The sequence below is a fragment of the Clytia hemisphaerica genome, unplaced genomic scaffold, assembly GCF_902728285.1.
Source record: "Clytia hemisphaerica strain Z4C2 unplaced genomic scaffold, Clytia hemisphaerica genome assembly, whole genome shotgun sequence".
Taxonomy (NCBI): Eukaryota; Metazoa; Cnidaria; class Hydrozoa; order Leptothecata; family Clytiidae; genus Clytia; species Clytia hemisphaerica.
In genome coordinates, this window is record NW_027104418.1 from 21587 (window position 1) to 93675 (window position 72089).

Consider the following 72089-nt stretch of genomic DNA (forward strand, 5'->3'; position numbering starts at 1 on the left):
GTCAGAAAATTCAGTGGGGATGGGAAAAATAGCATATAATTTTGCAGTGGGGATTTATTTATCCGATTATTTTCAGCGGGGACAAAAATTGAAGTAAAAATTTTTCGCCAATTTTCCCAGTGGGAAGGGTTCCAAGCGAGTCTGTGAGAATGAGGTGTCAAAATTGCTTAAATACTGTTGAATTTCTTGCGATGAAACATCGCTATTCATGATATTCATTACGTAAAGTTTTATAGGGAATTAACCCGGTTTTTACCAATTGAGGCAAATTTGAAATACTCCCTAATTTGGGTATCTCCGTAGAAAACATTGCGTTGTGAATATAGTGAATTGCGTGTTTTCAAATAGCTTTTTCCCTTTTAATATTTCCAATATAAATTGCATGCACTGACGCAGGATTGAGAGCACCACCCAGTTTTAACACAGCGAAAAGTATTAAGCAAGCAAGTGATAGAATTGACTCTCGCTAATTCGAACTCAAATGGGGCATGTAATTTGCTCGAATTTCAGATAAATTGGAAAAAAGAGAACATTCTGCGAAAGTTTTTCCCCACAACGGGGACTGATAATTACTTAGAAGGATTCATTCAATGTAGCGAGCACCTCAATAAACTTTTTCATCTCGTTTCTTAGTGAGTTCCAGTTTGACGATTTTGAAAAATAGAAGCCTTTCAAGTGTTTTGACGCAAATTCAATTTTTTTCGCTACTGCAAGGGCTTCAAAAGTTGACGTCAAAAAATCGTATGTTTGGAGCCAGAAAACCTGGGCTCAAAACATTCGAAAAAGTCGCAAAGTGGAATAGACGTTACTGCGTAAATAAAAAGCCGTGATGTCTAGTATAGGTTACATTCAATGGTGCATATTCTTTAATTCATGATATGCACCATTGCAATGTCGTCGGACATTACCATCACGCATCCATTGCATCGGTGCATATCATGAATAGTTTCGTTTAAGCGAGAGTTCACTGTAGGTGTACAGAGCAGCGGTTTTAATCGTTAATCACAGGGAAGGTCGTAATGTATTTTAAAAGGTTGCGAAAATGGGATATTTTTCTACCAAGTCCTTTCTTTTTAAAGAACAAATAATAGACCAGTTTAAGTTTTGGTGTTTTTCGGTGATTTTTACAATTGGTCACTCTGCTAACAGAAACATCGTTTTGAGGTTCATCTGGCGTCGATGATGTCATCTTTCAAGTTTCAAAAATATTCAATTATGAGAGTATTTGGCTGTTCCGTTAAATAACCATTCAGAGTGGTGGACGAACCTTTGCCAGTGAAAATAAAACTCTTGGAAATGTGTGAATACCACTTGGAATATGGCAAAATTAGCAAAGATTTCCTGGAAAAAGTATTTCCTTAAAGTGAGAAATTTAGAATATTTTTTTACCCCTTGGAAAAAAGAAAAAACACTCCCTTAGACCCCTGGAAATTCTTCTCGGATTACCCCCGTACATAGTAGCTCCCTTTGTTTCGAGCGTAAAACTCGAACTGGAGCTGTTTATTGTGTGGACCAAGAAAAGCAGTGATCTCCGGATGAAACAGTAAACCCGTTAACTTCTTAATCAATGGGAAAAAATGTGGGTTGTGCAGATAGAAATTGATAAACGGCTTTAATTTGTTGATATTTTAGCTTCATTGACCTCGAATTGACAAAAATTCCCGAAAATGGAGGGGTTTACCGGGGAGCAAATTTTTTTTAAATTTGAAGGGGAAGCAATCAACTGGGACACAAAGACATGAAGGCATTTGGTAAAATTCGCGATTAAGCGCTTAATTGACCACGCAAAGTACTCTGTGCAACCTATCTGACCATTAGGATAGAGGGAGCGCCTTTTTCGCGATAATGAAGTTTGATGAAGGAAATAAACACCTGTGCATAAAGTAAATGGTCACAGAGAAAGTTCAAACGTTGGTGAAAATTTCCATCCAATGGATTTGTATTCAATATGTACATCCTTTCCCCGGTCCCATCACAAAATCATCATAAACAGACCCTTTCTTAAAGTTTCTGAACCTGAAGATTTCGGAGGAAGATTCACGAAAGAAAATTCACAAAATACCGTCCGAACTATTCGGCTAAGTAACATTTGTTGCACTCCCTTAACAGACAAAACTTCCACCCCAAAAACATTTTTGGCCAGGAAATTCATATACAGAATTTCGAAGAAAATCATTTTTCGAGTTTTGCCTGTCAAGGGTATTTATTTGGTCAAAATGGAATATTGAGGTCTAAACGGCTACTAGATGAAAAGCAAAAACAAAAGCTAAAAAATAATAGTCTGCAAAATATTCAAGTATTAACCATCGAGGAAATGGCGAGCGACACTTCCATCATTTCCCTTCCCTTGTACCCAGTCCAACTAGAATGTCACTAGCATCAATATAGCTTCGTAATCAGAACAGTTCTTTCACCTCTCTTTGGCAGATAGGATAGAAACTCCTTGTTGACAAAAATATAAAGGTTGTTTGATTTCTCAATTCCTTATGGAAGGGCTTTTCCAGACTGAGAAAATGAAAAAAATATCAAAGAAAAAAGACGATTGGCCTGTTTCATTTTATATCCATACATGGGGTGAATTGATGGCCTTTTTCAAGCCAAAAAGGTTTATAAGATTGGGCTCTTCCACAAAATGTTCGTAGGATATAGTGTCCGCCGGGGGTAGTGAAAAATCTACAAAAATTGCCTTGTCCGGAGGTAAACTTGCTCTGTTTGAGGGGTAGTATTTTGAATGTCCAGGGGGTCAACTGATGCTTGTCCAGGGGTCAAAAGTCACAATGTCCGGGGGTAAATTTCCAAAAATTGTTATATTAGTAGAGGGCATTTTGTAAAATCGCTCGACTGTTTTGTTAGAAGCACTTGTTATACATTTTTGGAAAGCTAAAGGGTAGGGGAATCGAAATTACTATGTTTCCAATTTTTTTTCGGACACTTTGGTGTGATTTTCGGACAAATATGACGGTCTCAGGCAAAAATCATAGGGTTAAAAATTAATTAAATTTTACCTCGAGAAAACGGAGACCTGTTGTATATTTTTGGAAAGCTCTCAAAAAATTAAGATTAGAGATATGTTGCAAGTATAGGTGATTTCTGTACCTAACTCGAGATATTAACCCTTGAAAACCGTGTTTTTCAGCCAGAAACAGCTATTTTGTCCAGTTTTTGCGCTTTTTGAAGCTCAATATCTCGAGTTAGGTACTGAAATCACCTATACTTGCAATATATCTCTAATCCTAATTTTTTGAGAGCTTTCCAAAAATATACGACAGGTCTTCATTTTCTCGAGCTAAAATTTTCATTAATTTTTAACCCTATGATTTTTGCCTGAGACCGTCATATTTGTCCGAAAATCACACCAAAGTGTCCGAAAGAAAATTGGAAACATAGTAATTTCAATTCCCCTACCCCTTAGCTTTCCAAAAATGTATAACAAGTGCTTCTAACAAAACAGTCAAGCGATTCCAAAAAATCGAACAAAATTCCCCCTACTATATCCTCCACCCCCATATTCAATTTTTTTTCTGGAAAAACCCATTGTGCTATATTATCTCCTGGAAAAAAGACACGATTTGCAAATATCTGGAAGAAGGATTTAAGTGCCCTGAAAAAAACTTTTATACCGCAAAGTGAGGATGGGCAAACTGAAGTCAACCTTTTAGCGCTTGGAAATTTCAGAATAATGTTCAACCCCCTGGGAAAAAAATAATGTCCCTGGAAATTCCAAAACTTTTCTTTGAAAACTTCGAGATAATACAAACATGAATGGATATAAAATGGAACGGTCCTTTTCAAAATCTTATTAGTTGTGAGACGCTCGATTAAAAACAATTCTGACAAAAAATAATTGTGGCAGTAAAACGTTAGATTCCAGGAAAAGCTCCTTCCAGGCCACACAAAGAATTATTTACACCAGTCAAAACACTATTTGTAAAATATGATTAAAGCGAACTCCTTTAAAGTCACCTTGCAAACAAAATATTGTTTTAAACTAGTATTTAAAGTAAGGGACAAACCAGAACCACAAAAAAATCCAACTCAGTCGAAAAGGTAGGCTCGCTAAAAATTGAGATTTTTTTAAAACGACACAAATCGTCGGCAAAAATGTTTAACTAATTCATGTTGAAATATAAAAAGTTACCTCATCGAAATGGTTGGTTAGTAGGAGAAAAGCCCTTAGAAATATTTGGTAAAATTTAATAAGAAATATCAGTGAATTGATATCGAGACAACTTAATTTCGCCAACTCTCTCCAAATGAACGATATAATTTAAAACAATGGCCAAGCAACATGGGCCACGGTTCAACCAAAGAAATCACTTCCAGATGATCCATAATCCATCCATTACCATATTATTATATCATTGGATTGAATTGGTTCATCAAGACACGTCCAATTCTGACAAACATCAAGCAAGCATTCACACCAACGGTCCCTCAGTTGTGCCAAAGCAATTCCACCGTTAAAATGCTTATCCACTAACAGATAAAGCCATTGATCATTGAGATTTTCACGTCAAATCTTCGTATTCTGAAAAACAAGGATAGAGACGTCTTTTATATCTCAACAAACAGAATATGGAACGCATGGACAGGCCGATTTGGATTCTCCTATCATTCACAATAAATAAATTAACTAATTGAATGAGACTGTGCGATAGAATCCAATGAAACTAGAATTACATGATTTCGTTTTTCAAACCACCGTTTGATTTAGCCATAAATTTAAAACCTGGATAAACAACGAGCTTAATTCTCATTGATATCTCGTGGTCTAGCTTATTTCTGCAGTAATAGCATTATTTATCACAACCTTTCCTTCATTAAAACATTTTAATTGGTCTTCTTTACCCATTTTTGGCCATTTTTATCCTACTTAGGAGGGCTGTAACTTTTGCTCCAAGATATGACCGGAAAACATATTTACACCCCCTTCTCAATGCAAAAATTTGCCCAGTAAAAAAACTATCCTCAGATTTTTTTTCAACATACCGACTCTCTGGCATTTTTCACATTGCAGTGCAGCTGTTTTTGTGCATTTCTTCTGTTACAGAGTAGGACAAGGCAACGACAGAAATCAGCCACTCACTGTTATTATGTTTACATTACTATGTATAAGAAATCATGAATTATGTCTCAAAACAGGACCAATTTTGAAGGCCTTGAAATGTTTAGTCATACACTCGAGTTTGATAGTGTCTTTGAGAATCGTGATGAAGCATCTATCCTAAACCGGAATAGAGGGATTCATACTTATAACTGCTTATAACAGAAGAAAGAGAAAAGAACCATTTGGTTAACATCCCTACATGTTTTGTTTTTTTATATAAGCATACAAAAATCCAAAAACTGATTCGGAGTGAGATTCGAGAGATTGACAGGGATGGAAAATGCTTGGAGGATGCTTATATCATAAGCAGAAATTTTAGGGGAATTCCAAAAATCCGTAAAATCCCACCCAAAAACAGCCAAGATGTAAATACAGTATGCTTAAATTTTTGCCATATCTGAGCCTAGATATGCTTATAAACACAATGTACAGTATGATTGTTAAGCTAAATTTCCGTACCCTAAACTCAACAGCCACGAGAAAAGAATTCAAACAAGCACAACAACGTCTCGGTCTGTGCTTTTCATCCAATAATGCATTTTGATACCGACCCACCAATCGTTTCTCATGTCTTTGGTTCCTATATACACATTTTACAGCGTCTGCACGAAAGTCATAATACCTTAAGGGAAGAAATTTTCGCGGGAACAAAATTTCGCGGTTTTCGCGGATTTTGCCTAAAACCGCGAAATTAAGTTCCCGCGAAATTTTACAAAATCGTCAATCCGCGAAATTAAATTCCCGCGAAATTTAATTTATTTCACGCATTTCCCCAAATTCGTACTATTTCAAGCCTTAAAACAGTTTTTTTGCTTATTTAATAACGTTTTTGGTCAAAAATATCTTGCAACCGCGAAATTAAATTCCCGCGAATTTTTCGAAAATTGATGAAACGCGAAATTAAATTCCCGCGAAAAAAAACAATTTGACCAACCGCGAAATTAAATTGCCGCGAAAATTTCTTCCCTTAAGGTATCGTCAATCAATGAAATTTCTGATCGTTTCGTATCTCAGTCACCTTCATAGGAAACCCTATAACTCTAAAACCACAATCGTCTGCTCAAACAGAAGCCGAAGTCGAGGAATTTTTTGAATCTCTCCCTAATCACATTACATCCATTCTAAATCATTCATTCTTACTTGTCTGTGGTGACTTCAATGCCCAACTGAAAGGTGTATTTTCCTATCATTCAGCTGACAACAGGAATCGCTCTCACTTACAAGATTTCATGAATTTAATTTACTTGATTCAAATACATGCTTTGAGAAACGGACAAAAAGTCTGGCGATCTCCTCTGAATCAACTTTCCAAGACTGACTACATTCTCTGCCGTAATGGCAACCGTTGGAGAAACACTCTACGTGACTACCAAGCTCACTCATCATTTGACCCTGTCGGTTCCGATCATCCCATCGTAGTATGTAAAAGTAATTGAACCTGAACACTAATAAGAAAACATTTATCAAGAAACTTAACTGGGCTACCTTAAGAGACCAGATAATATCGTCTACAATTTCCAATGAAGTTCAAATGAAATGGAATGAGACTATTCCACCTTTTTCGATATTAGTATGTCTTCCTGCGAGAAACACATCTCTGTCAAAACAAACCACAGATAGATCAGACCCCTAACCATTTCACATCGATGACAAAGATAAAGATTGTTTGGTTTGTCTGGTATGTGCGCGCTTGGTCCATTTTCGCTGTACACAGTTACCACCTTACCAAATTCAACTTTTCCTAGACAAGCACAAAAGCACGCACTACAAGTATGTCTGTCCCAACTGCGTGACTGTAACACCCAAAGTTCTTGAAATTGTTCCTGCAAAACCACGGACCCTACCCTCATCTGTTAAAAGAGAAAACGAGACACTTCACCGAGAACTCGATGCTTGCAAAGGATTGTTAAAACAGAATGAGATTGACCGAAAGAAAATAACAACATGAACTGGAAAGTTTAAAGAGTAAACTCAGTACCGATCCTGGCCTTCACACTTTCGAATTTGTCGAACAACTGTCGGAAACCAAGATAGAAAGCAAAATGGACTCCTTCAAGGAAATGCTCGAGAAGACGTTTATGAAAGAATGTAACTTTCTGTGGGAGACCTATACCAATGTTACCGGCGTAAAGGAGTACCCGGATTCAAAAGCCCTGAAAGAAGTGATCAGGGACGCAACACGTGAAGAAGAAACCGAAGAATACAGAAACGCGCTTCGAATGTCATCGTACATGGCGTTGTTGCGCAAAGTATTAATGATGACAAAACCTGGGCTGCAAACGTGTAGCAAGATTGGGTAAGGAGGAAGAAGGAAAGACACGTCCATTGTTAGTCTCTCTTAACGATGAGTCTGATGTCTTTACTAAAGAACCGGAAGGTGATCTACCTGATTTTGACAACAGAACAGATAAAATACTTCAACCACTAAACATTACGAAGGAAATGATAACAGAACAAATCAGGAAGCTCGATGCGAATAAATCAATAGGTCCAGATGAGATTCATGCCTCAATGCTTATTGAACTTCGTGACCATATTGCAGAACCACTATCAATCATAATGAATAAAACTCTCGAGGAAGGAAACTTACCTAGTGACTGGAAACTAGCATATGTGACACCAATCTATAAAAACAAAGGAGCACACAACCTTGCCATTAACTATCGCCCCGTAAGTCTAACTTCAGTAGTCTGTAAGTTGATGGAAACAATGATACGAAAACACATCATGGAACACCTGGAACACCAGCAAAGAACTTCTATCGAACAAGCAATACGGTTTCATCAACAAAAGGTCAACAGTCACACAGCTTATCTCCTTTATAGATATGTGTTGCGAATCGACTGCAAAAAGTGAAGTAGTCTACTGCATATACTTCGACTTTGCTAAAGCATTTGACACGGTACCCCATCGAAGACTTATGATGAAACTAGAACGCTACGGGATAAACGAATTAATTCTGAACTGGATCAAATCTTTTCTATCGAACCGCAAGCAATTAGTGAGTGTTAATGGTGCAAAATCGTCTTTAGATCCAGTGATAAGTGGCATTCCTCAAGGAAGCGTGCTCGGTCCTCTGCTCTTTGTTATTTATATTAATGACCAACCAGAACATGTTCCATCAAGCATTTTCTTGTTTGCAGACGACACGAAGATTATAAGGATATAAATTCCATTCTTGACTGCTTAATCGTACAACATGACATTGAAGCACTTGAAAGAAATGGTCCCGTGAGTGGCTGTTGAAATTCCACCCCGACAAATGCCACGTTTTAACGATAGGTAAATTCGAGAACATAAAGCATGCACACCCGTATCAACTAAATGGAGAGCAACTCGAACATGTCTTCACAGAAAAAGATCTCGGTGTTTTGATAGACTCAGAACTTTTATTTGAAGAACATATCGCTAAGCAAGTAAACAAAGCTAATTCTATGTTGGGATTGCTCAAAAGAGGATTTCAAGACCCTAGTCCTCACGTATTCCAGACACTTTATACCACATGTAGAGTACGCGCAATCAGTATGGCAAACAACATTACGTCGATCTATCAACCTGATCGAGAGTGTCCAAAGACGTGCGACAGATTAGTAAAACCAATCTCACGGTTACCATATGCAGAAAGACTAAGACGCTTGGCGCTACCATCCCTTGAGTTTCGAAGACTTTTCTGTGACATGGTCCAGGTGTATAAGCATATCCACATCTATGATAGTAAAACAACATCAAACAAGTTTACTAAAAGGACGCGACCATGTAGAAAGCATATACACAAGCTTCAGATGAATTTCCCGGACGATGGAGTACGTGGTGCACAAAGCAAGTCCTTCTTTTATAGAACTATCTCAGCATGGAACGCGCTTCCAAAATACGTGGCAGAAGCATCATCGATAAAATCGTTCAAGAATAATTCAAACATAGCATGGGCAAACCATGAACTACGCTATTTATTGTAAATAAACAAAGACCAGTTCTAGAGGCCCACGGCGTGCCTGAACTTTGTATTTGTTGTAATAATAATAATAAAAGGATGACGATCTCTAAAGAAATCGACTGAATCTTCAGCATGTGTACCATCCAAGAAGAAGAGAAAAGAACCACTCGAATTCTTGACCAAGCAAACAAGTCGGATGCTACAAACAGCCTGAAAAATGCTCAGAAACTTATCAAGGAAAAAGGAGGAAAGAAAAAAGCAGTATCAGTCTCAATCAAAAGTGATGACCCAAAGAAAAGCTGGAAAGATTATTTTAAGAAACTTCTACCATATGTATCGCAGTTAACCATATCTATCTGTCAATTTTGATAACAATAGCGACAATCAATATTTCCTGTTTGAACAAAAATATCATCTGTGGATTTTACAATAGACGAGAGAAGGCTATCAAACAGATGAAGTCTGGAAAAAAAGCCTCAGGCCTTGATGGGCTCCCGTTTGAGGTCTGGAGCATCGAGGGCCCTTTGAAATTCCTTCTCTAGTTCTGTAAAGTGAGACCCGAAACGGTAACTGTACTGATGAGACCTTTCCTAAATCGTACACGTTACCAAAAGGAGATTTGACAGTGAGTAATCTGCATTTAACATTCCCAGGAAAGATTGAGTGGCAGTTGACCGTTATTGTTGGTTTTTTCATGGTAAGTAATCAAGCCGTCATCTTTAACGATGTGTCCGTTAAAGTCACCAAGCGCCAATAAAATATCATGCTTTGGCACACTATTGATAGTGTCTGTCAGCTCGTCGTAGTGGTCAAAGGCATGGTGGGTACCAGCTTGTGGTGCATTTTAACGATGACAGTAGTTATGGGGTTGCCGCTGAACGTTGTTATGAGTATTCGTTTGTTCACATATTCTACACTGGAAAGTAACTCTCAGCAGCTTTGGTTACGAGTAGACCTACTCCACCATTAGCCGCAATTTGGGTATTCCTACAGGCCGATCGGGTTATTATTACACATCTAGGTAGGTTATCGTCGTTTTCATTGTAACAGGGTGAACAATTTTGTGATTCACGATTCCAAGGATTGAGGCCTTTTAATTAAGAAAGATGTTGGCAAGTTCAAGTCGTTTGAAGTTAGGTTTTGAGCTTTGATAATCTCTGTCAACCAATAGAGATAATAGTATTGATAGCAAGACTATATACAAGATTCTTCTTGCCTATGGTTTCTGGAGAAAATTGTCAACGCCATTGAAATCTTGTACAGAAAGAACACAGCAATGGTCATGACATTCATACAAGACTTTCTCAAGCCTGATCTGTGTTAAATTCACTTGATAAAGTCTGGAGATTTAGTATGAATCTAAAACCAGTGGCATCTATCCTCCTTTTCATCGTGTGAATCTTGGTCAATCACGACTGTCCTTACGAAGAAACTATTCAGAACCTACCCACCGATAATCACGTGTCAAACAAGGTTTTGTATGGGACACATCCAAAAGTAAGCAGCTTTATCCAAAAGTAAGCAGCTTAATTCAAAAGAGAAGACTGCAACTTACCGGTCATAATGCCATCAGATGGTATTAACCCGCTACGAAATTGATTCTTTGGGATCCCGTCCACTTGACGAGGGAAAAAGGTAGACTTCAGAAAACACTCAATAAGGTCATAGAACCAGAAACTGGGCTCAGAAATGATGGAATAATTCGTTCGGCAAACGACAGGGACAGTGGAGAGATAATGACAATGTCGTCATTTTCAAGTGCATGAATTATGCATGTATGTGTAAGTAATCGACGCGAAAGTTTCAGATCTTCGATTCGCGAAAAAAAGTCCACACATAAAAAGTCCACATGCAAGTTAGGTGTTGTTAACCCTCCCTGGGCCGCAGAAGTGTAGTGGTTATCAATTTTTCCTGCTGTCCGGGATTACTGAGTTCGAGTCATAGATTTGTAAGCCCAAAGGGCTAGATGCCGGGCTTTAAGCCATCGCAGGCAAAAAAAAGTGAATATCGGAAAAAATATTGTTGCTATTATTTTCGAAAACCCGCGAAGCTTCTGATTGGTTAAGCATTCTATTGTAATGTCACGTGACTTAGGCAGGATTTCCTACCTAACCTCGGCACACTTTTCAGTAAAAGCACTCTATCTAGCTCTTCGGGCTTTTATAAATCTATGGTTCGAGTCCCACTCGGTGTTGTGGTTTACTTGGCAAGTACCTTCGCCCGGGCCAACCCTTGCCATTTGAAGGGAATTTGGTAGACAGATACTCAAGAAGACTTTTACTCTAAACACTGTGTATGAGGTTGGGAATGCGCTGGCCTTGTTCACGCCATATTAACGCACTCAATCCAAAAACTGTGTACCAGTGCAAGCTAACAGGCAGTATAAACTAGAACGAACAGTACAAGACAAGACGACTATTAGACCGCTCAATACAGTACCTGGTATCCTCTGTAAGGAGACATTAACCCTTTTGGCTTTGGATAAAAATGGTCATGGAAGTTACCTTACATTTGATATCCCTTCAATTTAACTCAAATTTTGATTAAGTGTTTGCATAAGTTGGCCTTTCTCAAGAGGGCTATTTAGCACCAATAAACGATATCTATCCTACGTTAGTAAGTTATTGTTGAAAATTTAATATGATCACAAATGCTTCAAATTACCTGATATATATCATAAATCATAGCCATTTAGCTCTCAACTTCGCGTGCTTGATGCAATGAGCGTTGAGGATATATTCATTTAGTCATAATACGCCACAAGTGGTGGGTGGTGGGCGGTGGGCGGTGTCAGCACATTTTGTTCGTTTCTTCTGAGTGAAATGAAAAGAAGTGATATCAAAGAAATATGGGGTAGGTGCATTCATTTCTTAAAATTTTAAGGATTCTCTGTCACTAGAAAGGTCGCGAAAGCTTTGTATAAAAAGGAAAATGACCAAAGGTTTTGAAGCAACCGTTAAATCTTACCGTAATGAGCCGATACTGTCTTTCCGCGGAGAAAAGTTTATTACAAGCAGATATTTTGGTTAAAGTGAAAGAAAAAAATCCCAACATTAAAATATCAAAACTAATCTTCTACGCCACATAAAACTCACCATAGGAATTCTTTGGGTCCATATTCCAGACTCGATATCTTTATGAACTTGTGTAAAATAATCCATTTCGGTATACATCGGGTGGGTCCGTCTTTACGTTCACCTATAATAGGAAATCACATTAAAGGAAGAAATTTTGGCGGGAATTTAATTTGGCTAATGGCCGAAAAAGTTTTTTCAGAGGGAATTTAATTTGACGGCATACTTGAAAAATTAAATTTGGCGGGAATTTAATTTGGCGGACGAAGGACATTTTTGTCCAAAAAAAGGTTATAAAAAAAGAAAAACCTGTTTTAAAGCCTGAAATAGCACACATTTGGGGGCATAAATAGAGCAACTTAAATTTGGCGGGAACTTAACTTATCCGCCAAATTTTCTTCCCGCCAAAATTTCTTCCTTTAATGTATCATTCGGAATATGAATCTTATCGAATATCGAGAAAAACAGCGTAAGTATCCTAGTGTGGTGTATCAAAGCAAAGTTTTTCATCTCAGACAGAAAATGAACTCAACTAGCCCATATTTTCAATATTTTGCTGAATTTTTGTTAATCCTTAAACGGTGGAGAGCGAAAGTTTCAATATTTTCAATATTTTGCTAAATTTTTGTTAATCCTTAAACGGTGGAGAGAAAAGTTTCTTTAAATACTTCATTGAGACGGTAAAACCTAGCCAGTGCCTTCCCACAAACCAAAATTTTTCTTTGTTTTAAATCGCGATAAAAAAGCCGTTTTCGTCTAACAGGCTAGGTAAAACCGTGAACACTGCAAAATGGGTACATGAGCGGAATGGATACCCTTTTCACACCCAGAGAATCGCTCGTTTGGTTACAAAGACACCAACCCACTCTGAAGAAAGGGCCCGAAGTTTCAAAATATTATTAGATTATGATAAAATCTTATTAAGAGTACTTCAATTTTTTCCACGGGTTTTACAGCTAATACTAGAATAATTTTGCTTGTTCCAGCAAAACAACCCCATTACACTATTTTTGGGTCAAAAAAAAGTTTACTTATCTCACAGTCCGCTCAATATATTTGGAAAACCGTGCCATTTTGGAACAATTTCGCACCAATCACCCAATCACCCACCGAACTTTATCAAAAGAACATAGGCGGTTTTAGACCACGTCGATCTTATCATAGGAAGAGATTTGCAATTGTAATTTCATTGTATTTTAACGAACGTTGCGTTCCTTCGCATGTTTCCGACATACTTGCTCTTTTGTCTTAAATCTGCCAGTGAAGGAATACCTATCATGATCGTTAATCGCATAAAGCGAAAATCTTCAAATAGAGATATCTTTGACCGTGTCGCCCTTTTTTATATAATGGTCATAATATTCACAAGTCAAATAATCTTAAAGTGAGTTATGTCTAATGTCAAATGTTGCAACTATAATTTCCACCCAACAATAAAAACCTTATGCTTAATTTCCAAATTCGTTCATCTGGTTGGAGGGAAGTAGAGTAGAGTAGAGTGAGACATTTTTCAATTAAGTTCGTTCAGCGGTCACATATTTGACTAACCCATAATCAGTTTTGTGGAAAATTTAGTCCCAACAGAAGGAGCCCCCAAAACAAGGCAGTGGTTGCAGACAGACTATATAACAATATAAGAAAGGGAATAACTTTACAAGTAAACAGTTATATTTGATAAATCCTAAATATGATAAATCCTAAATATGATAAAACCTAAATTAATTAAACGACTATATATCCACCGGTAGCTCTATTGATATTCTTACTTGCCAATAAAAGCTACTACCATTTAGAAATGAAGTATTTACAGAAATAAATTGTCCCTGCATTACGCGACTAAAGCATTGAGCGTTGTGACAGGTAGTGACAAAGAGCTTACCATGTACTCTAAGGTGCCAAATAAACGGCCCCCCCCCGCTTGTTAATTTTTTGAAAATTTCCAACCCCCCCCCCCCCCCCGGACCTTATTAGGCCCCCCCCCCCCTCGTTTATTAATTTTTTAAGAATATTTTCAGTTGGCTAAAAGAAGTCCCCTTATTTTGCTCCAAAAAGCCTGATGATTTTAGCCTATATTTACCTTATTTTTGGGTTTTCATAAGCACAATTTCCAACCCCCCCCCCCCGGCAATTAGGGGGGGGGGGCGTTTATTGAAAACCTATATCACACATTAACCTCACACCTCGATCTCAAAGACACTTATAGGGTGAAACAAGACCATCGAAGTTTCTGAGAGAACCGAACCGCCGTTCGAAATTCCCTTAAAGAAGTGACTCCTCTTAAATAGGACCCGACCTGGGACGTAACACGCACGTACACTCACAAGCTCTGGTATTTTAAATCCACGGCAGGAATGTGATTGGACGAACTTTCCAAGATTGAGAGAATCAGACCAATGTCGAGCATTCCGTAGCAAACTTTTTTTGCTTCCAAAACTTGTAAATGAAAAACGGGATGCCAACATGATGATCTTCGATTTGAACCTAATATAATTTTCAAGATGGGAAACATTGGGGCTTGCGGTAACCGAGTCCGAGCAAGTGGAGTTGATTACAACAATCATCCACATCACCTATCGATCATGCGATATTGTACAATATATTGATAATAGACATTAAAGCTCACCCAACCTCTGGCTGGTTGCCAAGAGTTACCAAAACGTATTTCGTTCGAGATAGCGCAGTACACTATCAATAGATTTGAAATTGCGAACGAGAAAGTAATATTAAATCCTTCTTACTCTTTACCTTCAATGCCCCCGAAAACGAACAAAAAATGACATTTCTACTCCCGAATTCCATTTCAAATAAAAGATTCTTCGAGGTATTGACACAGACCAAAGCAACCCTATGTACTCCCACAACCAGAATTGCTCGAAGAAGATACAACAAAACAACAAACGAACCAAAACGGGATGTTAAGTCTCTACAAATACCTATAGTTAGAAAAACATTGTGTTGAGAATCTGAATAGGAAGCTTCAAGCGAAATGATTTTCACAGAGTTTTTTAAAAACTGTTGAGGAAGCTGCAAACGAGGTAGACTTGAGTCGTTTACAATGCGTGTAATAGACACTATATGATATTACGATTATTGTTACGGGATTAAGTTCATCCGATCCCATTGGATCAGATCATCGCATTGTCTTTAGCAAATGCAAATTGAGCCTTCGCTCTACCAAGAAGAAATCTTTAAATAGACACAACTGGAATATACTAGAAAATCCCGCCACTGCCACAGCTGTTGAAAATGAAATTCAAACCAAATGGACTGAATGTACCACAAAAGATTATAAGCACTTCTCAGAAATTAGTATGGCTGAAAATAACCAAGGACAGTGAGCCCATGTCAATAACAAACGCACGCAGGCAGATCTTACAGTCCAAAATTACCGACCTTCAGAGGAACCAGACCAATCTGAAAAACGTTTATGTCAGAGAAGAAGAAAGAAGGATAACTCATATACTCAACCAGGCAAACAAATCAGAATCTACTGATGGTTTAAGAAAATGATTGGAAACTTGTCAAGAAGTTAAGCAGGAAGAAAAAAACAGCATCTGTCTCTATCAAAAGTGACGACCCAAAAAAGTCATTGACAGATCATTTTGAAACCCTTCTAAATAATATTCCTGAAAAACGAAAAGGGTGAGGCCAATGTTGAAATTGATCCAGTGTTCCAATTGAACGATGAAATCAATATTGATGATTTTACTCTTGACGAGATGAAAAACGGAAAAGCTGCTAGACTTGATGGTTTACCTCTGGAATTCTGGAAACTTGATTCTCTCAGTACTGTTCTTCTACATTTCTGCAATGCAACCTTAAACGGCGAGCGCCCAGATGAATGGGGCATATCCTGTATTGTACCTGTGCCTAAAAAGGGTGATTTAACCAAAGTTGACAACTATCGCGGTATTAGTCTAACTCAAGTTGCTGCCAAACTTTGCAACAGACTAATATTAAACACAATTCGCCCTGAGATTGATCAAAAGCTTCGTTTCAATCAAAATGGTTTTCGTCCGTCCCGATCGACATCATCACAAGTTCTTGTCCTTCGGCACCTTGTAGAAGAAGTCAACAACCATAACGTTGAAGCTGTATTAACATTCACCGACTTTAAAAAGACATTGTGTTAACAGAGAGTCATTGTTCAAAGTCCTCCTAGCCTACGGCATTCCAGATAAGCTTGTTAATGCATTCCAGATTATGTATACCAATAACAGAGCCAATGTAATGACATCTGAAGGAGAAACCGAATTCTTTGATGTTGTAACTGGTGTGCTTCAAGGTGATCCATTAGCACCTTACCTCTTTATTATTGTGCTCGATTATGCTCTGAGGACAGCAATTACTTCTGAAGATGGATTCACTATTGAAAAACGCAGAAGTAGACGACATCATACCGAGATTAGCAGATCTTGACTTTGCAGACGATATATCTCTTCTAAATGAAACAGTAGTCGAAGCTGAAAAGCTCCTACACAAGCTAGAGATATCAACTCAATCAATCGGTCTCTTTCTCAACGCTAAGAAAACCAAATATATGCACATCAACCCTACAACAAACGATGGCATCCAGCAATCTGTTAATGGTATCGCCCTGGAAAAGCTTGACGATTTCAAATACCTTGGAGCTTACACAAACTCTAACCATGACATAGAGATAAGATTTGCCCAAGCTTGGTCGGTACTAAATTCACTTGAGAAAATTTGGAAATCAGAAGCTTCACTCAGTATAAAAGTGCAACTCTTCAAGTCAACTGTCGAGTCCATCCTCCTATACTCCTGTGAATCATGGTCACTAACGTCTACTCTGACAAAGAAACTAGACGGAGCGTATACGAGAATGCTTAGAAAAGTAAAAAACATCCAGTCTAATGTCCACATTACTAACAAAGTGTTGTACGGCAAGCTGCACCGATTGAGTAGTCTTATGTTATCCAGAAAAAAATATTGCAGTTAGCAGGTCACGTCATCAGAGGAAATGAGCCGGCATCTAAACTTCTCCTTTGGCAGCCAACATTCTTAACAAAGAAGAGAGGTCGTCCACACAAGACACTACTCAAAGTCTTAGAACAAGAGACTGGACTTGACAAAGGTGAGATGGTTCGTTTGGCGCACAATAGGGTCAGATGGCAAAGCATGGTCATGTCATCACTTTCAAGTGAATGATTTATGTATGTAAGTTTTGTATAAACGACTGGAAGAATCCGGTGTTCAGGCCTTATATAATCCCCGGCTAGCTACGCAGAAACTTGCGTAGGGAGAAAACAATTTATCAAGCAACAACCAACTCAAATGAAAAATTTTTCAACACACCAATCCACACATATTGTTTTTTTAAGAATTCTTTTTGGGCGGGAAAAAATTATAATTGTAATATTGACACTTTTCTTTTGTTTGAAGTTTGTGGACAAAGGTTTCTAGACGACTAAAATTGTTCCCTCCATTACTTTTTGCTTTATTTCTACTATGTCTAATTAGTCTTCTAGCTTGCTAGCGACCAGCCAGTGACCAGCGAAAAAGAACTCTGGAAAAACGATGAAGAACTGAATACTCTGCTCTGTGACCGATCCGATACAACACGATATGGACAGCCATACAAAAAGCTCTCCAAGAAAATTGAAAAACGTTTGCGCCAATTGAGAAATCTCAAAATGCAAGAAGCAGCTGACGAAATAAACGAGTTTGCAACAAAACGACAAGTTGCAGACCTCTTTAAAACCATTAAGTCCGACGGTTCAACATTCAAATCTATGAGACAAAAATCCGAGTGTGACCCTGAGAAATTGAAAACTGGCAACGTATATAAAGAAATGAAACCCATTGAACTGATTGATATAGACCTACCAAATTATATTGCTGTATCGCAACAAATTACCTGCGAGTTCAATCAATTTTGACCCTCCAAAAAAGAACGAAATTGTATCTACCCTCAAATTTTAAAAGAATCGTAAACCCTCAAAGCAAAATTCTTCAAGTATGCAGTCCAACAAACGCGCTACTATCAGAGCTCTAATCACCCCTTTTTCAAAATATGGACGTCGAAATCTATACCTTTGGGCCATTCAAAGCCTTATGAAAAGGAGCAGCTAAAGAAAGTGCAAAAGACCCGGCATCGTACAGAGTTTTGCAAGAAGGATCGAGTCTTTGTAAAATTATAGTGACAATAATCCTAAATAGACTTAATAGATTAATATGATTAGTATGACAAACAACAGCTCGACCTGCAGCAAGGATTTAGACGAGGTAGAAGAACCGCAGACGGCATATATGTGAAAAAAGACTTCAACAAATCTCAGACAAAACACAAAAGCCACTCTGCTATCTCCTATTCGTTGATTTGAGCTCCGCGTTCGACCACGTTGTGCGAAAATTGGCTCTTTGAATCCATCTACCTGAGATTTCCCGAGCAAGTCGAGCCTACCCTAATAAATCTACTTGAATCATTGTATCATAAAAGAACAACATCATTAGCACAAACTCCAGATGATGTTTACGAGCATCTATTTGGCGTTCGCCAAGGGTGGGGGGGGGGGGCAGAATCCCCACCACTATACAACCTGTACATGGATTATGTCATGCGTACGTGTTTATGCAAAACTGTGAGGAGAACAAGTTAAATTTCTTAAACTGAAGAACAGAATTCGTGCTAACGCTACATCCAGAGACGAAAGAGCCAAATACTATTACGGTGAACATACTGTTCACTGGGCTGGTTACGCTGACGACTTAGAACTAGCATTCGAAAGTATTTAATACAGGACTGAAAATCCTCAATGAAACCTTTGTTCGTTTTCACCTCCAAACAAACACCAAGAAAACCAAAACGATGAAAATAAATTTAAAGTCCCAAAACAAAGATGAGTATCTCCGACCTATCGTCACGCTTAATGTTCAAGTCATCGAAAATGTTGAAGTGTTCAGATATCTTGGAGACGACATACACTTCAATCAACCTTCAACATGAGATGCAGAGATTGACCTAAGAATTGCTGTTGCTCAAAATAAGTACAACCAGATGAGTAAAAAACTACACAATCGAAAGATATTCTTGAAAACAAGGGTATATCTCCTAAATACAATGGTGCGCAGTCGGTTGACATATTCCTGTCAAACGTGGAATATCACTCAACAACAACAACAACAACAGCGAATCCGATCCACCGACATTAATATGCTTCGTAAGATGGTGAGAGGCGGCTTTGAAAGAAGAATCGATGAAAACGATGAGCAAACTTTCCACTTTCTCATGTCAAGTGAAGATATTTTACCCGCCTGTAAGACTGAAGACATCCTTCAATACGTCAAACGACAGCAGCAAAACTATCTTGTCTATATTGCAAGACAAAAGAACACCAGCATCGTCAAATGACTGCTTTTCAACGACAACGCTAACAAGAAGAAAGACCGACCAATGAAAACACTCGAAAATCACGTGCTTGATGCAGACGAGTTCTACGAAGAGATCTTCAAGAAAAAGAAAAAGAAGAATATGGTTAGCCTTCGCCCTAACCACTCAATGTTGGCATATGCGAACACAAGCTAAAGAAGAAGAAGAAGTAAAAAAACGGCCTATCAATCTTCGAATCAGTCTTGACTAGTGCTGATGGAAGTCTTGGCATTATTGAGGGACGCCCCTCATTTGGCTGATGTTTACAAACAACATGTTGGCTATTTTAGCCAATTCAACAACATCTCACCACAAACAACTCATTCCAGCTATCAATCAGTGGTTGTCTTAGATAGCAAAAGCAATAACCATTCGGTGATCGAGAACATAAGCATTGAAGAGAAGATTAAACAAGATCTCATCCGAAATCAAATCAACATCAACTTCAAATTAAAAATTGTCACAGTAAAACTTTAAATTCATGAACCGTCAGTCAAACTGTATTGTAAACACCCGAGCTACCATCAGCAAATTCGCAAGCTTAACAAAACTTTCAGATAAAAGCGACATAGATAAATCAGAATGCAAGATGCAACAGCTCAGACTTTTCGATTATATGGATTGATAACTTATCTATATTAGAATTGACCAGATATACTACAAAGGAAATGAAAAGAATGTCCCCGAGAAGAATCTCTTGCGCATTCAGACGTCTCATCGTCAATCCATAAAAGTAATGGTATCCGCTGGTTTCACATGGCATGGTGTTAACAAACAAATCTTCGTCAATAAAAATATTATGGTATCGTGATCACTTGGAACTTTATCCAGTTTTTACAAGCCCTCATTTGATTTGGTTGGTCGTTAACCAGTAATAAAACAATTTTGTTACTTTTTCTAAAGAACGCGTCAACTTTATTACTTCAAATGACCAATTATTAAAGTATCTTATAAAAACTCCATTTCATCTGGAAAGACGTACCCTCGCAACGACTGGATTTTCATGCAGGACGAAGCCACGTCTCATACCAGTAGATTATTTCAAAACTTTCTTGAAGAAACCATTCCACGCTGTTATGTCAAGAAAGATTAATGGCCTACGAAATAACCACATGCAAATTCACTGGACTATTTTTTGGAGTCGAGTTAAAGATAGAAGAACGAAGAACGACTCAACAAGCACTTTACTTCGGAAGATGAAATGATTCGAAAGATCAAATCAGTGTGGGAAGAGTGTGTATCAAGTCTTCCGGAGATCAGAAAGGCAATGAAAGAATTCACAGAAAGACTTAAAGCAGTTAATTAATGCTTGCAGCGGCTCCTCAATCAAAATGCACTTTGTATAAACGTTTTTATTTTTCACTTTTGTAACCATTTAGTTTATTTGGTCTTTTATATCAGTTAATTCAGACTGTAAGCATTTTATCTACGGCAGTTCAAAGAAATTTTGTAATTGATACTAAGATTTTCTTTTAGTGTTGTAAGATGTTGACGTTATAAACAAGTGTTTTTATGATAACTTAATAAAGACAAACCGACGAAACGTCGAATACACAACTGTGTTTATAATGTTCGCACTTTCGAGTGTTTTTATGTAAGTCTTCTCGAATTTGTCGTATATTTTAGAAAAATCGTCGTTAAGCTCCCAAACTTTCAGGAAACATTAAAAATAGGTTCGACAAACAACAAGTAAAGTTTCAAGTCATTTCGATAATTTGACGAGGCTGCGTCGATTTTTGTAATTCGGAGTAGTTTTTTTCACAATCCCCGGTATAATACAATTAAACTTGACTCATTGGAGTATCATCAACGGTATCCATGACAGAAAACCTGTCATTGCAATAAACTCCCAAGTGGCCAAGCCGAAAACGCATCGAGGGAGTCTAATCAAAATTGTGAGGCAGATAGAGTTATCCACAATGACATTAAAAGAACTCACCAGCCAACCTTCAAAGAAGATGGAAATCATCAGCAAAGGTTGAGGATTCATGCAAAGATAAACTCGAATCAATGAGTGAAGACAATTGTACTGTCCTTGTCACCAGAATTTAATGTTGACCCAAAGATATTAAACTATCAATTCACATTCCTTAAAGGAACTTTACAACAGAGAAGAGGGGTAAGAAGTCGATATGACTCCTCCATCAAATATCTGTAAAGATTGACATAAAGACTCGGTGTCTCGTCAAGCAGTGGTGGGGAATGAAACTCCGATCTTCTTGAATTGATGTGTCATACCAAAGCATCTCTCAAACTTTACTTGCATGGTCACGGTCACCCAAAAGCTGGATTGGGTTGATCTAAGCCAATATGACCTTCGTCAAATATGGATCGACAATTTTAAGACTGATAGTTTAACCGAATGAAATATTATACTGAACTTTCTCGAGCTATCGAAGAGTTTCCCGCTCATTCATTGCTTCGTAGTGGTGGTGATATGCCAAAATCTCTGCTCGCTTTTCTTACAATGACTTCACAAACAGGAACGAAAATTTGCTCCTCGTTTCCACCAACCAACACAATCTGATCACAGGAAACTTCGGAAACTTCGTCCAAAGCTTTGGATACATCGTTCCCAAACGGAGCACTTTCCTATATCGACCTCACCTTGCATTAAAAGCGCTGGAGAAACAGAACTCCTGCTAGGCATATTCCAGCCCCAACCCAATCGGTAGTGATCATCGATGGTCACTGCCAGTGGTAAACTCAGCGTACGCCAACCTCCATATCCTCCGTTGAAGAAGTTGTTTTGGCAATCAATCTATTTAAACGAGAATCTCGCCCGTCGAATTGATAACTCCATTTCACAACAGTTTGATGATCTTCCTGAAACTGAGAAATACTACTCAACCTTCGTCGTCATTTCCACCAAAGCTGGAAAAAAGTTTAGTTACTTTCCCGAAAACCGAGTAGCACTCCATCGAACTCAGTCGATCATCACGACGTTACTGCTATCCGGAAAGTTACCCTGATATTCGTAACTAAAAATATTGAAATTGCTCGAGTCAACCTGCGCACAACATACGATAAATGTGAGGACAATTGAATAGACAACATCTTGCATTCATTCGAAATTCCATGATCATCATCCAACACAAAAACACCTGGGATTTGGTTAACAAAATTAACCTTTTAGTCTCACAGTGTTGTATTCTTCGAAACGGCCCTGGTCTAGACGGTTTCCCTCCTGAATTCTGGAAACTACCATTGATGAAAGAAAATTACACCGTTTCTATAGCCAAACTTTCTTTGGAAATCGACCTAAAAATTGGGAGACTGGCAACTACCGTGGTATCTCGTTATCCCAGTGTACAATCGGTGTCCGACCTGTTCATAATAAAGTACTTTGACCAAACCGAAACAGGTTCATACAAGAATGGCCATGTTCTAGCCTTGGAAAAAATCACCAAAAGAAGCTGCTATAAAACCATTCATAGACGGAAAAACATTCGACTCGATTGCCCGAAGTAAAATGTTTATGATTCTCGAAATATACGATATCCCTCCTCAAGTTGTAAACGCCATCCAAATTATGCACGACAATACTAATTTACAAAGTGACTAGACTGGAGTCGTTTATAATGCGTGTAATACAGTAGTGTAGTTGTATGATAATACGATAAATTGTTACGGGATGTAGTTTGTAGTTAAACTAAATTGTTCTAACTAAAATTGTTCCCTCCATTACTTTTTGCTTTATTTCTACTATGTCTGAATTATTCGTCTAGCTTGCTAGACTACAAAGTGACATTAAAACGTCGTTCGAAGAAGACGTATTCCAACAGCACAAAGTCTGTTTTAAAGGCTGAAAGAGCTTGTCAAGATGTAGGGTTATTTCTCAACGCACCGAAGAATGGATACATGCACCTGAATCCATGGACTGACACGAAACTGTACTCGTCAGACGGTATTGAGATTGAACGCGTCAATGACTTCAAAATATGGGACAAGCTGGAGTTTTTACAAGCTCTTATGTGATTTGGTTGGTCGTTAAGTTAATTTCATTACTTTTTCTAAAGAACGCGTCATCTGTATTACTTCAAATGACTAATTAGTGAAGTATCTTGTAAAAACTCCAGCTCATCCCCAAAATATAGTGGGCGCCCATCTCAAAACAAACAAACAAACAAACAAACACATAAATTTTTAAAGCCAGTGATGAATCAATCCTCTTCTACGGTGCTGAATCATGGTCACTGAATGTCGCAAAAAAAAACATCTTGACGATCTTTACACCAAGATGCTTCGTACTGTCTACAATGAGGAAAGACCACCAGACGAATCCATTCGTTTATTGATCACTTCCGATTATATCCGAAGTAGTTCGATGCCGAAAATTCGCTCTTGCTGGTCATACGGCAAAACATGACGGACCTGCAAGACTGCAAGTGTACTGACCTATGTAGGTCCCTAGACGTGTTAGACGGTTCATCATCGTTGATTCAAGAAGATACTGGTCTGGAGGGAAACGATCATGTAACAGCAATGTAAGACCGAGAATCGTGGAGGAAGAGTTTTTTCCAATTCAAAGGATGATTCAAGTACAAGTTCAACAGAGCTCTTGTCCCACAGGGTGCCTCTAAATCTTCAACTGTAGACTTTCGCTGTGTCTTAACATAGTTTGCAGAGGGGTATGAACCACTGGGTATATTTCATTCCCCCCGTATACCCATCCCCCTTCTGTAATGAAATTTTATCACCCCCTGTTTTACAGAAAATTTGTTTCGAGGAAACTCGCTCTATACACCACCAATGTGATCAAAGAGTACAAAATTTATACCGTAACAAGCTAAAGATTTCACAAAATAAAACAAAATAATCTATCAACATAATATACTTTTGTGTTTTGGTGGTACATATTTTTAGTTCAAAACAGACTGAGACCGTTTTTTATATGATTAAATTGACCATAATTTTCCAACCCCCTCTCTTATTTTATCCCTTCTACATTCCCATCCCCCAGATTTTTAGGTAGATTTTGGTACCCCCCCCCCTTGCAAAGGCCCTAAAAAATATTTTTCAAAGGGGGTGCAAACTACTCTTAATCTATGTTCGCTTCAAAGGTATGGTACCCCCAACATCATGTCAAGGGCCTTCTCTCAAAAAAAAGTCTATTTCGAACCAATCACACTGCTGTAGATCTTCTTAAGAGTTGTCCCCTAACTAGTAGAGGAAGTGTTAAAGGAAATATATGGTCCTACCTAGTGAAGTAGTGGATAGGAAGGAGTGATCAATGAAAGAATTGCAAGACTTGTTTATGTTCAAGCCATCGTCATCATGCGCATTTCACTGAGGATACTGGACTAATAGCCCTTGAATTGTTGCAGAAGAGTTGCCTGGAGATACTGTACAGCTGAAATAAGAATATAACAAGAGATATTACTGACAAAATGATAACTTTCAAATTTGATTGTTCCATCCCAGCGTCGTCCAAAGACGACAATTTAAAGACAGACACAGTTTGAATTCAGCGAAATCTAAAGTGTTAGAAGAATATAAATTAAGATTTTCTGTCTAGTAGGAATATTTTCATTTTTCATCTTCCTTTTCCAAACTTTTAAAATCATTCATTCAAAATCTCCTTTCCAAAGAGGTATCACTTTTATCAAAATGTGCAGGCTGCCAATTTTTTTAGGAGCAGCTTATAGTTCTTTTGATGATATAATCTTAAGTTTTTAGTTCAACCTGTAATATGGGAGCCGGAGGTCTATCTAATAGATTATTCGTTGATTCATATAAATCAAATGAAACAGGACACTATAAGAGCTAGAGACATCATGATCTATAAAACATCCATGGAAACGTACCAGCTTACTGAGGACTTTTCTCGTTTTCCGGTTGTGACTGATGGTTGATAGGAAGAGCAGAGCTCCGTGATTTGACAGTTTGGAGAAATATTGGATGAATGAGAACATTATCTTCCGACAGTTGAACCTCTATAGGTAAAAAGCAAAAATAATAATCAAAACAGAATTGAATGAATCAATAAATCAGGGGGAGTCGAGACTAGTTGCTCTGTAATAGTAAATTCACTTTTGTCATTGAGAAGACTTTCTAATCTTTAAATCAATTTTGAACGAGATTCATTGCGATCGTGAAATTTCTCATACACCTATCAACCTTAACAGAGGATTGCATCCATGGTCCAAAGACAAAAGATTTCAGAGTCAATTTAAACGTTTCAGACCTTTAAGGTCATTCAAACATGCAATGAATTTTAACCTAGTTCCCATTTATGCAGAATTCATCTAGATTGATTTCATGAGAAAAGTATGACCAAAATAATGTAATCAATTTAATTTCTTACAGCACAACCACAAGCAATTTCGTAAAATAAATTCCTTACCCTCAGACAGCACTTTCTTTCACTTCTTCTGATTCTGCAGCAGACATTTACTGAATTTTGAGGGGCGAAACTGAACAAATAACAGTTTTCTCATCTAAAAAAATAAAATCAGAATAAATTAATTTTGTACCTGGACAATTTTCAATAAGTGAAAATAAAATCTTCTAGAAAAACGTCACTCCCCAGCACTGCCCAGCATATGAGAAAATGACGTTGTGGGTCAACTTGGGAGACCCCATGTAGTTCAATAAAGATGAATATGATGATATTGTTGAAATTATTAGAGACCAAACTTACATTTACACATTGTTTCTGTTATCATGAATTATAAGCGAGGCTCGTACCATAGTTCTTTCACACTGTTTGTAATGGTTTTCTAGTCAAACCATACGTTTGTTTTAATTAGGACATCATCTCTTTGATACAGTAAACTTCATCGAAGACAACTGCTGACCATGAGATAATTGTCCTATAAATGAAATTTAAAGTATTAACAAAATCAAATAATCCTACATCAGCTTATCCTTAGTTGGTGATCATGTAAGAATCGGAAAAAACAATGGAAAACCTTTATACTCAAAAAAAAGATTCTCATAATTTCATATGTTGTCAACAAAATATCAAATTTTTGATCGATTATTAAAAAAAATGAGATTTCAATTAAAATTTGAAAAGAAAATGTGGAAAGATTGTTTTAGATCACTTGTGTGTGTAGAAAATGTTAAAATGGGAAATTTGGAAAACAATTTTGAAAGTTCAAAAAATAAAGAATGCGGCTCGTAATTTCAATTGTCGTACCTGGGTAGTTTCCTTGGGACCTAGATCGAAGGATGATTATGATGATGATTTTCATGATGATTTTTCCCCCTGGGGCTATACCATCCAGTCAATAATCAAGCATCATATATGACTACGCTGTAATGGTCCGATAGAAAGTTAGCTCCCTCTCGCTATGTTGATATTGATGTGAATACTGGTTTGTGAAGAGATGGAATCTAAAGTTAATATCAATGAATATTTATACCTTGAAACACTTGCATGAACTTGAAAAATTTGCTGAGTAATAATAATGGAAACTTGGTGGGAAGATGAAAATTGTGTGGAGGGAGGTATGTTTTTTATTTATTCAAACTGATTAAAATAAAGAACAAAACAGGTGATAAACTTCAATAAAATCATTATATCAATCAGATTTTGGACATTATGATCTTCATTTAGTTTATATGAAACTATCTGAGACCTTGATGAGATGTGAAGCCCTGGCTTTACTTTTTCTTTAGTGACCATGCTTCCATTTTTTGAAATTTCATGCTGTTTTCTTTGCTTGCGATCAATTTTCAAACTTTCGACGTCTTCGTGAATTTTGACAGACCAACTTCGATATTCTTCCTATGAGACGAAAAATTACAAATGAGATACATGTTACTCATTATTGTTTATCCTATCATATCATTGAATGATTACAGTTTTATGCTGTGTTATAAGATGTGCAACTTGAACAGGTGACCTCTATTATAGGCTGAAATTTGGCTACAGAGGACAGGGAAAGCGGGATGCTTTATCAAAATTTCAGCCTATTTTTTTCAATTTCCTAGCAAAACTTGACTAATTTTAACCTTCAGCCCCCCTACTTTTACGGTCGTTCCACCAGGTCTGGATGATACTTAAGATGATGCTAGTTTCAATTAATTCTCTAAAGCCATTTTCAGTCTTAAAGTGATTAATGCCTATCATGTTTGTCAAAGAACCTCAACATCCTAAGGTTATATCTTGCAACCATCGAACAATCACTTACATCCACAGATTTGAATGCAGAGGATCTAGGTAAATCAGACCGTAAACCATAGATAAAAATACTTCAATTAGACTGTCCAAAATAGTTTACTGTCTGGATATCCAGGATAGGATATCATTGTATGTAAATTTTAAATCTATTAAGAGAAGAGCTGAGACTGAAACAAAATTAACTGATACCTCAAAATTATAACAAAAAAACACATCAGACAAAAACCTGTACCTGTCCCTTCATCACTCAACAATCTTCATACTTTCTGCTGTGAGAAATTGAATGTTGAATTCCAATGATCAAGTATTTCCCTGGAAAAAGAAATTCATTTGTGTCAAATAAATGCTTAGATATGGGTTGTGCCATGCAGGAAAATTGCACTTATGGATTTTAAAGCAAACCACAAATAGCACACCTCTGGGCTGTCATAGGGTCAGTTTGAATATCAAAAAAGTGGTATATCGACCCCCCTGCTTTTTAGGATTATAAGCCATTACAAGTTACCTTTAAGGAAAGAAATTTTCGCGGAATTCAATTTCGCAGTTCACAGCTCAAAATTCGAATTCTTGAAATAATTTCTTTTCCGGAATTTAATTTCGAGCAGATTTGTTAAAAAACTGCAAAATTAGTTTTTTGGGAATATTTCTTCCCATGAAAATTTCTTCCCTTAAGTAGCTGAGTAAGAGCTTTTTTTGCATTGTCAAGTATTATAAACATGTGGACAATAGCACACAAGAGGTAAAATAATAAAGCTCTCAACAGCATACAATCCAATTTTTCCTTGCATAATTGGAAAGTATGCAAGAAGTTCAAACTGTATTGGATCAAAAGAAACAAAGATTACCGTTAGTAGTCAATCATGGTTGAGAATTGATTTATTGATAGCCATTCTTGGATTGCCTTGTTGATGCCGTAATGATTCATCTTCTAATATAATTCTATAATTTTCTAAATTCAAATTAAAGTCATTATGTACCTAGTTGAAGAAACAAGAGGAAATAAAGCCATGTGTCCACTCCGGATAATTTTCATCGGATCGGTTTGGATCGGAATATTTTGGAAAACCGAGTTTTGCAATATCCACTTCAAATTTTCTGAACCAGATTCTTTCTGTTTACAATATTTATACAAAGAAAATTTAATTAGTTTTAATCTTCTACAGATGTTCTATTGTTTTCAATAGAACCGTTTCGATCCGGCACGAATCGCAAAAAAAGTTGAAAAAATCAAACTTTTTTTCTATCCGTTTAGACCAAAAACACGTGAACATTCGAACCGTTCACGTGAAACAAATATGTTAAAATAGAAACCGTTCCGAACCGTACCGATCCGTTGCAAACTTTCCGGAGTGGACACATGGCTTAAGAAAGACCTAAATTTTTTAAAGTTTTTATGTTATGTCTTTTTGTCTCACAAGTAGGAATATTATATTCATTCTTTTTATGTGCCTCATTCTTTTATACCCTCTGAGTTTTCACACGCACACTTAATTTTCTCCAAATTTGCGTGCCCAAGTGCTGCCTGATTTACTTTTCACTTTCCCATAAAGATGCAGAATTATCAAAATAGGGAAAGTGTACTAACATGACTAAAATAGGCAGAAGCGAACTAATGACCAATGACTGGAGAAATCATTAACAACATGACTTAACAAGATTTATCAACCTTAAGTAAATGTCAAATCAGATTGGCAAAGGAAGTCTTATTTATTATGATCTAGAGGGATGGAACATCACATGTGGACTCTAATTGACAGACAAGAACTTCAGGTTCAATCCTCTTTTCTCTGGCATCAACTCCATTAAAAAATTCTACGCACCACCTTCATTAACAAAATCAAAGCTAATGCAGGAGGTACTGCACTGTATATTTCAAATTGACTGAAATATAAACCTCTAAAGGACTAAAATCTACCTTTTATTAAGTTAACTTTTGATAACCAAGAAAATGTTATTGTTGGAAATATTAAACATCCAACAATGGATACTGATATACATAGATACAGTAGGTGAACATTAAAAACACTGTTGTGATGCAACATTTTAACAGTTTGTCTTTAATCAAGTTCAATCTCTGAACTATTGTGTATCTACTGACTGTAGATGGATATCTATTACACCTTCAGGTTACCAGAATGGGTCCTTTCGAAACAGAAATTCCTCTCTCAAGTAGCAATTTATAGCGCTACTTCAGAAGTTATTGATCCTGTGCATGCGACACACAGGTATCATGATGCTTGATGATTACATTCAGACAGAGGGTGGGCATAAGCACTCACAAGCTTGCACAGGAATGCAAACACATGCAATTCCTAGCATATCTGTCAACACTCAAAAGTATCAGAGCACCCAATTCTCCTTGCATGGTATGAGTTGACCCACCAGCTGAAAGTACATTCATTTGCCAAGTGAGTAAAGTACCATGGTGGGAATCAAGCATCTCGCCTTTTCAAGAGCCAAGAGTGAAGACTGCCATCATACCACTTCGCCTTAGCTTAGGACTGATTATAATCATAGAAAACTTTCTTTGTTCATTCTCAAAAATAATAAATAAGGAGGATGTTGTTTTTGTGTGTTGTTTTTGTGTGTTGTTTTTCTTGGCGATTTCCATATCAAACTTTTAGAGTGTGGTACTTCTAATCTAGCTGACAACTCAATGCTCTGCAATCAAATTCTCTTTTACCTAGTATTTTTCACTCTCAACCAGGGAAACAGATAGATTCAGTACACTTATTGTATCTTATTCTTACCAACAGAATTCAAACCTAACAGTGGTAATCTAGTGTGAATTTCAGACCATTTGTCACAATTTTAGTCTTCTAAAATTTTGATATCAAGCTTTTCCAAAAACTTTACACTTCAAAAAGTACTTTGATTCCAATATCAAAAAATAGTAAGAATATTTAGAAAGGTCATCAATGAAATGAGCGAAAACTACAACACAACTTATATTTCTCTGAATTTCAATAGAACTATCACGTCAGACCTAAAAACTATCCAGCAAGGAACTTAACAAGCATCACAAAAATGGCAGGAAAAATTTGCCATTACCCATCAACCAACAAAAATGATGAAAACTTTGCTGATATGCTGAGGTACTCTCCCATAGACTCATTATTTTTTCAACCAATACAGTCCAACGAAATAGTAAAAATCATAAACTCACTGAAACTAAAAGCTGATGGCCCTTTTAGTTTAGCAACAAAAATCTTAAAAAACTGTTCTAAATGGGATTTCTGAAATCTTATAACATCTTCAATATTTCAATACAAACTGGAAAATTCCTTTCTTTTTTAAAGCTAGGTAAATGCTAATTTACAAAAATAAAGGATCGCCTCATGATGCAAATAACTAATGACCAATGCAATATTGCTTCTCTCAAATATAGACAAAATCTTTGAATTAAATTGATCAAATTCACTATCTTGTTAACTATTTTTAAAAAATAACCTCATCTTCAAACACCAATTTGGATCCATAGTAAACACGCACTTATCAATCTGACATAAAAAATTTGAGCAAATATCAATAAAGGTCTTTATTCGTGTGGAAACTCCAGGAGTATTCATAATCTCCAAAAAGTGTTTGATACTGTAGACCACAATATTCACTTATGAAAACTCACCGACTAAGGGGTTAGGGGAGTATCAAACCAAAGGTTTAAGGACTGAGCGAAGCTATCAACAGGGGCTTTGAGCAAATAAGATCTCTCTAAACGCTACAAAAACTGTCATCAAAATTAAGGGTGCATACCATTTAGCCAAAAAGCCAAAAAAGTACAGAGGGTTTAGCGAACCCATTGATTTATTTAAAAGTTTACCTAAACAGACGATCAAAGCCAACAGTCTTTTTTCTGCGTTTTCTTCTTTCGCTAAACCGACTGACCGAGGGTTTAGCAAACAAACTGGACCATTTGATTTTTTGTTTTGCTAAACCATTATTCTAACCAAGCACTACACCTTGTTTACGCTGGTTCACTAAGCGCATGCATGCGTAAAGAATTCTCAGAAAGCAATTGCATGTGATATTTGTAATCAATGGTACCACTGTGAATGTGTATCAATGGGGGACCAGGTTTTTGACTGCTATGTTGACGATGAAACCCTTGAATGGACATGCTCTCTAGGTGTACTTAAAGACGTTACACCCAGTGTTTTTGACACCTCGATATCTTCAATATCATCAGACGAAACATTCAACTCGGAAAACAATTGTTCATTTGATGTACCTCCGAAAAAATCCAAATCAAAAAGACACTGCATTTGCATTTGTAACTTTCAAAGCATCTATAATAAAAGGTAAACTTTTGCAGAATACTTTATTGGAAAATGACATTGATATCATGCTAGGATCCGAATCGCACTTATCATGTAACATCTTCAATTCAGAATTTCTACCAGAGCACTACACAGCCTCAAAGCAAGATAGAGCAGACGAAAAAGGAGGTGTTATTATTATCTACAAAGTCAGCTTGTTGGTTGAAGAGATTAAACAAAAATCAGGTGAAGTCATTTCCAACAAAGTAAAAACATTTGAAAAGCCGATATTACTGACAGCATGTTATAGATCAACGCAAAGCACAAAAGAACAAGATCAACAACTTATAAACAGTTTGGAGCAAATAATCTCTAAACACAAAAACATACCAGTATGGATTGGCGGAGACTTTAATTTGCCAGATATCAACTGGGATTCCAAAGAAATCGCTCCAAATCACTACTCAAAAGAGACAAACAAAAATTTTTTAAATCTCTTTGATACGCTAAACCTTACCCAACACGTAAACTTTACCACACGTAAAAAATCAGTACTTGATCTCTTCCTAACCAACCGTCCAGGTTTGAGCCGCTCGTTGTGCAAGGCACTGAAAGGCCACGGGTGCCAAAAAAGAAGGGCTGTTTTAAATGCAGCAACCTCATTGGTGGAAATTTGATAAACATTTGCGAAGGAGCGCTGGAAAGCAATCAGTAGAAGAGACGGCTAGTTCGAGACGCATGTTCAGGTTTCAGGTTTCAGGTTAAATCTTTTTGATTGAAATTTCAAAAATAAAATATCCCAACGTGTAAAATAAAAAGAAACACCATAACTCCAAATTTGAGTCTAAGATAAAAAAATTCACTCCATTAAGAATTAGTGAATAAGATTTTAGATTGATAAAAAGTACAAAAAGAACGGTAGATGCTGTGAAATCCGATAAATACAGCACTAAACAGGGTTGCGATCAACCTGGCACTCTAGAGAAGTGCGAAGTTCATTTCTTGGTATTGGTTGTATCAATTGGATCAATATCAAAGATAATCAAATAATATAATCAATAATACAAAAACTGGCCATTTATTTCATTGGATCTCTGGCCAGCATCAATTGCTACTGGACCAGCTGTGGTACCATAATTTTCTGCAAGAAAAGATTACTAAAGACCACATTGCTTTAACACACCAGGTTAGCCCTGGATCATAGAGGTATACCTTTATATTTTTACTTCCAAGTCAGCAACAAGAAAGGGTCCTGTGGCTGGTCACCCAGGCATTTTTCCAAATCCTGAGGAACAGCTGCACATGACAGTGAATCTGATATTCCCATGTGCAGCTGATCAGGTAACACTTCATCTTTTCGCAATTCTGTGGTTTAGACTGACTCCTACTACATTCATTATATACCAGTTAAGTGCTCCAGTCTCTGGTTTCCGTTGCGGGGACTACCTAAAATGTCTAAATCTACTGAAGTTAACGGTGTTTCTTCGGATGTGATTCAAGGCTGGAAAACATCCCTCGCTGAACTTGCTGAGCAGGCTTCAACACCTAAAATCAGAGATTGCCTCAGATCATACAATCCAGAAAATCCAACGAAAGAAAACATAAATTCTCTGAAGTCGTCGTTCAACAAGGACGTTATAATGGGCACTCTATCTTTCCTATCCAAAGCTCCTGTCGACACCATCCGACTTAAAGATGAAGCTGTCAAGAAGCTTTGCCTTAAAATAAAAAATTATTTTGAAGACATTTGTCAAATCTGCACTGAACCATACAGAATCAAACTCGATCATCAACCATTTATTAACTGTATTGTGTGTGGCCAAGAGGTTCACAAACAGTGCTATATTGACCATCTCAAAAGGTTGAACTTAATGTTGAAAACAAAGAATTGAGATTTCCCATATTCAACATTCCAGGTGTCTGTTACATATGCACATCATGCCAAATGAAAATTGCCAACTTTCCTAACTCCAAACCTAAAACCAGTGATAATCACGAAACTTCACCACCAACCAAGTACCAAGAAGAATATACTGCAATTAAAACTAAATCTATTCTAGAACGCACCAGTCTTCGATCACCAAAAAGAACCATATTACATGAACGATCTCCTAATACAATTAAAGATATTAACCAAAATGTTAGTATTCCATCACCAAGAAGAACTCTTCCGCATATACCATTGTCACCAAATATTGTTGTCACCAACAGACAAGACAGCGATATCTACCTAGGAAGAACAGAGTTTATGCGAAATAAATTTCAAAGAGAAATCCAAAACAGTATCATGCTTACCTCAGAAAATATCACAGAAACAAATTCACAAAATAAAGATTTTTCAAAAAGCAGTGACTTTTCTCCAAAAGAAAACCTTTCTCAAAATAACGAAAACGAGGAACTTATTTGCATTTTCTATAAAAAGGGAAAATGCAAACATGGTATTAAAGGAAACGGCTGCAAGTACAAACATCCAAAAGCTTGTCCGAAGCTGATGAGACATGGCAACAAAAGCCCTAAAGGATGCAACTGAAATCAAGCTACATCACACCAATCTTCAAAAAAGGCAATCAAGGTTTACCAGAAAACTATAGACCAGTCACTTTAACTTCGAATGTCTCAAAAATTTTCGAAAAAATTATCAGAAGTAAGATACAAAAACATCTTGAAGACAACAATCTTTTTAATTGCAACCAACATGGTTTCAGATCTGGTAGATCCTGCCTGAGCCAACTTCTCTCTCACACAGAAAGACTTATCCACCATATAGAAAACGGCAATAATGTGGACGTGATCTACCTTGACTTTAGCAAGGCTTTCAACAGAGTCGACCATACCATTCTTCTGAACAAAATCAAAACCAATGGCATCAAAGGCAAATTGCTTGCTTGGATCAAATCCTCCCTAACAGGTAGAACGCAGCAAGTCTCTGTTGACTACACACTATCAGAAAGGTCAGAAGTCATCTCTGGTGTTCCCCAAGGATATGTGCCTGGACCACTGCTGTTTCTGATAATGATACAAGACATTGACAAAAAGATATTACACTCTTTCTTATCATCATTTGCTGATGATACACGTCTAATGAAAGAAATCAAAAACCATGCTGACATCATTCAGCTCCAAGATGACATGAACGCAGTCTATGAGTGAACTGAATAACATGAAATTGAATGGACTTAAATTTGAACATCTCAACTATGGTAGAAATGAAGAACTTAAAGAATTCTCCAAATACTTCTCTGATACCCAAAAGGTGATAGAGACCAAGACTACAGTCAAAGACCTTGGGATCACTTTAGATGTGGGAATGACATATGACAATCATATAGAAAATGTAATCGACAAAGTCAAAGGCATCAGTTCGTGGATATATCGAACTTTCAAATTACAGTGGGTAATGCTGACCCTATGGAAGACATTGGCAGTCCCTCACACTGATTACTGTTCACAGCTATGGTCACCATCCAAGAGACACCAAATGCAACGACTAGAACAGCTTCAAAAATCATTCCTAAATGGAATATTCTCTTTACAAAAACTGAACTATTGGGAAAAACTTAAAACTCTAAAACTATACAGTCTGGAAAGACGTAGAGAAAGATATCAAATCATCTATCCTTCGTATATCTTAGAAAAATTTTCTCCAAAGTTCAACCACTCTGAGAACAAAGGGGGTATCACCTGCTACGAAAACCAGAGGCTCGGACGAAAATGCCACCTTAAAGAAGTAAATTCTAAACACAAAAACATTTGGAGAGGCTCACTATCTGAAGAAACACCTAAGCTTTTCAATTCTCTCCCATTCTACATTCGTAATATCACAAACTGCACAAAAATTAAATTCAAAAGACAACTTGACCTTTTTCTTTCCACACTGCCGGACGAACCACTGCTCCCGAATTATTATCCCTACAGGAGAGCGGATTCAAACAGTGTGAGAGAAATGGTGAATCATCGGATTTCTAAATTGGATGATTGAGAGACTCAAAAAACCCATCAAAAGTATCAAAAGTAAGTAGAGTGGAGCTTTGCGGTTTCAACACTATATAAATTATTCTATAATTGTTAGTACATAGTAGTCATTGAATTATCATCCGGGGGGCAGCTGGGCAAAAGGACGGACCTTTTCCAATATGTTTAAAATGCACTGTAAGGGTCTGAAAAACTAGAGATGCACTGTAAGGGTAGAAATTTCAGAAAATTCTTGAAAAATCTAGATATTTTGACCAAAAATGCTAGAATTTTGACCATCTTTTGCACGAAAGGGATCGAAAATTTTGGGGAAAATGCACTCTAAGGGTATGATTTTCACTGATTTTTGCTGCACTGTACTGCACTGTAAGGGTGCAATTTTAAAAGCCAATTTTTGGCCCGCACATACTGTCAGTCCGCAAACCCAGTGCCCCCCGGAATTATCATACAAAGTAAAATGTCTGTTTTTATTTTAAAAAGCGTTCAATTTACTGACTTAATATTCATTTTACAGACCGGTATTTCTAATCCGAAGTTCACGCACTGTGGATCCCCTGATCGAATCCGATCCGGTTCGGGTCAAAGTCCCAATTTTTGACCAGGTTTTGATATTTTATGTTTTTTTGGGTGTAGATTCCAAAAAAAGTGGTCCAAAGTCCTGAAAAGTTCATAGGAAGGCTCTACAGGGGGGGGATCAGAACTCGTACCAACTCTTGAACCACTTGGTACTGACACTGACATACACCTTCAGCCAAGTCTAAAAAATACTCGGAGGGGTCCCTATTGAGCTCTGGGCCAAGCCAAGCTAGCAAAGGAATGACATCGCTGAGAATTACCGTTAGCACACGGCTTGAAGTTGGCCCAGTGGTACTAGGTGTTGGGTTCACGCACTACTGTAGGGATCCCTGGATCGAATTGGGTTAAGGTCACCTTTAAAATTTTTATCCAGGTTTTGATATTTCATGTTTTTTTGGGTGTAGATTCCGAAAAAATAGGTCCCAAGTCCTGAAAAGTTGACGGAAGGGCAATATGGTACCGTAAAGGACCCGTACGGGACAGTAAATGACCCCCCTCCTCCAGTGCCGGACTGGGTAAGTCTCACGACTTAAAACTTTCTGGAGACGTCAAGCATATCAAAGGGGGAAAGCATGCCAAATTTCATTACTCCACCGCCCGGGGGGGGGGGATCTGACGGGGGGTGCCACCCGACTTTCAAACTTTGGACCCTGGGACTAAAAAAGAGAAAATCAAGGAAAATTTTGGGAATTTTACGACCCTTAGTGGGACAAACTTGACCAATTTTGACCAAATTTCGACCAAATTTCCATTCGAAATGATATATCTGGTCTGGCAATTATTCCGTTTTAACCTGTAACCTGAAACCTAAACCTGTAACCTGAACTAGGGTGGTCAGAGGAAATTTCAAACTTACTTGCAGAATACCAAACCAAGTTTAATGGAAAGCCATAACCATCAGAAGAAAAATGAGGGGTCATTTACCTTCCAATTCTTTAAAGTTCCAAAGATATTACATTTTGAAGTTCAATTTTTCAAGCATTTTCGTGCACGCATTGCCAGCCATTTTGTACCTTCATTACAGCACCAAAAGCGAAAGTGTTTTATGAAAAATTCTGCGCGAGAGGTTTGGTGCGAGTTTTATTTTCCGTAGATGTAGCTGCAACAGGGGTAATTAAACCATAATCTTTCCCTTAGCGCTTGCCACCGGAAACAGCTTGATTCTTACTTTTTTCACATTTGGAAAGAAAAAACATTGTTCTTTCTAAAAAATTCACGTTCGATAAAAAAATTAGATTTTTTCAATGAAAAAAACGCATTTTAAGTACATAATTGTGTCCTGCCAAGCGATTTCCATACAGCAAAAACACGCACCGGTTTTGACTCGCAACGCACCGGTTGAGATCGGTTTTTCCCGACTTAAACCGGTTTAAAACGGTTGAGAAATCGGTGTCAAAGTTTCTAAAATTGAGTATCTCGAGCTTGTTGATTTTTACATACAAACCGGTACAAACCGGTGCAAAACGGTTTGAAAAGCGATCTCTACCGGTTTTGGAACCGTGTCAACCCGGTTTACGGAGCCGACAAAATAAATCTAAGATTTAATCAGTAGCAAAAACTGTAAATTGTTTCAAAGTTTTAGTCCGTTATTTTTACCCCCACTGGCTGAAAAAATCCCACCGGGTCTGTGAGAAGGGGGTGTCTTTAAAAAGATCGATAGTGATACAGGGGGCACATTGAACAATATTAATTAAATATACAAAAGTTGTTTATCAAAACGCTTTATTAAACAACTACATTCCTCTCTCTTTGAAATTCAAAAGAGAAGATAAATGTCTAGACTTGTAAAATGTAAAAGGAATTTTACTCGTTACTAAAGATAATAAGTGCAATGAACCGAACATTTGTTATGACATAATAACCAGAGAGAAAGAAAAATTACTCAGCAACAATTAACGAAGAGATTTTCTCTTCAGCAAAAAGGCAAGCAAATAAGGGAGTTTCTTCTTTTATGATGCCAGAGAGAAAAGCGTGGAAAGATTTAGCTGGGAGACCCGAAACACTCCCATCCTGTTAAACTTGCATAAAAAATTTATTTACAAAAGATAGATTTGTATGGAGGGGCTTTGTTTACTTTTTTTTAATAAACGCATACGCAGTATATTATTTTGGAACTACCGGCAGCCGAAATCTATTGCAAAACCGGTGTTCTTCTCTTCCAAACCGGTAGCAACCGGTTCTGATTGACTGAGATTTCAGATTTTTTGGAAACCGGTTTAGATCGGTTTGAACCGGTTACACGAACGATCGGCACCGGTGCGAACCGGTGTGAACCGGTGCAAAGATCGGTTTTTCGATAACCGGTTTAAATCGGGTGTTATGGAAATCGCTTGGCAGGACACAATTTGACTTCCTGGAAATATACGTTGCTCCAACCAACGAACGTGGTACATCTCAAATGCTAAACTATTGCGGGGAACGATGCAAAAAATTCCAGGTCGATAGCTGTTTCGGGTGGCTAGCGCTTTGGATTTTAGAACCCCCAGACCCTCAGACAATATTTTCATTTCTCCAACACCTTACTGCACTAGTAGTGGCAATTTCATTACTGGAATAGCTGATCACCTTTTACAATTTTGTATTTTTAATAATTCTCAATTTGATAACTTATCTGATAAAACAAAAGGCTATTACAAAGATTGGAATAATTTTAACCAACAAAATTTCAGTAATACTTTCAATGATTTCAACTGGGAAGAAATTTTAAAAATTGATCAAAATGACCCAAATATTTCATTTGATAACTTTTATAGCAAACTTACAGAATTGACTAAGGAGAATGTACCCATTAAAAAAATTTCCAAAAAGCAAAAAAAGAAAAAATTAAAGCCATGGGTCACAAATGGTATATCTACCTCAATGACAGTCAGAGATAAACTTTTAAAAAAATCCATTAATGCTAAAGATCCAATCAATGAAGCTAACCTACGTCAAAAATACAAATTTTATAGAAACTCAATCATCAATTTACTGAAAGCCAGCAAAAAGAATTATTTCAAAAATTATTTCTACCTAAATTCTACAAACCCTAAAAAAACCTGGGAAGCTATAAATGAAATTATATACAAAAAGAAGAAGGAACAGTCTAATATTGTCTTAAAAAACTCTTCTAAAAAAAACGAAATCATTTCTGAGCCTACTGAAGTTTCTAATGAGTTTAATAAATTTTTCACTTCCATAGCAACTAAAATTCAAGCTGAGATACCAAACATTGGAAATTTTAAAGAATACATAAAGAGACCAACATCAGGCAACTCATTTTTCTTTACCCCAGTTAAGAAGGATGAATTATTAAACATTTTCAAATCCCTAAATCACAGTAAAAGCTCAGGGTGATTTTAGTATTCCTGGTAAAATTTTTGACACAGTTCCAGACTCCCTCGCAACTATTTTAGAAAAGATCCTAAATCTCACTTTTCAAACTGGAATTTTTCCAAACTCCCTTAAAACTATTAAAGTAATCCCAGTTTTCAAAAATAAGGGATCTAATCAGGATGTCGATAACTAACTACCGTCCAATTTCACTATTATCAAACATTGATAAAATATTTGAAAAACTTGTTTTCTCAAGATTAATGTCTTTCCTAGATTTTCATGGTATTCTCTCAGAAAGACAATTTGGCTTTAGAAAAAATCATTCTACAAATCTTGCTCTAATCTCTCTTACTGAAGAGATTCGTAGGTCACTAGATGATAGCAAGTTCTCCTGTGGTGTTTTCATTGATCTGAAAAAAGCTTTTGACACAGTTGACCACAAAATCCTACTCAAGAAATTAGAACTCTATGGTATCAGAGGTATTCCCAATAATTGGTTTCAATCATATCTTTCTAATAGAATTCAATATGTTTCATATTCAGGTGCAAATTCAAACGCACGTAAAATCTCAACAGGTGTTCCTCAAGGTTCTGTTCTAGGCCCTCTTTTATTTTCAATTTACATTAATGATCTATGTAATGCAATTGAACATTCCCTAACCTCCCTTTTTGCAGATGACACGAGTCTTATCTACTCAGATAAATCTCTTATTAGCATTGAAGAAAGTATCAATGCAGATCTCCAAAATCTTTATATATGGCTTTGTGCAAACAAAATCTCTTTGAATGTAGCTAAAACTAAAATTTTACTTTTCAGGAATGTACACAAACAAATCAAACATAATCTTCAGCTTTCGATTAATAATATTCCCCTAAACTTAAGCGAATCACTCAAATACCTAATTATACTAGTATTCCTTGGAATTACAAAAAGGTGGCCCATCTCGAATAGCTTGTTAATATGAGGTCTCCATTCTAGCATTGTTTAGTTTTTTTATTATATCATTTAACATAAAACTTTGTATCATATTTACCGTGAGTAGTCCTAAATCCGACAACCCTGCCTAATTCCGACCCCCCAAATAACTGTTATGAAAAAAATTCTATGTTTACAAACATTCCCTCTCCAAGTTGAACAATAAACTATTGCAAGAACTCTTAAAAAAAAGCATCTAAACAAGATTGTCAAAATGTCAATCAATGTAATTTTAAAAAGTGTGAATTGTAAAAATAATTACTTTTTATGATGCTGTTACTGTTGTTGTCATTTATGATGTACATATTGCAATAAAAAATTATGTTTTGTATAAAAAGCAATTATTGAAATTGTTATTTGGTTCAATGTATCAAATCTCTTAGTTTAGTTGACACTTTGGTATCTTTGTTGCGTCACAGCGAAAGGTTTGTTTTTGTTTTAGTTTGTATCTTTGAAAGACCCCATCGGATTTAGGCAGGACTGTCGGATTTAGAACCACTCACGGTACTACTACAATCATGAAAAATAAAATACTACTACTACTACTACTACTACTACTACTAACCCCCGGATAAAAAATTTTGCCGTGCCGCGAACAAGAAGTTTGAAAAAACTCACCCGCGAGTAATTTTGAAGGAACATGAAGACATGATGTGCTGATTTTTTCTGCAAAAGAAAGCTGAATAAATTCTCTACACTTTGGAAAAAATACTTATGTTAAAAGAGGTTTCCTTCCTTGAGATATGTAAGCTTGAATATTTTTTTTCGAAAATCTATGTTTTGTTACTGCCGCACGTGTAAGGCCCGACCTACCCTACCTGAACCTGAAACCTGTGTTTTTTATTTTTGAAGCAAATTTCTATAAAAACTTCTCTCAGGGATTACTTGTCCTTTTGCATACTTTCCAACCAAATCCAACCACAGCTTTTTCGTTCCTCTATTTTTGCATACAATTCAAGATGGCGGATGGAAAGGCAAAAAGGTCTATGTACATGTACAGATGTGTTGTGTCAACTTGTCAGAATTGTATTGTTGTAAAGGAAAAGATAAAAGAGGTAAGACTAGCCTAGTTTCTAATCCTGATATAGGAGTTTAAGTTTAGACTGAAGAAGTTCCATTGGATTTTTGTGAATTTCAGACAACATTTCTGACAGACAGACGTAAAGCATCCCACCCATGCCAAAGAAGTGACCCTCCTATCTGGTAGAGGGGGGGTTAAAGTACTCAAAATTCATTGTATACATTCTTACCATCAAATTCAAAATTTTTTAACATAAACAGACAACTGACACCACGTGGGAAGGTACATCTGGTACATTATGCACCGCCATGTGCAAAATCGAAGAAGACCATGTAAACAAATCAGAATTTAAAACACTGACCTGTAACTTTTAGAAGATCTTTTAATACTTTGTCTTTATCGTTTTTAATAAAACTAAATTACAATACTTATATATATTAAAATATAAATTTATGATTATTTATTTTCTTTAAATAAATGAAATACTCAATATTCATATATTCAAACTGAAAATCTACAGTCAGTAAAATACCGTTTTAGCATGAAGCTCTAGCGGGACGCATCGGCGGGGCCGTTGTGTTAGGTCAGGGACAACTTCCATTTTTTTGCTTCGATTTTGATGATTGGGGGAATTTTTGGATTGTTTTGCGGGGCAGGTATTAGCCTGTACTAAACATCACCCGCGTTTTTTCTACCCAATTAAGGGGGTAGTCATATGAGATTTTGAAAATTGGTGAAAAATTTATCAATTTCGGGGTTTAGGGTTATTTAGGATCCTTTATCCTTCCTGAACATACCCTGAAAATTTCAAGGCCGTAGCATAAATATCTGCCGAGATATTGGGTTTCTTATGAGCCCTGGTATACAATTTTCTCCTTAGCAACGGGAAATCGCATCCGTTGCTAGGGCCTCATTTCCGTATGGCTGCTCTAAACATAGCATCATGACATATCAAATGAAAGCTCTTTTTACGCCCTTTTCGGGCGTCTAAGTCAATACCGCCTTTTTTTCCCGGGATTTCTTAATATGACGTAATTAAAGATGGTAACCAAAGAAGTGGTATTTTCAAAAACTTTCACATTTTGGAGGCAATCAGCTGTGTTTTTGACATGGAAACTGAGCTTATGCATTGTTTTGGATTGAATTATGATATTATTGAATGTTTCATTTCATTTCTCACATCTGAGAAAGCTTTGGAAGCCTATAATTTGAGTGAAAGCAACAATTTGATTCTGCGAACTGATGTTTTGGAGCAGTAAAACTTGTACACCGAAAAAAACTTTTCAAAGTGATGGACTATACTATAGACTATGAATAAAGTTTGAAGCAAGGAACCAAACACATTCAATGATGTATCCATTGTGAGTCTTAAATCCAGTGGAAAACTAGTCTTTGATGAATCATGGCGCCAGAGGCGATCCTGGAAAATACACCTTATCGGAAATTCCACCTCCTCGCGTTGTTGCTACGCAACACTTTTTGGGAGGTAAACAAAGCTCGATATTGCGGTTTTCAGGCAAAAAGCCTTACAAAACACCCAAAATGTTGATGCCAAAAGAGCCTCCAAATCAACTGAAGAACCACCGAAGTTGTTGTTTTTCTCTTTCTAATAGCTTCTGCTAGCATCTTGAAAGCTTTGTTTTGTTTGTTTTTTTCAAATTCAGTGTATTTTTAGGACCATAAACAAGCCAGATATAAGCAAATGAGTTCTTGTTTTACGCGGGAACTTTTATACAGGCATAGAATTCATGTAGTATATTTACGTGACGGAAATGTAGTGTTGAAGCTGGGCCGTACTACGCGAGCGTACTCCATGGATTGCTAGCCATACCGCCGCTACTCGCGCTACCATTTATGTTTACCTCCCAATTTCAACGGATCATTTTAGCGCAATTGTTTTTGTGGAATTTTCGATAAGGTGTATTGAGTAAAACTATGCATTGCATGATTGACGTTCAACCCGAAGACACGTTTCCCTAAGATCAACATTGAAATTCACCTGTAAATGATATAAACAGATTTGAGAGAGCACAAGGATGATATATTTTGTTGGCAATATGTTTTTTGATGAGAAAATGCACTTTTATTGACTTAAAGCCATGTTTACGCGTTGTACGCAGAGTTGACGCAAAATACTTGGAGATTCCCGGAGCACGTGGAAGGCCATTTTTTTTCAAAAAAATTGGACTATTTTAGTATTTCCAGTACCTTTTCAACATTAAAAGTAATGTGTCAATCCATTTTGGTCAACCACAGCAAAAATTTTGTAAAACGGTCTATGTATCGCAGAAAAATTGAGAAAAACCTCTATTTTCAACTTTCTGTGCCGTTTTCTCAAAACACGTTTTAGGGGGTTTTCACGCACCTTGTCAGCCTTTTCTAAGGATTGAGAAAAGCTATCGACTTGAAATTTTCAGGGTAGTTTTCTATTATGGTAAGCCTCAGGATGAATGAAGCAGTTTTTTAAAAAAATCATTTTTTGACTTTTAAACTGAAAAAGTACAAATTTTAGGTTCCAGACCCCCTGGCTTGAAATTTTGAAAAAATTTTCCACTCATTCTGGAGACATTCATAATACTAACCTTCACCAAAAAAATTTTTTGAATAGCTTTCTTAGTTTTTCTTAAAAGGTTGACACAATATTTTTATAGCTTTTACCCCCTGGACGATATTACCCCCGTCTTTGCTATTTTTAGAATTTTTTTTAAATTTTTCAAATCCTTTATAGTTGTGCTACAATTGTGGAAAGTTTCATTGAAAAATATATACTACTTCAGAAGATATAACAAAAAGTTTAAAAAATTACATTTCAAATTTCTCATATGACTACCCCCTTAACGTCTATTCCACTTTGCAACTGAGGTAGGAGCGATGGCCAAGCGGTTAAAGGCGTCAGCGTCTAAAACCAGGGGTTCCAATGTTTAGTTCAGTTCATAGGATAGCCGAGCCGGCTGGCCGTGGACCCGTGAAAACAATCAAAAGACTTGCGCGCGCTGCAAACGCACCTTTTGTCTTCATCCTTTTTTGTTGGAATAGTTGACCAATAGTGTGGAAGCATTGCTTGAAAAAGTGCAATCGAAGTGCGCGCAAGTGGAGACTGGCCTTCCAAAATCCCGGTTTTTAGTGAGGTAACTACTGACGCCCCGGTGGAAGGGGGTATTTAGGCAAAATGGATGCCGTGAATTTGCAGTGCGAAATTTGGTTAAATCAGTCTCAATGAAAAAATGAGGGCCTTTTTATATAATTCATAACATTTTACTACTTTTCCTCCCTATTCTAGTCCCGCTAAGGGTCCGAGGGTCAAAGCGACACATACCCGTAAGACACCCACAACCCTTGGACCCTTAGCCCACGCGTATGCATAATATTAATATAACGATCACCTCACCAAAAGCCGGGATTTTTATTCCGTTTTTCTATGTTGAGTTGCATTTTGCCTCTAGGTTTTATGAAACTAAAAAGCCTTACAAATGTTTTTCGACGCAGAAATTCTACGCAGAATCTCTCAACCAAATTCAAATCTCAATTCAAACTGGTTGAGTTGACGGTGCTTCCGATCAAAGACGAAGGCTACGAACTATCGAAACAAGAGTGTCGGGACACCATACGGATTCGAAACGATTTGCCCCTAGATAGAATATCCCGACACAGTGTCCATTTGGAGCGAAATTCGATGTTACTCGTTCCCTTTCGTGTAAGAAGGGTAGCTCCGTAACCTTACGTCACAACGAGGTTCGTGACATCACATCGAAGCTGCTGGACGAAGTCTGTGTTAACGTCCGAAAAGAATCTATTTTGCTTCCAATCGTCAATGAAGATCTCCTTAATCAAGCTAAAAAAGCAGGGAAGCAAGACTTGATATCAGTGCGCTCAATTAATAGACGAATGTTATGGTTAACGAGCATTCTTTGACGTAAGGGTTTTTAACCTTTTTGCTCAGCGACACATCGACTCTCCAAAGAACTGCTTTAAGACGAATGAAAACGAGAAGAAACGTATGTACGGAGAACGCGTTCGACAATCTGAAAATGCAACGTTCAAACCAATCGCGGCTAACGGTGCAATGGGTGTGGAATGCATTCGTTTCTATTATTAACGGTTATCAGAGTTGTTGGCCGACAAGCGAGTCCCTCAGTCAATTATGTTATATAGGTTAAAAATATTATGCAGGTTAAAAACTTATATCAGGTTAAATACAATATCAATAGAAAGGTGATAACTTTCACGGTTTTCAAACCGTTTCGAAATGAACTGTGCGATTGAGAGTTGTACAAATTTGAGTCAAAATAATTATGACGTATGTAATGCGGAGTGCTATGAGAAAGTTTAGTCAACCTACGGTAAACCAACATCATCGTTAGAACCATTTAAACTACCTAAGTCAAAAAGCTTCCGTACATAAAGATTTCCTTAGGAAAGCATAGGTGGTTTCAAACCCTGTGGACCTTATCAAGGGAAGAGATTTGTAATGGTAATTTCATTGTCTTTGTCTTTGAATTTTCAATGTCATTGAACGTTGCCCTCCTTCACATGTTTCCGACGTACTTGCTCTATTGTCTTAAATCCGCTAGTGGAAAGTACAAGTGGAAAATATAATTATCAAAATCTTGCAGAAGTATCGTCTTTTTACATCGGTGATTTAAATACGAATCTTGAAAAGAAAGATGACGGTAAGTTTTTATTTTTCCCTAAATGTTAGAAATAAACAACGGAAATGGACGGAAATATTAAGATAAATGGAACCTTAGGCTACGTCATATCTCCCTCGCTCTGTGCGGTAAACCTTCTTCTCTAAAGCTCGGAGCGGTCTGATACAGTAGACTAATGGAACCTTAACCTGAGCTCCTTACTTGGAAGGCGGAAATATATTTATATCTCAACTAAATGAATTTTCGTCCATATTTTTCTACTCACTCATTTATTGTGGGTGGTGTCTGATAAAAGTGTAATATCGATATGCTGATCATTGTTTACTGATATACTGTTTACTGTTCCGCTCAAGTACCGATACCGATACCGATCGATGTCCCCCTTTGTTCAAGTAGTCGCCCCCAATACATTCATATGTAGATTTTAAAGACTTTCTTTCCTTTATATCTCTTGAAATATTTATGACACAAATATGATTTCTTGATTTCAGGTGATCTTTGATACCAATAGTTTACCAAAAATACTGTAATACCGACATAAAAAAGGGACTCTTACCGATACCGAGATGCTCTTGGTATACCGAATATCGATCTATTTTTTCCTTATAATACTGAAGCACCGGTCTAAAAGAAGGCCAATACCCGGGGAGGGGGGACTACTAGGGTTAGCGGAAAAGGGGTATGTGCGAACGGGACTTCCGAAAACCTTTAGAGAGACTGATTTTAGCTGAAAAGTTGGTCCTTAGAGAGACTATTTCGAAAAGTTTTCTTCCGTTCTTGAAAAAACTCATAACCCTTAGAGAGACTCTCTCGAATGGCAGAAAAAACGTACCTTACCGTCTGCACATATCCAACACCCATTTTTGCCTAAAACAAGCATCTGGGTTTTTTATTTGGTATTTTAAAACGAAAACTTCTTCTATTCTCACAATAAGAGATATTGGATTTCCAACAGTGCGTTTTGCTTAGAGATGAACGATAGTATAAATTAACACCTGATGAATAAAAGTATCCTAAAGAGGTTTTTGTGCACCAAATAACTTCTATCATTACTTATGTAAAACAGTTCGAATTGAATAAGACAAACCATAAATTAGAATTTCATTTCTTCAAGTTTTGAAACTTTAGATGCTATTTCTGATCAAAACTTATTGGGCCATTTTTGGCCAATTATTTTTAAAAAACGCACTAGTTCAAACTTTAAAGGCGTTTATCTCCGAATGTAGAAGGAATTAGAAGCTCGTTTATAGTCCGTTGGGTAGCTTAGAGTCTACTCTTTCTTTTAAGAAATCTTCCGATTAAGGAAGGGCGGGGTGGGCAGCGGCTAAGGGGTGGGGTGGGTAAGGGAAAAAAAAGGCAAAAAATGGTCAAAAAGCGGTCAAAATCTTTAAAAAGTGGATTTTTGTCAAATTTTTGCATTATTTAATTTGACTTTTTAGCTTAAATCTCGCTGAAAAGACTCACTTTTGATTTTTTTTTTGCTTGACCATGAAGCCCAATCCAATTCCTACAAGTTAGACCAAAACTGATGATTTCTAACTCAAACTGGGCATTACTAGAGGGCTTCGTCCTCCTACATAGCCCATGTCTGATATATACGACGTTGGCACTTAAAAGGCTAATGAAACAGACACCCAACAGACACTTTTTATGGATACAAACTGCTTTAAAATCTCAACCACGGCTTACTATGATCACGGTAATACACCCTCTGTGTCACAGACCCAATTGGCTAAAAATTTGTCCGTTTTACACAATACCCTAAATTTCAACCCCTTTGAGAAATTGATCCATAAAGTATTCCAATTGAAAACTGAATGGGGCTTTGAGCATAGAGGTATAAAGAAAAACAGGAGTTGAATGTGTCGGTAATTGGTCGTTAAAGTCTTTTGATTTCTTTTATAAAATGTATCAAAAGAAATTCTAAGCTCGCCCGATGAAATAAGACTTTTTAGTAGAACTCAAGTTTGCTATGAACATTCTAATAATCAGTATTGAAGATTCTCGCCTTTTAATATACGAAAATTAGATAAAAAATCGTCCACGAAGCAAGTTTATGTTCGATTTCGCTATCCGTTCAATTTCGTTTCAAAAATATATTTTCTCAAGTCAGAAAATGAAAAGTTCTTTATAAGCACACACGATTTCAGACTCAATGTGTAGACATAAAATCGCTGGAGGATTTTGGAGGAAAGTATCAAGCAATAGAGTTCACCTTAAGGAAAACATTGATCGAAAAATCTTATCATTTGATGAAGGATTGCCAAGTTTACAGGCCTTTTTTTAGTCCAAATATTTTCTTACACTGATGTCAGAAACAATGAATCTCGTCTCATCTAATTTCTAAAGCTTAAATGAGCCAATAGGATTTCACCTATGGATAAAAGAGCTCATTAAGAATGCACGATATATGAGATTATGAGCATGTATACACCGTAATTTTTTTAATCGTAGGGCGAGCTTGGTTACAATAGCATACTTCTCCTGTTTCTTTATACCTCCATGCTTTGAGACAGGGAAGCTTCAAGTTAAGTACTTTTATTAAGGAAAAACTTGTCTTGAACGTGCACTTTCTATGAAGAGGTTTTCAAATGTTTAATATTCCTTGAAAGTGGTCTAAAAAAGCTATAGAAGTAAGTGCAGTGGCGGATCTGAGGGGATTCAAAATTTATGACGGAGAGTTTATTTATTTCCTTTTAAGTAAAAAAGAAGCACAAGTATTGTGACGTCATTGTCGTATCCTGCATCAATCTTCAGTGACGATCATCTGCATCAACATCAACCATGGTTAACTAAGCTCTACATTCTCTGCTATACAGAGCTATAATACGCACCATGTTTTCCAATAGACCATAGAAGAGATTCCAAGCTTGTACCATACGTTTTGCTTCGAAGTCTAAAAAAATACGAATAAAGTGCTTCCAGGATCTTTGAATTTCGCCGTCGTTTGAACAGATTTCCTGAAAAAAGCGAGAGAACAAATCTGTTTTTAAAATAATAATCATAGACGATCAAGCTGAGCAACCTTTAAAACTTAAAACAATGATATAGCTGACGAAGTTTACAAGCAGGCCCTTTAAGTGGATTACTTTTCGGAAAAAAAGTTGATTCTACTAACCATTTTTGAAACATCATTACTCTTTCAAAAAAAATTATTCTTAAAATTTTTTTTCGACTTCATGACGGGGAAAGATAGAATTTTAATATGGTTACAATGATACCCATCAAGTCGGTGAAAAATTTACATAGAATTTCATTAATGTGGAAAAAATCGCTAAAAAATACATAAAATGGCGCCTCCGCGGGATACAGTGTTGAGCATTTCACCTCAACTTTTGTACACGAGTAGTTCAAGCAGGTGGCTATTCAAAGCTACCTCAATAGTGAAAGATATATTTGTAGTCTTTTCTCTATGCACGAAAGAATTACCAAAACTTCAGTATTTTCACTTGAGTTCGAATTTCAAGCCGTATTTTAACCATATTGCACAATGAAACCCTCCACTACAGAGGTACTTTCAATATGCCGACTCTCCTCCCTACTGCCTTGGAAAAAGAAAATCACGAATTTCCAATTTTGTATCGCGCGGAATGTAGGGAAAACATAGTTTCTCCAAGAAAATTCTCAAAAAATGGAAGGTACAGGCCAATGGGTAAACCTGTTTGTTAAAAATGGTTGATTGACAAGTAGATTCTTACGCAATAAGCCAGTAATCAAATTTAAAAGGAAGACGCACTTCTTTCGTTCTTTTGAGCATAAACCAATTAGCTAATTCTCTTATTTTTTTCTTAAAAGAATGTTTACAAGAATAAGACTTCGTTTATTAAATAATCTTTTAAAAGTGTTGGTTGATGCGTGAGGCCTTTTCATTAAACATACAACTCTGTCGGTGTCTTTTTAGACTGTACCAGAGAGATCTTAGAAAAGAGAGAAAAGAGAGTTTTCGTTTCAGAACCACTTAATCTACCATCTACGTAAAAAGCATTAAACAGGAAGAACTGCCGTTTCAATTAACACTATAAACATCTATACTTTAACTTAGGAGCAGAACACTACCAAACGTCCATCAGAATATTCCAAAAACGGATAACTCCAGGGCGTATATAAACTTACAATATATCATAAGATGTTCCCTCTATGGCGCATACCGTGGCAAGGCGAGGATCGTGCAATCGATACCAAAGTGTTAAAGCTCGGTCCTGTATGCTGGTGGTGGTTTCGACAATGTTAATAGTAAACTCAGGCTAGACTTGACCAGCAAGAATGGTATAGATTCGTCATATCTAAAACCAATGGGTTGATTCGCTCATCAAGGATAAATGAAACTGAAAAATAAGGTATAAAAGGTAAAATCAAAAAAGCACCCTCATCTCGAATTTCAAGAACCATACAGAGCCAGTAAGAGTATTTTAAGGCCTTGTAGAATCCAAAACAAACCGATATCTTACGAAATTGCACAAGAATACACTAAAGTAGTTGAGAACATTTTACGGGTTAAAATTCTAAAAGCTAAGAACATCCTAAGGCCTCAAAAACTTCGGGTATTCTTATTAGAAAACATAAGTAGGTCATTACGTACATAAAATGTCAACGCAACAAGTAAAACGCACAATAATCCTTACAAATACACGTTTTTTACGAGAACAAACTATATAAGAACATAAGGCTTCGATGGCGAAAATATTAAAGAACAAGTTAGAAACATTTTAAGACTTCATTTTCTTAGGAAAATGGACAAAAATACTCAAAAGATGGCGAAAATAAGAACATATTAAGAACATTTTCAGGCTTAAAACTCAAAAATTTAAGAACAACCGAAGGCTTCAAAGATTTTGGATGTTCTTATAAAAAAACGTGTATCGAACACTTTGACAGATGATGATAGGTCGTTTACGACATTTCAAGAAAACCTAAACAAGAATTCATAAAAAAATCATAACCAAAACTAAACATTCAAAAACCCGACCAGAAATCCTTTTTCCCAAAATCTTTTTAACTCTCTGACCATTGCTTCATTTGGTGCAAACCTGAAAATGTGTTGTCAATTATGGTAAATAAAAACATTTCTTTCAAATAATGTTGCAATAAAAATTTGAAACAAAAGATAATTGTTTTCCAAGTGACAAAACAATTTTCATCGTTAATTACTTTAATCCCTATAATGGGTTTCATTTGTGTGTAATGTTAATCAGGAACAATTAAGTTTGTATTTTCAAGTTCAACAAAAAAATATTACTGTAACTTCAAACACACAGAAACGTATCATCCTTAAAGTGCACATTCTCAAACCAACATTCACGGTACAAAAAAATATAGCTTCACAAAATATTCAATTGATGTATGTGAGCACCAAAATGAATATCATTTCGCACCATCTTGCCAATAAAAGCTAATTTCGTTTTTACTACCAAAACTTCCACAAACAAAGCAATTTAAATTTCCTAAAGAAATGTCAAAAATAAATGTTTCACGACACAGTTTTTTTCAATGTATGAGAAAGACAAGATTTTTCAAGAGCGCAAATCAAACAATTAGATTAAAGTCGAAGGTTGCCTTGTTTTGAGAAAAAACGATCTCTTAAATAGAGGAAAATCTATAGCTTAAAAACACTAAAATTGCCTTTTAAACTTGTCAAAACTGCAACACCACTAGATCGAAACGAAAAATCCATACCATACCACCCAGACAGCACATTGTGGTCCTCCACCATATCTGTCTTTCCTTTCGTTCGTTTGGTCATGTTAAAATCTTGGCAGGTATAATGAATTTAAAAATTTCAGTTTTAAAGTCGAACTTCCATAACAAGAATCTCCCGAACCACCGTCCTTCACCACAACGAGAAGCAAATAGCCCTGATGAATGCCACTGCGTTGTTTTTAAGGGGACCTCGCACTCTTGATTCTGATTGGTCGAAAATGCATCCAGTGAGCCGAGAAATGCCATAGAGATAGCGATCAAACTAATTTCAACGGATGCCATTTCACAGTACCAAGCCCGTTTCTATGGTTTTTCTCGTTACACTAGATGCATTTCAGAAAAAAGGGCGTAAGCTCACTTATATAACCAGCGGCGTGAAGTAATCACATTTGCAACCGGTCGCGACGGAGTATGGTTCGACAGAAACTTGTCACGGACATCAAATTGAACTTGAATTTTTCAAAATTCACTGAAATTTTATGAGAATTTGTCTATTTCTCAGAAGGCCATGAAAGACTTCCCAAAGAAGAAGAAGACGCTGAATTTACCACTCAACTGGTCACTTTTAAAAGTGAGTTGTATTTTTTTGTATTCAAACCATTTGTGAGGTCTTTTAAAATATGATGTAGAGGTATATTTTTGAAATTTTGACACTGAGTAGAATTTAGCTTTATCAACCTAGCAGAGTCCGTTTTTGTATACATTTTCGAACCTTAGTCGAGAGGGTGGCAAAGCATATTTATCTAAGTACAAAATTGGGTTAGCAGACTTTGATATAAATTCTATAAATGATTTCAAATTATCGTAGTATCGTGAATACTTAAACTCTCACTAATTTGAGTTTTTCTCTTGTTTCTTCAGGTGCCAGGACCATTCTACCGACGAAATATCACGCTGTCTAGCTGTCTATCCCCTAAATTCTATGGTTTTTGCAGAGTTTTTCTTATTTCGGATATGATTTCGAGTCGCCAAGACTCGCCTAAAAATTTCCTTCCCGTCTAGCACCTTAATGGCATCGCACTTTGCGCATTAAGGCATTCTTTGGTTGAAAGCAGTATTAGACTGTGGGTTTAACCTTAGAATTACCCAGCTGGGATCAGTCTCTTGTCACTTCAGTCGAGGAAACATACTAGCAAAGCTAACGGCGTACGGTGGCAATACTTATCTCGGGCCCTCCCTCTTACTGAACGTTCTCAGGGAGAGTAGATATTTTACCATGAGACAATGACGGTTTGATATTGACGCGGCATTACCCGTTTAAGTTGGTTGAAACGTCAGAATCTCTTGATAACGTACCAACTCTCTCGCCCGTGGTTTGAAAACTTTTTGCTTTCAGTAACATAAGGTTTTTGAGAGACATATAGCTAGACAGCCGGCAACAAAGAACGAAAAGACAGGACTGAAGATGACAGGTAAGTGAGGTCGAAATACTATAATATTTTTACATGCTGGACTTTAGACAAGAGAAAGTTAAAACGATCAAAAAATTTTTTGACAGTGCATCACGAACAACTGATCCTAATGGAATGAGGTATTTTATTAGATAAACACTGATATTTTATGATAGAACTGTCTTGCTTAGTGCATTTTTGATTTCCAAATTACAAGTTCTTCAAATTGTATAAAAACAAAACGTATTTTCAGGTAACGTAGTATTTCAGAGACATTAAGACTTAGGATTTTTATAAATTTCGTTACAAATATCTCTTGCAGTTAAACGTTTTTTTATAAGATTATCCAAACTTTTTGAAGCCTTTTGGATGCTCTTAACTTTTTGAGTCTTAAGCCTGTTCTTATTTTCGCCAATTCTGAGTTTTCTTGTCTATTTTCCTAAGAAATTCTTAATTTGTTCTTAGCATATTATCTAAGCCATCTAAGCCTTATGTTCTTTTATAGTTTGTTCGTATAAAATAAAAAAACTTTTCCTTGAAATGCCCTTTTTTTGTTTTAATCTTTCTCATTGTCAGATTTCTAGCTGCATTGACCGAGAAAATTTACTCTGCTTTACTCTCCTTAACTAATTTTTACGAAACAAATGTGTGGTCGCTCGTCCCGCTTATTGAGACTGATCGGGCAACCAGATAACAACTTACAGACTTATTTACTAAATGATCGGCTGAAAATTTTGTTTAAATCTATACTTTATTCTAAGTGCAGAGTAGAGATTATTTTCTCGGCAATGTGCCTTGTTTGAGTTTGGATTTCTTGTTTGGAATTTTCAAAGCATTTGAGGCAATTGAACTTTGGATTGTCACCGGTTGGGAGGACGAACAAAGTTGTTCTAAGGTTTTTGGGTTTTAGGGTTTTCCTCGGGTGGCTGGATGAACAAAGTTGTTCTAAGTTTGGGGTAAGTTTTGACCCGGCCAGATTCTCAAATTCTTGAAAATTTGAAATCTGTTTAGTTATGCTGTAATCGAATATTTGTAAATCAATGGATTGAAATCAATCGATTAACCCTTTTCTTGACGGACAAAATTAATATATTATAAATATTTTCCGGCAAAAATATTTAAAATTTATCTTTGATACATCAAATAAAAAAACAATTCCCTGCATTCTGAAAAATGAATTTCATTATCATTTTCAAAGATTCGAAGATTTATTCGCAAAAAAAAGAAAGTTGTTTAAAAACGAACCAAGCCAAAGCTATTGATTGATTTCAGATTGATTTATTTACAAAAGCGATTTAAGATTCTCTTTAAACTTGGAAGAAAAGGTTTATCATCGAATGCAAGTTGTTGTCGATAATTTACCTCCAAATTACAAGTAGAACAAACGATGTTTTTTATTAAATCTCATCGCTTAAAAGCGTTAAGTTCGATTACTGCCCGCAATAAAGACAAGTCATTTCGAATTTTTGTAAAATTTGGATTCAATTTTTTTTACTATTTTTGAGTGCATGGTCTGGGTGATCCATTGGGTGCCATTAGGTCGGTTTTCTTTTTAGGTAACTAGGTTTTTCAGTGGGCCCATATATACGTCTTTCTGAGTGGCTGCTGACTCCCAATTATAGATGATTCTGGTTGGACTCTCGCTTTAGTTGTCTCGATCCCCTCGCAGCAGGTTTTCCCTTTGAAGTGGGTGTTCCTCTTTTCAGCGGGTGTTCCTCTTTTCAGCGGGGGTTCTTCTTTTCAGCGGGTGTTCCTCTTCTCTGCAGGTTTTCCTATTCTAGCGGATATTCCTCTTTTCATCGGGTGTTCCTCTTTTCATCGGGTATTCCTCTTTTCAACGGGTGTTCCTCTTTTCAGCGGGTGTGCCTCTTTTCTGCAGGTTTTCCCTTTCTAGTGGATATTCCTCTTTTCGGCGGGTATTCCTCTTTTCAGTATGTAGATCCATTTTTAAGAGCATTAAACATGATTTGTATTAAGTTAGTTTTCAAATGACTTGTCTTGGTATGAACCGCAACGCGCATTGGCAAATTCAAATGATCTGTTTCACGATGATTGTTAAATATAAACTTTTTTATCAACCCTTAGCGGCATAGTCAACTTTTAAGGGGCTGGTAATGAGTTTACAGTGAGATTTCTTCTTGGCTCTCTTTATTTTTAGGCTACATCCAAATCAAACCAAGCAACGGATTAGAATAGGTGGATTAACTTCTCTCGTTGCTCCCAAGAGAGATCCATTGTCTTCTCATTGTTACAAGAAAAATCTGTAAATGACTCTGCGCACTCCTCGTTTAGTTTTTTCATTGTTTTTATAAGAACAATTTTCCAATTTATACAGTTTCGAAAACGAATTTGTCCTATGATTCGATCAATTTTGATAATTTTGCAAATATTTTAAATCCTGCATTTAAGTTTTAGCATCAACAAACGCTAGACCAGTTTTAATGTAAATTTTTAATCTTTTGTCAATGGCAATCTTCAGATAAGTGAAAATTAACGTATGGTCTATAACTAAGAAACTATCGATGGGTCACGAATGGGTTGCATACTGGTGAAAGAAGACTGTATTTAGAATTAGGAAAATAAATTTCAAATTATTTGGCTAATTTCTGCATTGGATAGAAAGGGCTAAAAAAGTGCATTTTCTTATTTAAAATGTACCACGTGATACGTAATGACCAATGAAAATGTTGAAAGTAATGATTTTTTACAACTTTTTTACAACTTATCAAGTTTTAATTGCTAGCAAACTCGTAAAAAAGTTTGATAACCTAACGAGGAGTGTTTTCTATGAGTTCTTAATCCACCTATTCTAATCCGTTGAACCAAGCAATTTAACGCCTAAACTTTTTTACCCAGTCTCTACACTGTTTTACATTCCATCATCGAGAACAATTTTCATTATATTCTCGTCACCAGTCTCCTCAAAAGCTGACCACGCTGCTAAGAGTTTAAAGGTGTATTATTTCATTGCTGAATTCAACGAGGGGATTCAAGGGCTTCCCTCCATGGCAAAGAAAACAAAGGGCTTTCCATAGTAGGGTTAAATAGCAATTACTCACTCATTGATTAAAGCGAATATTTCAAACAATTCCATTCTGTATTTTTCGATTCGATCACATGACATTTTCATTTGTTGATAGAAAATCAAAAATAGTACCCCGACAATGATGTATGTTAAAGTCTATCCAGATATAATTGGCAGTGGAAACTTTTGATAGTCAAATATAATTGCAAAAGTTTTTGTTCCTTGAGGATCTAAAGCACTATATTTTAACGATTCTTAGCGGTTAAATTTGCGCTTACAAAATTAAATTTTTTCTTATGTTACAACCTTCATTTTTACACCAGTGGTAGTTCAACCTTAGGGTAAAAAGGTAGTCAAATTTCAAAGCAAACGGAAAAGTCCTTCGGAACATATGGGACCCGAAATACACCTTTCTGTGAAACATCAAATCTCAAAATTTTGAACAAAAACGGGGTAGTGATGATAAAACATTTTTTCGAACATAACACATTTTACGATCGCTTCTCATAGCCAAACTGCGTTTTGTGTTTTAGGAATTAGCAAAGTTCTTAAATTATTTAAAAATAACAAAGGTAATATATAAGTTCAATATGTTAATCATCTCAATGAAAACAATCAAATTGTAATTTCCACTTTGTCTCGAAATGTTCAATGCATACCAATGCATCAACACTTAACACTTTCCAGCTTTTAATTCCACTGTTCAAAAAATATTACATAATCCCCGTTTTTAGTAAAAAGTTGGAGATTTGATATTTCACAGAAAAATGTTACCAAGGGGTATTTCGGGTCCCACATCTTCCGACGGACTTTTCTGTTTGCCTTGAAATTTGAGAACCTTCTTAACCTAAGGTTGAACCAATGAAGTATAAATGCCCGAAGGGCTAGAATCGAATCTTTAACCTTTCTCAGGCAAGAAAAACTGAAGCCTTAAAATTGCGCCGTATTTTTGACGAAGGATTGAATCTAGCGATTCCTTTGTTTTCGAGTGCTATCTTTTTCGAAATTTGGGTTAGTTTTCAATCTGTCATTTGTGTAAAAAACAGGCGGACTGCACTATGCTGCAAAACTTTTGTAGGATTTGGTAGGCTTCAAATCCTACCAAGGAGATTCGATTCTAGCCCTTCGGGCTTATACTTCATAGGGTTGAACTACCACTGGTGCAAAAGTGAGCATTATAGCATAAGTAGAAAAAATCTCAATTTTTGCAATCGCATATTTAACTGCTAAATATCACGAATTTCTCAACCAAAAATACATTCGAGTATGGCGCTTTTGATTGTCTAATACAAACAAAAAAAATTTTCCCAATTGCATTTGACTTTCAAAAGTTACAGACATTCTTGTTTCAACTGCCAATTATATCTGGATACACTTAAGCTGAGTGTTCTTCGTATCCACAATTGTGTTTGTTCTCGAGGCGTAGTTTACACTTTGGTGGCTGTTTTTTGTCGTCGGGAAGTACTATGTCGGTGTTTTTAAGAATATAAAACAAGATTCGCAAAAATGCGACTAAATATTTCCTTAAAAATGAAGGTCATTATTGACATATACTAGCAAGTACCTGTCGGTAAGAATGCCCCGCAGAGCTTCCTATCGAAATATCCCTAAGTAAGCAAAATTACGCATGTGTAGATTTTAAATTTTAGAAAGCTTGGTTTCAACTTTACTTTTGAGATGACATGGGATAGACGGTCGCTCAATCTCAAAAAGAGAAGTTATCGTTCACATGTTATCACAGTGAAAACGCCAAAAATTTTAAAATTTATTTGATTATTATAAAGTAGACACTTATAATAAAAATAAATATGCTCATCTTTTTCGCAATACTTTGTTTACTTTGTAAGACTTAATTACCGAAAGATATATTGCCTTCAATCAAGACTTTTTTGATTTGATTCTTATAAAGAAAATGCTTATAATAAAGATAAACATGCTCATCTTTTTCGCCATCCTTTGTTTACTTTCTAATCGACCGCCGAAGGCGGTTAATTTTCCGAGCTGTATACGGGTAAAAAAGTTGGATTCAAAATTTGTCACAACTGTGCTATCCTTTTGAATATTTTAAAATTTGACTCGCCCATTCTGCACGTTTTGAAGAATTTTGTCGGTTAAAGGTTTGAGCAGCTGAGACAAATTTGAGATATTTGTAGAATCGCTGGTTTTCTAAAATGTGTGGCGTTTTACTACGGAAAACGTAAGATACAAACCTCCGAAATGTGATCCTTATCTCTGATCCCGTCTTTCTCTTTTCTGACTGTCTGAGTTTCTGAGTTTCTCATTTCTGACTGAGTTTTCATACCTGTCAATCATTTGTCCATCAATTTCGACCAGTCTAATTTTCGCACCGAGTGGGATTCGAACCACCACCAAAGAAAGACCTTCAGATTCGGAAGCCAGCGCTCTATCCCTTGAGCCATCGCCGCACAGCAAAATAACGCAATTCATAACATTTTATACCAAACTGGCAAAATACGGGGGTAATGTTATTATAATATGGGTAAAAGTACCCCTTTTTTAAACCTGACTGAAATTCGAGCCGTTACTAGCAACCCTGCGGGGCCCAAGGCGCCGAGTATGCACCCGGCACAGTGACAAGCCGTTACTAGCAACCCTGACCTAAACAATCCCAAACAGCAAAACCCCCGGAAAATTTAAAATGTCGGAATGAGCAATAGCCGATCACATTTTGGAGGTTTGTCTTTTATGTTTTCCTTTTACTACGGAGATAAAAAAAGCATTCACGGTGGTCAAAATAGGCTTTTTTATTACCACTTACTTAATTACTTAAATCCATTATCCTGTTCTTTATCATTCTTATAGCCTTAGAATAATTTTTTTTGCCCTAAATATTTTTCAAACTATTTTCCAAAAAAAATCAAAAAATTTTTGAAAAAAAAGTCATCACGTGACCGAAAAATACGTCATCAAAATTTAAACGAAAATTTAAAGTTGGTATTATGCTTAAAGCAACATTTCCAAACGATAGATCTTGACGAGTAGTGCTTAAAAATGGGGTCACTTTTAATTTCAGCTTTTGATTAACTCAAGAAATTTAGAATTAAAGGTATGACCATATATGGTAAAAAAACGAATTGCAGAGTTTAAACTGTATGTTCCCGATATACTTAAAAGCTGAAAACTGACATGAAGGAAGTTATGGTTAAAAGGAAATTTTCTATCTTAAGACTTAGGGAATTAAGGCCTGTAATTTTCTGCTAGGTCTGATTTTTTACCAAAGACGGGGGTAAAAATGAGGGTTTTCCGTTTTTGAAAATCGGAAAATCGGGAAATCTAAAAATTTTCAAGACAAAAATTTTTCTTTTATTATTTTGAAGTTACGTACCAAGTTTGAAGGCATTTTGATGATTCTACAAGGCTCTGTAAACCTAAACATAATTCGCTGTGTGACGTCACAGGCTTAGTCTATGTGGGCAAAATATAGCTACTTTTTACCACCGTGATTTTTTCGGAGATGACGATGTTAATCATGAATAGATGAAAAACATGCTGTGGCGCCCCGCTAGGGAGATAAATGTTAAGTAAATAAAAAACTTAAAGTATTTATCAGCTTCTGATTCAAACCGCAAGTGATTAAACAACTCAAAATATACTAGCTCATCAAAATCATGGATCTCGTCCAGCAACGTATACATGTTTTTTTTTATAAGCATACAAAAATCCGAAAACAGGCTCCGATATGCTTAGGTTCAAAGCTTAATAAACCAGCTGCGCTGGAAGCTCCGGCTTAAGAGATTAAAAGATGAGCTTGTTGAGTTAGTTGTGTTAGAACGTTGCCCGCAAACTACTAATCAGAACAGATCAGAAAGCAACGTAATAATTCTATTGCAGAGCGAGTGTGAGAAATAATCTTAACAAATAAATAAACCAGCTGGAAGTTTAGCTCTTCTAAGTGATTACACATGCACTTTCTTGCCTAAAGAACCAACACAACCCCCCGCCCACTCGTCCTCGAGTAAAAAGTTCAAAATGGGAGCTAAAGGAGATAAACATTTAGAAGTGAATATTTCCAAGTTCTTATAAATTTATTTTTTTCTAAACTTGCCAATAGCGAAGCCATGATATGCCGTTGATCTGCGTTGATTTGATTGTCCGGATAAAATATTGGGGAGAAAAATAGCCTGAATTAGAGGCCACAGCTTTTAGCTAAGCATTATTTTTTCTGTTGGGATAATACTTGGAGGAGAGTCGGATCATAAACCAAATAAAATGGTACAATAGTGTGTATGTAATAAATAGTGGTATATTTGGAAAAAACCTGTTACGGGTTTAAAAAATCTTCAAAAGGAATGGTCCCAGCCAATGAAATTACGACAAAGTCCAAAAAATATAATTTTCAGTTATAACACTGTGAAAATTTCTCCGATCTTGTTCAAATTTACACAGGAATTGTGTTTTAGTATTCTTTACTGAATTCTCATAGTGATATGTTTGTAAAAAATCCGTGGCGGGTTTGAAAAATCAAAAGAAACGGTCGCCAGCCGCGATGAAATTACGACAAAGTCCAAAAACTATCATTTTCAGCCATAACACTGTGAAAATTTCTCCAATCTTGTTCAAATTTTTACAGGAATTTTGTTTTAGTATCCTTTACTGAATTATCATAGTGATATGTTTGTAAAAAATCAGTGTCGGGTTTGAAAAATCAAAAGGAACGGTTGTTAGCCGCAATAATGCAATTACGATAAAGTCCAAAAACGATCATTTTCAGCCAAAACACTGTGAAAATTTCTCCAATCTTGTTCAAATTTTCACAGGAATTGTGTTTTAGTATCCTTTACTGAATTCTCATAGTTATATGTTTGTAAAAAATCTGTGTCGGGTTTGAAGAATCAAAAGGAACGGTCGCCAGTCAACAAATGATGAATACAAAACAGGATCATTTTCAGCCATAAACATTACTAACCACAAAAACTACTCAGATCGTTTTCAAATTTGCACTGTAATGTTGTAATTTTAGTATTCTCTTTTAAATTCCAATGTGTGTTTGAAAGTTTCACTGTCAAGTTACCTACAGTACAGAGTTTTATGGTTTTGTTAGACATATGTAAGATTTAAGCACTCGATCAGCTGACGATTCATAGCCAAAATTTCTCCAAAGTCTTTCCACATTGTTAGAGAGCCAGTATGCATCAAACTTCTCATAAATCATGTCCAAAATAAGAAATAAGAAATAAGATGGACAAAATATAAGATAAAAGAAAAGGAAATAAAAAAAACAATGAAATTGTGTTTTTGTCATTTTGTCTTATTTATAGCGTGATCTGGCGTGATTGTTGTTTTTAATGATTTTTTGAAATTTCGACCTGAAAAAAAAGTCAGCTTTATTGAAATAACTTTCGAACTACTTTTTCAAATTTGATGTATAATAGCTCAAAAAAAGAATGACCAAAAAAATTAAATCCTGAAGCTCACAATATCTCGACAAAGTTGTATACCTCTTTTTTGGTGCACCCGGTAGAAATACTTTTTTTCTTCCACTTTTTGTAGGAAAGCCAAGGACTGGGGGGGGTTTCAGGGGGTACCCGATTCCGTAATTCCGCCAATTTTTTCTCCAATTTCCGTCACACCGTCTTAAATTGAACCAAAATTCCGTCACCGAAAATTCCTTTGAAATTCAATATTTTTGTCGAAAATTCCGCAAATTTTGAAAATCTTTTACCAATTCCGAAATTCCGCAAATTTTTTTGCTAAATTCCGTTTTTCCGCACTAAAATTGTCTAATTTTCCGTCTCCGTCAGAGAACCCAATTTCCGTAATTCCGTCTAAATTTTTGCCAAATTCCGCCACTCCGTCCGAAAAAAGGGCCGATTCCGCTCCTCCGCCAACCATGAAACCCCCCCCAGGACTTGATCAATGAGATCATCAACAATATTGTAACCATCTCGGTATGATTGTAAACATCATGAATAATGATGAAAATGATCAATTTTTCACTGAGATTTGCCAGTATTTGCTACACAGTCAGCTAGTCCACTTTCGGAAGCTATCTTTTTCTTAAATACTTTCGGCCAATCAAATCACAGTATTATTGGATAATCCGTTTTTATCAAATCGGAATAGATCATCGGATTAGATAAACAAACAAAAAATGTCTTGACCGGACGAGAGAGAATTTAAGGCTCCTAGGCCGGAGCAATAAGGCTAAAAAATGCTTGAGTAGATGTTTAAATCTTAAACACAAATTTAGGGAAATACTGAAAATCCGCAAAATTCCAGCCAAAATCAGGAAAAAAACATTTTTCGTAGGCTCAAGTAATGTTTGCCATATGCTTAATTTTTCCCCATATCTGAGCCTAGATATCCTTATAAGTGTAATGCTTATAAAAAATATCCATATTTTCAAGTTAAATCACGCAAACGAGAGTGTCGAAGTGGATCATTGTCTAAACCGATGAATTCTTCATCAAATTTAAGGCGGTCGTTATCCAGTGATGTGAGCACTGTTCTAGTAACTAATTAGCGAAAGATATATTGCCTTCAATCAAGAGTTATAGATTTGATTCTTGTAAAGTAGATGCTTATAATAAAAATAAATATGCTCATCTTTTTATCCATCCTTTGTTTACTTTGTAAAAACTAATTACTGAAAAGCATGTTGCCTTCAATGATGAGTTATTGATTTGATTCTTATAAAGTAGATGCTTATAATAAAAATAAATATCCTCATCTTGTTCGCCATCCTTTGTTTACTTTGTAAGAACTAATTACCGTAAGGCATATTGCCTGCAATCAAGAAATATTGATTCTTATAAAGTAGACTTTCTTTAGGCGCTAAAACGGGCGTCAGTCAGGGCGTACGGAAGGCGTTTTGACACTGAAAATTATTATTATTATTATTATGGAGAAAGCCCGTTTTAATAAATATTTCCCTTTTGGAAAACGGGAAATATTTAATAATGACTTTTTTTAGGGAATATTTGACGTAACTTTCAGAAATGGTGCATGTTTTCATGAGGTTTACTTTGACATTAATTAAGGGTAATTTAAAATGAAATATTTCCGAAAATTAAGGTTTTCTTGAATGAAAATAATATGAAAACTTAATACGTTTTTATAATTAAATTCCTCCAGAAAGCTATTGTTGATATCATAGATTTCTGCATTTAAATTTTTAGAAAAGTTTGCATTTTGTTTAAATTTTCTAACAATCTTAATGGTATTCCATCAGCGACCATAATTTCAAAACGGGATCTTTTGAAGATAAGGAGAAGTTAACTGTGGAATATTTATTCGTCGATAGTGTTTCTAATCTTCTCTTCTTTCGAAAATTTTCCGATTCTTTGAGTTTCTTCGAGTTATATATTCCTTAAGCGTAGCATCATAGGTAAGACTTTTTCATGAAGGTATTCTTTGTCGTAGATTTTGGTTGACTCCTCTGAATCTTAAGTGGATTCGTCAACACCATGAAGAATTAGATTGCATGCAGTGGGTTGAATCTGTCGTTCCTCCTGTTTTTCCCTTCGAAATGCATTTTCTATGTTCTTCTCGATTTGCCTCGACGCGACTGCTGCGTAGCTTCGTGGTCTTACTTCTTCTTTCTTTTCGATTATGTTTTAAATCTTCTTTTTGATTGTTGCCATTCTGGTCTCAAAATTATCCCTTATTTCGCTGATCATAGTCTTTGGACTTGAGTTGAGTGATTTCTACGTCCTGGGCTTTCATTATATTTTCGCAAGCTTTTATCTCCTTTCGGAATCCTGAAACTGTTGATGTTTCACATGAATTGACCCGTTCCAATAGATCAGGAGTGATCACGACACAATTTTGACAAATAAAAGCTCTCGATTTGTATGTCAGACAGAACTGGATTTGATAGACGGGGAGCTTTGAACAAATGTAGTGTACGATTCGATTGCAATTCTTACGTTCAATTGTGTCTTTGGATCTTTCTTCTCAACACATTCAGATGGGCTGCAAAGGCCGTAAATTGATACTGAGTTCGGCTGTTTTCATAGATTTTCCTGAATTTTCCCTGCCATATTTATTTATTTCAGTTTTTATTTGGCGTCAGAAACAACCTCTCTTTTTCGCAAAATTTCAGATTGTTTAACCTTTCTGGTTTGAAAGTAGATACTTGTGCGATTCTAAGTCTGTACTGAACGACTTTGAACTGAATTTACCGTCGAACACCTATTTGTATGCTCTTGATGAGTAGAAAAAGGAGGTAAATGCGCACAAAAATTGCTTTGTATACTCCAGTATTGGGGAAAAAGAGCCTTTCTGAAGTAAATTTTGTTAACACAATTGTCTTTGGTTTTTTTCCTAGCAGTTTCTTTTCTCCTACGACTTAAATACATCTCTTTAGTCATCTTTTATTGTCTTTCTTTTTTTGTTTTGATTTTTTGGCGATGTCTATACGACTTTGAATTTACCGTGGAAGACCTTTTTGGCGAGACCAATTTAATTTGTTGTTCTACGGGCAGAGCGTTAGCAAAATATGTGTCGGTCGGTCGGTGAAATAAGATTAAATTTTTCATTTATCAGGGTTGGCAAAGTACCGAAAATGTTTTCCAAAAAATACTGGTTCAAAAATGCATTTTTTTTTATTCAAATTTGATTCTTACAAATAACTAGTGTGTAAAATATATTGTAGTGGAAATTCAATATTATTATTTTTTTGATTTTAGCAAAAATAGGGTCGGTCAGACCAGTAGAACAACAAATTAAATTGGTCTCGCCTTTGTATGCTCTTGATGAGTTGAAAAAGTATTCTATTGTAAATTCACAGAAGACTGCTTTGTATACTCCAGTAGTAGAAAGAGCTTTTCTGAAGTAAAGTTGGTTCGCACAATTGTCTTTAGTTTTTCGAGTAAGTTATGGCATGTCTTAAAAAGTGAAAATTACCATAATTTCTAGATCGAATAAGTCGACAGAAAATGACTAAACAATAAATGAACATTGAAGGGTCGACTTAAGTGCGATACATTTTTGAAAGTTTAAAACCATTGGATAAACCATTTTTGAGAAATCCTTTATGTTCAGCGTTATTTTTTTGGTCGTTTTCTGTCGGCTAATGTGATCTAAAAATGATGATAATGTTAAGACATGCCATAACCTACCCGAGTTTTATTCTGACTGCATCTTTTCCTTGTCACCTCATACGACTTGAAGTACATCTCTTTAATCATCTTTTATTATCTTTTTTTTAGACCTACCTCCGGGTACCCCGGTGGAGGTTCTATAAATTGACCCACGTCCATTCGTTCGTCCGTCCGTCTGTCCGTCTGTCCGTCTGTCTGTTACGAGCTTTTCTCAGGATCGGCTCATTAAAGTCTGTCTCAAAATAATTTGCAGCTGGAGAAAAAAATGGCTGTAACTTTTGATAGAATTCGAATCAAGTTGCGATTTTGCGCTTGTTAGAGTGACATAGGTGCCTTGTCTTCGTAAGAATACGAGGCTGAAGTTTGTCCAAAACCTTAAGAAAAAATTAAAAAGAATCTGAACCTCAGATTTCAGAAATTACTGAGAAGTACATGTTTCCATTTTAATTAATATTGACATTTAAGGCTGAAAAACTCATATAAATTTAAGAGCAGCCCAGCCAGAATCATATGACTTACTGGAAAAGGGAATTTCCTTAGATTCATTTAACTCTCCAGGGATAAGAAAAAGACAAACTGAGATTTCAAAATGAGTAATCAGATCAAAATAACTCCGGAAAAGTCTTTTTGATGATGATAAAACAATAGAGAAACCGTTACCGTTAAGCGGAACTAAAATACTGAAAAACGCGCGCAAAACTCAGAAGCTTTAGGCTTCCTCCGGTGGCAATTAGCCTATGTCTTTGCGAGTAAAAGATCGTGAGAAATGCAATCAAATATTTTAGAAAGGTCGATAAGTTATGCTCCGAATTTCTATTTATCATTCATGGCTTTTTCTCCAAATTTCAGTTAGCATCAGTAGCGGTGCTTGCGGGCCTTTCCTATATCCACATTGTTTTTTGCCGTCTATGTCTCCGTAGAAATCTGAGATTTGATCATGTATTATTCTTTCATAAACTTTTAAGAGCACATTGGAGAATGTTGACAGCCCTTTTTCGTTTTTTGAACCTTTCTTTTTATATACCGGTGTAACATCCGCAAGCTTGAGAGCATCAGGGAATGAATTCTGCGCAAATGAAAAATTTATAGCTTGTGTCATGAACTTGGAAAATTATTATATATTTTTTTATGATTCTAACTGGTAAGTCTGTTCGCTTGGGAAAAACAATCAATTTGTGTGCCATAATAGCATTTACTTCTCTGAAAAATATAAAAAACTACCAGAGTTTGTTTCAATTTGAGTTAACTATGAGCAAGGTGAAGCGTGACGCTGCAGATCAAATCTGTGTTTTGACTGGACTCGCCAACCTTTATGATTATAAAGGTACAGTCTGTTTGTTGCAAGAACTCTTTTTAGTAAATTCAAAATCCCATGAGTGTGCTTTTCATTTTATATAAAATTGTCTCTTTAAACTTTTTGATTTCCATTATTTGTTCGCGTAAATTTAATTTCGTGAAAGAGCAATGCAAAACGATTTCGTAAAAAAGGCCGAAAATTCGCGAAAACGCGTAAAGTATATTTAGTCCAAATTTCGACCTTTTCGTGTACAAAAAGGCGGTAAAAAGGTTGAATTTTCAATTTCGTTTCAAGAGGACTAAATAATAGTCTTAACGATTCTTAGCGGGAAAGCAATACTGTATTGTTTTCGGTGAGCAAAAAGTGACGAAATTTTTTTTATCCAAACATCATTTTTATACTTCTCAATACATTTTTGCCAAAACGTAAAGGTCCACCTAGTATATGGCACCAATCACCATTAGAGTATGAATAGAACCTGAATGCCAATTTATCTTTACCCCCTAAGCACTCGTTTTCACTAGTTTCCCGCCCGTTTCGGTGTTTAGTATTTAGGGGGGTTTCACGTTTGGCGGAGGAGCGGAATCGGCCCTTTTTTCGGACGGAATGGCGGAATTTGGCGAAAATTTGGACGGAATTACGGAAATTGGGTTCTCTGACGGAGACAGAAAATTAGACAATTTTAGTGCGGAAAAACAGAATTTAACAAAAAAAATTGCGGAATTTCGGAATTGGTAAAAAATATTCCAAATTTGCAGAATTTTCGACAAAAATATTGAATTTCAAAGGAATTTTCGGTGACGGAATTTTGGTTCAATTTAAGACGGTTTGACGGAAATTGGAGAAAAAATTGGCGGAATTGCGGAATCGAGTACCCCCTGAACCCCCCCCCCTATTTACGGTGGAAGAATATAATAGATTGGTTTGGTGAATTTTTAATTCTTGCTCCACCACAGCAGCATTCAAATATCCATGTTGCTCCACAACAACGTCTATCCAAGCGTGCTATTCAAAAAACAAAAATGGCAGATAAAAAATGTGTGAGGTGCGGTTAAATCCTGACAATGCGGATCTATTTTCCACCTCCTATCTCTCGATCTCCTTTTCTATTTTCTAGTTTCTGAGACTTAGTTTCTCATTTCTGACTGAGTTTTCATACCTGTCAATCATTTGTTCATCAATTTCGACCAGTCTAATTTTCGCACCGAGTGGGATTCGAACCACCACCAAAGAAATACCTTCGGATCCGGAAGCCAGCGCTCTATCCCTTGAGCCATCGCCGCACAGCAAAATCACGCAATTCATAACATTGTATACCAAACTGGCAAAATACGGGGGTAATGTTATTATAATATGGGTAAAAGTACCCCTTTTTTAACCTGACTGAAATTCGAGCCGTTACTAGCAACCCTGCGGGGCCCAAGGCGCCGAGTATGCACCCGGCACAGTGACAAGCCGTTACTAGAAACCCTGGCCCTACATCGAAGACGCCAAAAAATAAAAATTTAAAGTTTCCGCATTGTCAGGATTTAACCGCTTCTAATGTGTGCTCGAATACTTCTAGAGTAGGTAAGTTATGGTTATATTTTTTTCTTCCCAGTTTCAACTTCCAGTATATTACTTCCAACAAAAGGTAAACAAACGTGCTTTTGCCTGTGAGGGGTTTCACCCCGGGTTGAAAAAAAATGTGCGTCTGTTTTTATTTTATTAGGTTTTCACGCCAGGGTGAAAATAAGTTAAAATTTTCACCGCAGATTGAAAAAAAGGGTTTTTATCCCGGGGTGAATTATTTTTCCATTTAACCCCAGGGTGAATTTCACTCCGGCTAAGTGTAGCCACGGCCTAAAACAGCATCTAATAACATGAAAACCAGAATAGGATTCTTTAATCAAAACTACCATCAACTGCTCTAACTTGGACAGATTGGTCAAAACATGGGACTGTTTGGCCTGTATTTTCACTTACTGTTAAATGTTTTTGACAACTAATTTGTTTTGATAACTCCACCAAGTTTATCAATCATACTTTCTGTCATAACATGTCACGATAACTTTCACTGATAGAGCGCCCTTTTTAACTTTTTTGATTTCATTCAAAATGACCGGACGCCGATTGGAGAATTAAAGATCGCCCGTCGCCTAACCACCTATTGCAAACTTGGTATAATGTTGACACCCCTCCTCTAATTCGGACACCCTTTTTATCAGCTGAAATTTATAGAAAGGTTGAAACTATTTTTCTTTGCTTAGTCAGTTAGTCACACTAGGAAATCTAGCTTTCAGAAAAAACAACATCAGTCATCTACAGGATACATTTCAACAACAAGGATGAGAGTTACCTGAATCAAGTTCAAGATCCCAAGACAATCAATTAAAACTTGAAAACTTGAAATGAGACAAAATGACAGATTGCGAACGTGCAGCAGCCAAATATCAACCAACCAAATTTTTAAGGCCTTGTTTATACGCTAAAGTAAATAATAATTCCGCACATGTAAATGCGTCATTGTTTGAGGTCCGGCAAGATTTCCGGGAAGCAGCCTATCCGGCGGTGCGCGGATCTAGGTGGGTTCCGTCTCCCCCGTAGATCTTTTTCTTGGGAAGTTGATCTTCAAATTAGTTTTCAAGGTTGGCTTGGCTCAAATTTTTTCATCTACTGTATGGCTCAAATTTTAAGCAATTTCTCAAAGTTTTTGAAAATATTAATTTCATTAAAAAGCGCCGGGTTATTATTTCATGAATCCTTTTAGAAGTTTTGCGGCGCATTTTTTTGCTTGAGAGTCAAGTAAACGATATAGCGCTTTCGCAGCATTAATCTTTGATACACATTTTGGCGGGACGCTAGTGTGACTAACTGTTAGTGGTCAGAGAGGAATAATCTTTTTTCAATCAGTGATTCCAGCTTTCATATTATTCCTTTCTCTAAAGAAGGGTGTTGGAATTAGACGAGGGATCATCATTATCCCTTTATTTTTATTCCTAGAACTTTTGCAAAAAAAATAAATAATAGAAAAGTTGTATTTTTACTGCTCTATTCACATACTGAATTAAAGATCTTCTATGTGGCATTTTTTTGCAAACTTCAAAAAACTGATTTTTGTCCCGCTTTTGCAGAACTGCCAAAATCTAGCAGGTATATACATACCTCAAGCAAAAATTTTTCATTTTTGATTCTTTTATCATTGCTGCTGGGTAAACAATTATCTATTAACAAAGTCTACGGCCGGGTCAGAAAATTATTTTTTTCAACCCGGCCGGTGTCCAGAAACACTACATTTTTTAATTTTCGCCTAATATTAATCGTAACTTGAGATTGTCTTTTCTGTCTATCCTGAAGCTAGTGGCTTCATTTTTCTCGTGTAATTAGGATTGGTGGTTGTAGAAGTAAGAATCAACTTTCATATATAAATTATATATTTTTACAAACTTTGGATCAATTTAAAAAAAACCACAGGTCCATCCCATATAGCTACGCCTGCCAGCAAATTAATTTCATTATGTGGGGTGATTAAATACACAGACATTTTCACTGCAAGAAAAGCTTATTTTGTCTATTAAGCATGGCAATCAACTTCAACAAATGTCAGTCAAGGTTCTGTTGCTGCGTTCGAACAATGTTAGTTTGGATCAACTGATGATGACAATGGTGTTTAGAAGACTATATTACAAAGATATTGTCTGATATCAATCTTATGATTGATCTTGGGAAGTATAAATCTATGAAACTTAGACAAGGTTTTTCACTTTTTAGTTGAAAATGGATAGATGTATTTCTTTGAGTATGACATGAGTATATTGGCGTAGTTAGAGCATATTTTTTACCCATGTACAACCTATAATATGTAGGTAACAAGTTTCATTGAAACAGAATAATCAGCTGTAAATGAGTCTCAGAAAAGTATTTTTCTTTGAGCAAAGTTTGCGTGAGAAGCTGAAATTTGGCATTGACATTGGCATGGCATTGACTGGCATTGACTCCTTTTTAGGGATGTTTGCATAAGGATGTGAATTTCATTTGTCAAGTGCAGTTTTTGATGTTTCGATAGGGTTATATGGACTCTATTTTGTTGATGAAATCGATAGTGTATTTTGTATATGAAAATCTCTGTGACATGGTCCTGTTGGTCAAAATGTACATATGGGTGATTAGCACAAAATTGTTCAAAAATGAAAAATGGCACAGTTTTCCAGATATTGAGTTCGCTGTGAGATAAGTAAACGTTTTTTGGCCAAAATTTAGTGTAATGGGGTTGTTTTGCTGGAAAAAGCAAAAGAATTCCAGATGATTATCTTTAATGGGAATGTTTTTGGATTATGCTCAAAATTTGTCCTGTACGCGATGTGGTTTGGCAATTATGTAGTTTTTAAACGTAATTGTTAAGCATTTTTCTGTCAACATACTATTAGGAATTAATTCAGTAACAAATTTCAGTTTGTGAAGGCCTATGCGATTTTATTGCAGCAGTCCAACCTTTTGTCCTGTACGCAACAACTCCAATTACACTACTTCAAATATCTATGAGGAAAAAAATTTTGCCCAAGTTTCAGGTTAACCTAATAATATGTGTCATGTTTTTCAGACACTTATCTGAAAAGAAATTATTTTTTTAACCAAATTTGCGCTGAGACACTCATCATGCTGAGAAAAATCACACTTTTCCTGTATGCGACGTAGTAAAAATACTCAAAATCAATAATATGTACAAAAAATGTTTTGTGTTCCCTGAAGTCACTCTTATGTATGTCAAAATCCACTAAGAGTTTTACCATACGTATCTTTCTTTTTCGGTATATTTCACAATTTGTGTGTCGCATACGTGACAAAATTAGGATTTCCATTTGTCCCGTTACGCGACAAAATTTGAAAATCCTTGAATTTAACAAGAAAATTCTATTTTGACCAAATCTTTTGCATTGATCCATAAATCTACACCATATTGCTTCTTTATAAAATATCCAAGATTTAAGTTAGTTGTATAAATGAAAGTTATTGAGGGTTAAGGAGTGATATTCCTCCTATTCAATTACAATAGTGTATACCACAAATACCCCAGAGACTCTGATAGACCTATTTTAGAATGAAAAGGATAAGTTTTTCTGAAAGTCAAAAGGTTAGTGAAGATTTCCCAAAAGTTATTTGGTTCTGAATTACAATTTTCTCTTCAAATTGAGAGGCTGTTAACATTGGCTACAATTTTCTCGCGTACGGGACAA

At 36.3% G+C, this 72089-nt stretch overlaps 3 long non-coding RNA genes across 4 annotated transcripts; all 3 read right to left on the reverse strand.

The window, feature by feature from the left end:
- Positions 1–4218: 4218 nt before the first annotated feature.
- Positions 4219–26704, reverse strand: LOC136820269 (uncharacterized). 2 transcript variants are annotated; one of them, XR_010848545.1, is made up of 8 exons: positions 26650–26704; positions 26149–26320; positions 25852–25945; positions 25313–25441; positions 24707–24858; positions 12137–12239; positions 11706–11851; positions 4219–4528 (listed from the first exon to the last, which is right to left on the reverse strand). It is a non-coding gene; the product is annotated as an uncharacterized lncRNA (long non-coding RNA). The 2 variants fall into 2 exon arrangements; XR_010848544.1 differs by having other exon boundaries at positions 11706–11854.
- Positions 26705–26723: 19 nt separating this feature from the next.
- Positions 26724–28601, reverse strand: LOC136820270 (uncharacterized). The gene is made up of 4 exons (XR_010848546.1): positions 28482–28601; positions 27869–27948; positions 27092–27240; positions 26724–26846 (listed from the first exon to the last, which is right to left on the reverse strand). It is a non-coding gene; the product is annotated as an uncharacterized lncRNA (long non-coding RNA).
- A 20370-nt stretch (positions 28602–48971) lies between these two features.
- Positions 48972–52250, reverse strand: LOC136820272 (uncharacterized). Its single transcript, XR_010848547.1, has 3 exons — positions 52075–52250; positions 50515–50726; positions 48972–49361 (listed from the first exon to the last, which is right to left on the reverse strand). It is a non-coding gene; the product is annotated as an uncharacterized lncRNA (long non-coding RNA).
- Positions 52251–72089: the final 19839 nt, after the last annotated feature.